Source organism: Lissotriton helveticus, chromosome 2_1 (assembly GCF_964261635.1).
Source record: "Lissotriton helveticus chromosome 2_1, aLisHel1.1, whole genome shotgun sequence".
NCBI lineage: Eukaryota > Metazoa > Chordata > Amphibia > Caudata > Salamandridae > Lissotriton > Lissotriton helveticus.
Window position 1 is genome coordinate 1,724,008,213 of NC_136059.1, and position 72,089 is coordinate 1,724,080,301.

A 72,089-nucleotide genomic window follows, 5' to 3' on the forward strand; every position below is an offset into this window, starting at 1 on the left:
AGGGCTATCACAGGCACATGTGGAGTCACCTGAATGTGAAAATGTGGCAGTGACATTTCAAATGTGAGCATATGCAGTACTATGTTTGTTGACACTTGCTGCACATTTTGTTGTCTGCCTGTACAGTTATGTTGATGTTTGGTGTTGTGTTAGGTCTGTGATAGCAAACTGACGCCAGTGACTGTTGTTCTGTTGTATCTCCCTAGGTGCTACGGAGTCATCCTGGCCAACATGATGTACATCCTTTGTATACATCATGGAAATTTTGGACACTGTCAAAATAGCACTAAAGACAAGACTGCACAAATTGTAGTGTGTAAAGTGTTTTATTTACAGAGTTGACATGTGAGGGGTGCAGGCATTTTCACATGTAGGTGGTGATGGAGCAGTGAGTTGACAGTCATAGTAGATGATATGCAAGAGTAGAGAACACATGGATGTAGTGACCCAGTCCAACAGACATGTGCCATTCACAAGGCAGTGCGGGGAAGGATAGTCCAAATAGTCAATGCAGTGGGGAAGAGGGTTGCCATCAGGGCTCACCCCTCTCTGTGGCCACAGGGGATGATGGTGCACTGTTTTCCTGCAGCACAACAGAGGGGGGGCGGAGGTGTTGTTTGGGTCGCTGGCCTGTCCCTCAGTAACGCCACTTGCTGGCCCATGAGGTCCACCATCTGTCCAAGGTGGTTGTCGATGGACCTCATCAGCAGGATGACCTCCCTTAATAGTTCATCAGACCGGCCACTTTGTCCCTGGACCTGTTGGTATGCCTCCACAACTCTGGTGAAGTGATCCAGGGATGGTGTCCATTCCTCCCGAGGTCTGGTGGTGACCCTGGCCCTCCCACCTGCCCTGCTGCCACATACCTGTTGCCTTGCCACTGTGGGTCCACGCACACTCTCCCTGCCCTCCACAGTTGTTGGTGTGGCCTGGTCATCCCCTGGGACAGGGAGGCTTCTGCAGGTGGTACTGGTGGTACTGGTGGTGGTGGCAGTGGTGGCAGCGGTGGAGGCAGAGGCCGTGACTGCAGGGGTCTGCTGTGCTGTTGTTGTTGCAGCAGACGTGGTGGTGGGGAGGATGGGGTCTTGTGACCTGTGGGTCTGCGGCACACCAGATGGGCCGGCCTGGAGCTCATCGTCCAAATTGTCCTGAGAGTCCATGTACCGGGGGTGGAGACTGGCTCTGCTGTTCGTTGTTGTGGTCCTCAGCAGTGAGTTCTTCATCACCTGTGGATTAGATGGGGAATGGTCAGTGTTGGGCACTGTGCAAGTATTGTATCATCTGCGTATCATCTACTGTCTGTACACTACACAATTGTGAAGTCTTAACTAGTATTATTCATTGCAACACTGTGTGCAATTTCATTGTGCAGAGGAACATCATTTACTCATACATGTCAGGTGTCAATGCATGGCATGCAATTGTTGCTGTGTGTAGGGATGCAGGTCTCACACACACACACATCAGGAAGAGTTAAGATGGTTACCTACCTGTTAGGTGAGGGGGAACAGTGCAATGGCTGACACATGCTCCTGGGTGGGGGAGGCCTCTATCCTGCTCAGTTGTGGGACAGGAGGCATGGTGGTAGTGGTAGTGCAGGCCTCCCTCCCACAGACAGACATCAGAAGCTAGATGGCTACCTACCTGTTAGGTGAGGGTGGACAGTGTAATGGCTGACAAATGCTCCTGGGTGGGGGAGGCCTCCATCTTGGTAGGCTGTGGGACAGGAGGCATGGTGGGAGTAGTAGTGCAGGCCTCCCTCCCTCAAACACCCTCCCAAGGAACATCGCTACCTACCTGTTAGGTGATGGGGAACAGTGCAATGGCTGACAAATGCTCCTGGGTGGAGGAGTCCTCCATCTTGGTAGGCCGTGGGACAGGAGACATGGTGGGAGTGGTAGTGCAGGCCTCCCTCCCTCAAACACCCTCCCAAGGAACATGGCTACCTACCTGTTAGGTAAGGGGGAACAGTGCAATGGCTGACACATGCTCCTGGGTGAGGGAGGCCTCCATCTTGGTAGGCTGTGGGCCAGGGGGCATGCTGGGAGTGGTGATACAGGCCTCCAACCCCCAAACTGTCCTCCAATACAAGATGGCTGCCTTCCTGTTAGGTGAGGGTGAACCGTGCAATGGTGTATGGGTTGTGCAAGGTAGTACTTATCAGTGTGTTGGTTGCCATTTGTTTGTACTTACCAGCCTCGGTCCCCCCAGCTACTCTTGTCAGACTCTCAGGATGCAGTATGGCAAGCACCTTCACCTCCCACAGTGTGAACGTTTTCTGTGGGATGGGAGGGCCACTGAGAGTTATGTTCGCCAGCTCCCAGTTCTTGCTCCTCTTTTCTTTGGAAACCCCCTTGAGATCATGCCACCGCTTCATGATCTCCTTCTTGGATCTTGTGGTGGTCCCTACTGCATTGACCCTTTGTACTATCCTTTCCCACTTTTGTGTCCTTGTGGCTAATGATGTCTGTTGGACCAGGCTACCAAACAGTTGTGGCTCTACTCTCACTATCTCATTGACCATGACTGTCAACTCACTCTCTGTGAATTTCGGCATTTTCTGTGATGTCATGGTGTGTGGTGGTTGAAGTGTTTGTGGGTGCAGGTGTGTGGGTGGAGGTTGTGGTGTTGGTGTATGAGGTGTGTTGTGTGCTGGGGGATTGTTGGTGCTGGTGTGATGGTGGTAGTGATGGTGGTGGTGGATGTGTGTGTGTGCTGTGCTCTTTTGCCTCTCCGGCAGATGTGGTATATGACCTTCTCTTCTGGAGTGTTGCAAAGGATTGTGGTCAGTGAAGGGGGTGGTTTTATACTCAGCTGTGTGGGTGTGTCCAAGTGGAATTTGGCTGTCAGGTGTGTTGTGGGAGTTGTCCTGTGCTTTTATATTTTAATTTGCATTATTTTGTTTCATTTGTATGTGTTTTTTGTATTTGGGGGGCATGGCTGCTTTGATTTGTGCAATGTTTGGCATCACTGCGGTGTTTTGGCATCGTCCTCCATGTTTTTCATGTACCGTTCGCTGCGGTGGCTATGCTGCAGCTCTTCCGCTATCTCTCCCATTCACTCCTGGGTGCGACCGTGGCGGTCGCTAACAGCGGTTCCGACCGTGACACCCTCGGGGATATCCTAATTTCCCATGCGGTGTCTCCGCTTTCCTTGCTGCGGGTTGTTGCTTTTCTGCTGCTTTTCCAACCACCGCGGTTGTTTTTTTGCCGTCACCGTCGGCGTCGGGCGGTTTTGCTTGGGCCGCTACCGCCGCGGTCGGTCTTTTGTGGTGGTTGATCCTAATGTGGCTGCCGGTTTATCCGCGGTACAGGCGGGCGGTTGTTTTCCGCCTCCATGGCGGTCGGGGTGATTTTCCGCCCGCTATCCTAATGGGGACCTAAGAGTAGTGTGCACAAAGAGAAAAATGGTACTATTGCATCTGCAACTAAGAGGAAAGAGAAAAACTATGGAAAATCATCTTCTGAAAAATCTGTGCTTAGCAAAAGGAGGAAAAACCAATATAAGGAAATAAGGAAGAAAATATTCTATAATAGAGTATTGTTTAATTTGACTAAGGTAATAAAGAATTGTAAAAGAAAAACAGCATTTTATAAGAAAAAGAAATGTATTGAAAAAGTAGTCGAGAAAGCGTTTGAATTGAAAAAAAAACTATTTGTTTTAGTAATTAATAGAATTCGATCTCTAGATAAGCCAATCCATTTAATGAAGGCCAAAAGTAAGTGGAAAAAAGTAATTAACAGAAGTAATTTGTCTGAGTTTTTTTTGGGTGAATGGAAACATAGTTCAAGTTCTGAGCCTTTTTTAATGAAGAGAGTTATCTTCAGAGTAATGATTTGTTGCGTGCAGTTGACACTACTGGTCGTGCTTATGAAGTTAAAAATAGTTGTCCTATTGAGAAAGAGAAAATTGTTCCTAGAAATGCAGAAGAGGTGTTAGCTGATGAAGTTTTAGGGAGACGTCCTAAAGCTCCAGTGTACACTTGGAATTGCAGAAGTATTTGTAGTGTACGGCAGGAATCTATTGATTTTTTACGCAATTTCTTACGTAACTATACTAAGAAAAGTGTTAAACAGAAGATTAAGATGTTGCAAGGATTAGACCCTTGCAGAGTGAGAGAAAATACTGGTTTGCAAGGTCATTCTCTGGCTTGTCTTTCTAAAAAAGTATGTAGAAGTGTTTTTCACCATTTCAGGATGTTAGCAGTTCATCATACTCAGATGAGGAAATTAGTCAGAACATTGTATTACGCGAAAAGTCCAGCACTAATGTTAAAAAAGTCAAACAGTGCTCTTTTGCATGGATCTGTATCAGATGAAATTCAGCTTAGTTACTTTAGTCGTCAGGAAGATAGTGCAGAAACGGAGAGATTAATAGAAAAAAATGTGGAAGAAAATGTACAACAGTGTACTCTAGAAAATTTTGAGCAAGAAATTACAAAGTTTGAGGTGGTTTCAGGTGAAAGGCCAAATTATTCTTGTATCTGTTGTCGACGAACTCATTATAAAAATCCGACCAGGACTGTTGATTTGTATTTAAAAAGTGAAATGGAAAATAATAATGAGTGGAAGGATTTTGCAACTTATTTGTTGGTAGAGAATTGTTTTGATTTGGGTACTGATCAGCGTATTTGTAAGTATTGTTATAACAAATTAGATGAGAACAAAAAGCCTGCTAGAGCTGTGCATAATAAACTTGAGTTGGTAAGTATTCCTTCTGAACTGATGGATTTAAATACTTATGAGTCTATTCTGATTCAATGTGTGCATCTATTTCAGGCTATTGTTCGTATGTAGCCTAAGACAGGGAAATGCCTCTTTCAGATTTACAGAGAGGATTAAAGGGAAGAGTTGTATATTTGCCTCTAGATTTAAAGAAAACTATTAAAACAATTGGTGTAGAAAATGTAGAAGCTGAAACTCTGGTTATTATTTTTAATGGCGTTCCGAAAAAGAGTAAAAATATCTGGCAAGAATTAGTGGATGTTAGGAAAGTGAAAAAGGCAACGTTGTATCTGGTAAAAAATAATCAGTAATATAAAAATGTGTATGTGAGAGAAGAAGAAATAACTGTCGAATAAGATAGTGAGTCGCCATCTGGACAAATTGAAAAAGTGGATGTGTCCAGAACTGAAGAAATATATGAACATTACAGTGTTCATCCACTTCATTCTAAAGAAGTGATGGGGAATACTATTGAGTTATTCCATATGAAAGAAGCAAAGGGAAGTCCCATTAGTGTATGGAAAAAAAGCTTGGAAGCCCGTTGTTTCCCTCAGTTGTTTCCCACAGGAAAAGGAGGACGATATAATGACCGACCTGTGCAGATTCCTGCATCTGAACACCGGACATCAAGATTGTATGCTGAAGATCCAAGATCTCGACAATGTATTCCGCATTTGTTTCATCTTTTGTTTGAGAGTGGTTTGTCTGGACTTTCTTATGCAGTAAATCATATATTGAAAACAGGTGTACATCTTCAAAATGTTTCGGCAAAGGAATTTATGGATAAAGTACACCAGAAAGATAATGTTTTGGAATCTCAGCTAATTAATCTCATGGCATGTCAGCGTGGTACTAATAAGTAGTGGTACCGTCGTCATGGAGAACTGAAATGTATGCTAAGGAACTTAGGAACTCCAACATGGTTCCTTACTCTAAGCTGTGCTGAATATGCTTGGGATGATTTACTTCAATTTCTTCAAGAGGCAAATCCAAATATTGTAAATATTGAATACAAGAAACCTGGAGAATTGTGCTCTTTGGATCCAGTTAATGTATGCAGATATTTCAATAATAGATTTGAAGCTATGATGTCTTTTATCACTAATAAAAAAATCCTCCTCTTGGAGAGGTTCTGGACTTCTTTTGGAGAAAGGAGTATCAAGCAAGAGGTGCTCCTCACATACATATGCTAATATGGATCAAAGATGCTCCCAAATTTGGAACAGACTCAGATGATACTGTGTTGTCTTTTATTGAAGAAAATGCTACATGTGATGTACCTAAAAGTACACACGATAAGGACTTAAGACAATAAGTCTTACGATTCCAAAGCCATCGTTGTGGGAAATACTGTCGTTGAAAGTACAAATCTAAGGACACATTCTACACCAAATGCCGTTTTGCATTTCCACGACCTGTAATATGAAAAGGAGGAATGAACAGTTTCATGTCATCTTTGCGACATACTATCACAAGAAAGTCTCCAAAAAATACCTACAACTTAAGAAGAAATGAAGAATCAAAATACATAAATTACTATAACCCAGACATTTTGTCCATGTGGAATGCTAGTATGGATATTCAATATGTTGTGGACAATTCCATTGTTGTTGATCGATATGTAACATCCTACATAACAAAATCACAAAAGACGGAATTGAAGGAAATGTGGGAAGAGATTTCCCACGAGAAGAGTCTAAGTAAGAAACTATATACTTACAGTTTGAAGATGTTATCTCATCGAGAAATTGGAGCATATGAATGCTTGGATCGCTTATCATCTTCAAGTCTATACTCCAAATCTAGAAGAATCATTTGTGTGAGTCTAGGTCTTGCTGCACACGAAACTGAGAACTTAAATCAGTACAAGAAATTTAATATTTAGCTGAAAAAGAGCCAGAAAGTACAGATATTGTGAAAACAAATTTGTTGGATACATATTATCCAAATAGAAGTCACCATCTTGAGAACGTTTGTCTCTATGAAGTTCTGCAAAACTAAATTTTTAAACGGAATATTACAGAAAACATCAATAATGGTATATATGCCGTGATTGGTTCTGAAGGATGTTTGGTGAAACAAAGAAAAAGACATTTGATTAATTACTGTAAACTGAGTTGCGAAACACCTGACAAAAGGGAATTTTACTATTTAGCTCTTTTGCAACTTTTCAAGCCATGGTGTTCAGAATTGGAATTACTTGGAGATTTCGAGAGCTATGAAGATTCCTTCAATGCCTGTAAAGATACTATAGAATGTTCTGTTTTAGTAATTATGTGAAAATGTTGAACGACGAAATTGAGCAAGAAGCTACAATTGCAGCTGAGATTGCTAGAGTCAGTTCTCAAGACAGTCAAACTTCTGCTCCGTTGAGTCACGACCCACTAGGAGAACCAATTGCTCAAAATGAAGCAGCAACTGCTATTGAAGAGCTGGAAACAGAAATGTATCAAGCTCAATGAGATGTATTAAACTTAGGAAACTTGGAAGAACAACTAAATGTTGAGCAGAAACAAATATATGAGCAAGTGAGAGAACAGATTCACCATGAATTACTTCATGAGAAGAAAGAGTGCTCTTGCTCATCATTTGAACCTATCCGAATGTATGTGAGTAGACAAGCTGGAACAGGGAAAAGTTTTTTAATTACAGTAATCACAACTTTTTCTACAGAAACCAACTGAGTCGCATTTGTCTTGTGTTGTCACTGCTCCAACTGGATTAGCAGCCCACAATATTAAAGGAATTACTTTACATTGTTTATTAATGCTACCAGTAGAGCATGGAAACAAATTGGAGTACCATAAGCTATCCGGAGAAGCGTGTTGTGAAGTTTCAAGAGTCTTGAGGAAAATGAAACTTCTGATTATTGATGAGGTAAGCATGGTATCAAACTTAATGATTGCCTTTGTGCATTTAAGAATGCAGTAAATTCTTAAAACAGAGTATGACGTATTATTTGGAGGAAAACAAGTCATAGGGCCATATGTATCATAGTTCCGTTTTGCGAATTCTAAATAGCGATTTTTAAGGAATCGCTATTTAGAATTCGCAAAACGGTATGTATGTAAAAATCGCTTCTTTTTAGCGATTCCTTAACATTCCTAATTTGCGATTAGCAAATTGCTAATCGCAAATTTCCCATTCATTTCTATGGGCCAGCAGGCCCATAGGAATGAAGGGGAAATTTGCAATTAGCAATTTTCTAATCGCAAATTAGGAATATTTTCAAGGGTGCAGGGGTGTCTCAAGAACACCCTGCTGCACCCCTGAAAATGACATGTGGGGCATATGGTGCACATACATGCCCTAAGGGCATGTATGAGCGTCATATGGCACCTTTGTTTTTTTTTAAAAAGGCTTTTTTAAAAGAATTCGCAACTTACCACCAACTACAAGTTGGTGGTAATTTGCGAATCCTTATGGGCATTTTTGAATTTCTTTGATACATTGCATTTAAGTGCAATCGCAAAATAAGGAATAGCAAATTTTGCGATTCCTTATTTTGCAGCAAAAATGTTACATACATACCATTTAGCATATTAGCATTCGCAAAGGCCGAAATTCTGCGAATTTCGGCCTTTGTGAATGCTAATTTGCTTGATACATATGACTCTTAGTTTTTGGAGATCTACTTCAACTTACTCCTGTGAAAGGACAACCAGCGTTTAAAACACTAGCACATGAAGATACCAGAAAGTCTTTGGGGAGTATTAGAAACATTAACATTTGGTCATTTTTTCAATATAAGGAACTTATTACAAATATGCGTCAGGTAAATGATGCAGATTATAGAAATATTTTTCAAGATATAAGAATTGGAAAAGTGACAGAACATGCAAACAAGCTTTACAGAGAAACGATTACTTCCCAATTTGTTTCCAAATGAAATATTGTTGCTCAGGAAATATATAGGAGAATTGCAGAAAACAAATCTGTAATCTGCTTAATGCCAACACTGCGTGAATGTTCTATATTCAATGAAGAAATGTTAAAGTTGGAAAATGAAGAAATTGTAAAATTGGAAGCTATTGATAAAATAGAAAATGAAGGAATCACCATTATTTTGACTGAAAAGTTGAAGAGGAAATTGGATTCTTTAGAGAAATTGATAAGTCAAACTGCTGGTTTAGAAAAGAATTAGTATGTATGTGTAAACTGTAAATTTTATGTTGTAATTTGCATGTTCAAAAAGGTTTAGTAAATGGAGCAATGGATAAAATTGTTGATTTTGTTAATTATGTAAATAGAGATGGTATTGAATTTTTGAAAATCTAATTTGATGAAATTGCTGAAGTACAATAATTTAGTCGTTGTTCAACTCGGTTTTTGCTTGTAAAAGATATGTATGTACGCAGAAAACAGTTTCCTATTTGTTTGGCATATGCGGTGACCATTCATAAATCTCAAAGTTTAAGCGTAGATAATGCTTTAGTCAATATTGGAAGTACCGTGTTTAAAGAGGGTATGGCATATGTTGCTTTGTCTCGAGTGAGAACTTTATCTGGATTGTACTTGATTGACTTTCATGAGACAAAGGTTAGCGCAGATGCAAATTGTGTGAAAGAGTATAATAGGTTAAGAAAAAAAATATGCACCCTATTTAGGTCAATATCCAGCATTTGAAAAGCGTATGTGAGGTAGATTTGAGAATATCTGTAGTGAAATTGTAGAGATAGGAATAAAACAAGATGAAGTTGCGCCTGCAAGGAAAAAGAAAAAGGACAGTTTTGAAGAGAATATTGGGTATCGGTTTGAAAATAGTTGTGGTGTCAACTGCTATGCTCATGTAGTTTTTTTTCTTGAAAGTTTGCAACAGCAAATTGTTGAAAATCGGGACAAAAGATTCTGTTCATTGTTGCATTCTGTTTATGAGAAATGTAGTAGTGATAAAAGTAAATTACAAAGTGTTTCTGATATTCGAAATTTTTTGGACATATGTTCTGGTTCTACTCAATTTACGCAGAATATTTAGCAAGATTGTCAGGAATGTTTAATGATTATGCTTGGTGTATTGGAAGATGACGGTATAGATATTGAAAATCTTTTTAGCCTTTCTTATAAATGGCAACATGACTGTGAACATTGTTTGTTTACATGTACCACTAACATAGACACTAAAATATTCATATATTTGACTTTACCAGACTGTGAATCAGTGTCTTTTAACAATCTACTTAGAGGAGCAAGTCAAAAGATGAGTGTAGCCAATGTAAATCATAAATTTCATCAACATTAGTTATACAAAGATATGGACAGTATGTAATTTTAATGCTGCAACATTATAGAGCTGATGGAAGAAAATTGGAAACTGTAATTACAATTTTTGTAGCTACTCAAGTATCAATATCAGGAAGAACTTTTGTAGCTTATACATAAACGCACAGGTGCACAACACAATTCAAGACAATTTGAGATACTTATGGGTCCAATAATCACAAAAACAAAATTATTAATTTTCTTTGTTTTGGTTCTTTTTTATTCCAACTAAAGTGAAAAAACAGATGATTGCACAGCCGACGCGTTTCGTCCACTAGGGACTTCTTCAGGGCATTCTGTTCTATCTTTACGGGATCGTGCTGAACTGTCCTATTCGTTATATCCGTCGCTTTTCGATGGTAGTACTGGAGCTGGGTGAATTTAAAATGGATGGGTCCAATAATATTGCAGTAGTATATGACAATCAAAAGGAATGAAGGAACCCGGTCGGAAAATTCAACTCTTCAGTTGCAGACTGGGATATGAATGTGTCCCAAGATAAGAGGTCCAGAGTGTGATGCGGAGGTCAGTGTCGGTATATCTGTGTAATTGACAGATCCTAGGTGCCGATTTGTATGTTATTTTGAAAGAACTATACATCAAGAAGGACAGGGAACGACCATCGGGGGGCTATTCAACTTGTGGGCGAGTCTTGTGGCAGTACATATGATCTCGTGTCCAAGGATCCACGAGGATAAGGACTCAATGGGTGATAAGAACTTCTTGCCTCCGAAAATGGTGATGGGTACAAAACATGACCATGAAAGCCAGGACGACTCGTGATAAAGGCGTCCCAGTCCAAGACGACCTCCTCTAGTGACCGGCGCGAGCAAAACCATGGTTAGAAGCTCTATTAAATTATGAAATGTTACAAGAATAAATTTATGATTAAACATTTAAAATGGTTTGAGAGACTCTTCTTGCAGAATTGTAATCATTCAGCTAGTATCCAAGTACTCATGGTGCAAAGTGGGCCTTAGGGCATGGACTGCTTCAAACCTCTATAGATGATGTATGCACTATTCTATGCACCAGCAAACTTGTGTTTTATAGCTTTTATTTCCAGGTCTATATCCTTTGACTTCCTGCAAAGTCTCTGTGATTGCTAATTCCGTATTGTACTGAGCTATTCAGCAGAACGTCCTTATCTATGCACTGTGCTAAAAATGAACCTATTTTAAATTCAGTCAGGCACTCTCCTTGCAGAGCTGTAATTATCCAGTCAGTACCCAAATATTCATGGAGGAAAGTAGGCCTTAGGCCATGGACTGCTTTAAACCTGTATAGACTACGCATGCAGTCTTCTATGTACCTACAAACTAGTCCTTTATACATTGAATTCCCCAGTCTGTATTATTAGACTTTCAGCAATCACTCCCACTCTACTGTTTCAGTATTGTAGTGAGCCATTGAGCAGTATTTCATTATGTAGGTACTGTGGTAAAACTGATGCTGTTATAAATTGAGGGGGGATTTTCTTTGCGGAACTGTAATTATCCACTCAGCATCTAAGTATTCATAAATTAAAATAGGGCTTAGGTCATAGACTTCTTCAAACTCCTATAGACTTTACATGCAGTCTTTTATGCACTGGGAATCTTGTCTTTTATACCTTCAATTTCCCAGTCTGTATCCTTACACTTCCAGCAAACACTATCACACTACTGTTTCAGTATTGTACTGAGCCATTTAGCAATATATGCTTGTCTATACACTGTACAAAAAGTGAAGCAGTTATACATTCAGCTCTACACTCTCCTTGCAGAAGTGTATTCATTCTGCCACTACCCAAGTAGTCATGCAGCAAAGTAGGCCTAAGGGTATGGACTGCTTCAAACACCAATATATAGTAAATGCACTTTTCTAAACATCTGCAAACTTGGCTTTTAAACTTTCAATTGCCTAGTTTGTATCCTGACACTTCCTGCAAACATTCTGTTACAGCTATTTTAGTATTGTAGTGAGTCATACATCAGTATGTTCTTATGTAAGCACTGTTCTAAAAGTGAAGGTGCTATATATTCAGCTACACAATGTCCTTGTTGAAGTGTAAGCATTCAGTCAGTACTCATGCACCAAAGTAGGCCTTAGGGCATGGACTGCTTCAAATCAATCAATCAAGAGTATTTGTAAAGCGCGCTACTCACCCACTAGGGTCTCAAGGCGCTGGGGGGGACAAGGGGGGGGCTGCTACTGCTTGAAAAGCCAGGTCTTGAGTTGCTTCCTGAAGGAGAGATGGTCCTGGGTGAGTCGTAGGTGGGTGGGGAGGGTGTTCCAGGTCAAATCCCTATAGACTAAGCATCCACTGTTCGATACACCGGCAAAATTGCCTTTTATACCTTCAATTCCATAGTCTGTATTGTTACACTTTCATCAAACAGTATCACACTACTGTTTCAGTGTTATAGTGAACCATACAGCAGTATGTGCTTATCAATACACTGTTCTAAGAGTAAAGCTGCTATACATTTAGCCAGACACTCTACTTGTAGAATTGTAATCATTCAGGCCTCATTTATGAGGCCACTTGTGCCATCAGAATGTCACTTTTTGTGATGATCCGTGGCACAGCTGCCTGCGTGATATTTATCAGGCAGCACTAAGACGCTTTTTTGGCATACTGCTGCCTTATAAATATCAGCACCTTTAACGCAGTGTTCCGCGTTAAAGGGGCATACAATGGGTGTTGCTGGGGGCGTTCCCAGCAACACCTATAGCCTTTTGACACTGCCCCAGATTTAAGAGAAATTGTAAATCTGAGGCAGTGCGAAAAGCTTACGCCTCCCCAGGGGAGGCGTAAGGAAGGCGCAACAGGGAAAAATAGTTTTATTTCTCCTCGTTTTTCCTTTTTCTATGTGTGCTGCATTCTGCAGCACACGTAGAAAAATGAAAAGTCTCTTATGATTATTTTTGTATAGAAAGGTTTCCCTTCCTGTACAAAAATAATCATCCCCGCAATGCAGGCACCTTTGCACCATTGTGCAAAGGTGCCTTCGTTGGTGCATGCACATCATTGTGTGCTGGCGCAGGGGAAAAGGAGAGGAATGTGCCGTATCTTATAGATACGGCGCATTCCTCTCTTTTTCTTTTGCCGTAGGGAAGCGCAGCAAAAAGGCCTGCTGTGCTTCCCTACGGCAAAATCTCATAAATGAGGCCCTATGTCAGTAGCCAAGTACTCATGGTGCAAAGTTGACCTCAGGGCATGGACTGCTTCAAACCCCTATAGTCTATCCTTACACTTCCAGCAAACACTCTGTCACTCTTGGTATAGTTTTGTAGTGACTCATTGATCATTGTGTAGTAAGGCATTCACTACATTAAAACAGTAATCAGTAGATGTACAATAAGTGGTACATCCCCAGAGATATGCTAGTTATTGTGCACTGTGACATCACCAGCATGGATGCACCATATTTACAATGTGGTGCACTATGGGGCAAAAAAGGCACAGATATGAGATGTATCTGTGCTGTGAAGATAGCACATTGCTTGACTAGCGTAGGAAGCACAATGCAGCTCCAGCAATGCTCTTTGGCCCTATGCTCATACGCTTACACTTCCAGCAAACACTCTGTCACTCTTGGTATAGTTTTGTAGTGACTCATTGATCATTGTGTAGTAAGGCATTCACTACATTAAAACAGTAATCAGTAGATGTACAATAAGTGGTACATCCCCAGAGATATGCTAGTTATTGTGCACTGTGACATCACCAGCATGGATGCACCATATTTACAATGTGGTGCACTATGGGGCAAAAAAGGCACAGATATGAGATGTATCTGTGCTGTGAAGATAGCACATTGCTTGACTTGCGTAGGAAGCACAATGCAGCTCCAGCAATGCTCTTTGGCCCTATGCTCATAATGCTGTGTCAATCCTTACACCTGCCTCAAGCAGGTGCAGGGTTTTGACGCAACATAAGCCCAAAAGTGACTGAATGAAATCTTATAGATTTCACTTAGTCACTTTTAGGAGGCGTTCCTGCGCCAGAACACTCTCCCTCTGCACAGGAAAGCCTCCTTCTGGCGCAGGGCATTACAATGTGATGCACCTTCCATATGCATCTCATTGTAAATACTACACACCATGGCACATCTTTTGCACCACTACTGCATCACAAAAGTGACGCAACAGATGTGTAAAAGAGGCACAAGGGGATTGTAAATCAACTCCTAACACATACAAATTCATCCAGGCAGTTTCACCAGCAGTGCAAATTGAAGCATAGACTTGTAACATATTTATGTGCATAAGTTACATTCAAGTGCTTCGGAGGTACTACAGTATACTATAGGTAAACACCTTATAGATTTTTGCTGTAGCACTTCCTTATAGTTTTGCACTTTCACATTCACCATACTTTAGTAGTGTATTCATTTATTCATTTATGCACTACACATTCATTCAGACAAAGTTTTACACACTATCATAAAAATCTAGATCTATCTTTGACGAGTGGAGGTAGTTCTAAAAATAACTGTTTTTTTTTACTTTGTTGTTTTATATATTTTATATTTTGTTTGTATTTTTTATCAACGTTTTTTTTTAACAAATAAAATGAAACTAGAACCCCAAAAACTGTGAAACGTCAACAAAACAGGAAAAAAAATGTATTGACGAGTACAGTTGTGGTTCCTCTTCTTGCGAAGAACAAGTTCTATGGATTGCTCTCCATAGCTCAACAGTTTGTTGCAAAACTTACAATGAATTGTTAGGTCTCTAAATTCTGGCTGTATGTTTGGTATCATACCGCTCTGTGGTGGTGGTGGTGGTGCACTCGATGTACTTGGAAGAGCAGATCCCTGGTCCTCCTGCAATCTCCTTGTGACAGCTCTAGCCCAATTATTAGGATGTAGGGGCTAGATGTAGGTAATTCTATTTTACCACTTCTTAAATACCGAATTTTATTGATTCGGTATTTAAGAAGTGGTAAAATAGAGGGGGGGGATGTAGGTATTTCTGAATCGGTAAATACCGAATCGTTAAGATTCGGTATTTACCGATTCTGTAAATACTGATTCGGTAATGCCCATTGATTCCTATGGGCATTGAAGCCCATAGGAATCAATGGGCAATACCGAATCGGTATTTACCGATTCAGTAAATACCGATTCCAGCAAGGGTGCAGGGGGTGTCACTTTGACACCCTCTAGCACCCCAAATACAGGCATGTGCGCCATGTGGCACACAGATATGCCCTAAGGGCATGTCTGTCTGTCACATGGCATAGGTGTGCATGCACAGATGTGCATGCACACCTGAATTCGGTATTTTACCACAGAATAGGATTTTGTGGTAAAATACCGAATTCGGAAGGCCTGTAGCACTGTAAACAGTGCTACCTACATCTTGGATTTACTGAATCGGTAAAATTACCGATTCGGTATTTTACAGAGTCGGTAAATTTACTGATTCAGTAAATTTACTGAATCTGTAAAATGATGCCCCTACATCACAAATACCCATTTACCGGTCGGTAACGGCCAAAATCGGCCGTTACCGGTCGGTAAATGGCCTCCTACATCTGGCCCTAAATTCTTCACACCATGCTGGCTGGCCCGAACGAATATTTCTTTCTAGGGTCGCCCCTGGACAAAGTTGTGTCACATATTTTGCAAGTGACTTTAGGGACATTAACTTTTTTTTCACCCTCAGGAAGGGTGAAAAACTTCCAAATAACTGCTTATTTTCTTTTTGGTTGAGGCTCCTCAGCAATAAATCCTTCCTCTGAAGAGTGCTCAGAAGATGTGTCCAAAAATGCAGCTAAGGTGAAGGTTGTTTCAAAATTTACTGAAGTTCCACAGAAGATATCCTTCTCCTGAGAAAGTCAAAGAAGAATGATTAAAATGGGATTGGTCTTTCAACAGTTGGAGTAGGAGGTGTTATGAACCAAGCAAATCTCTTCTTTTAAGGTCACATGGCTTTGCGTACTCTTACGGTACGCTTACGGTGCTCTTATGGTGCGAGTATGTAAAGCGTACCGCCGCGATTTGCGTAACTGCTTTTAAAAGTAATATACGCTTATTAAAAGTAAAAAAAAAACTTGTTTCATTATTATCCTACATAATGTCTTCCCTTAATATGTACATTAAATACATAAATATATGCCTTTGAACAATTAGAAACTTTTGCGGCGTGCGCATTCGGGGCGCTGTACATGACGTCACGCAGAAGTGTTGATGCAACGCGCAACATGAAAGCGTATGCGTAACGTGTGCGCTGGTACGCGCAGAAAACGATTTCCCGTATACAAAGTATGGTGCGATCACCGTACGCGTACCGTACATTATCAAAAAAAAAACACAATGAAAAAGGAATGAAATAGAATTTAATTTTAATATATTGGAAAAAAAATGTAATTAAAAAAAACACTCATGACATGGTCAGTGACATCACTCATGACATTACTGATGACATCTCAAATGACATCACTGATGTCATTTGAGATGTATGCCAAGTAAATATTTGTCTAAGAAAGTGCTTTAACATACTACTTTGCTGGAGCGTTGTATATATATATTTATAATGTAGCAAATAGCAGAAACCAAATTTTAACCACACAACCGAAAAAATATAGCTCAATTGTGCGTGATCTAGCCCAATCTGACAACACCGATGCCACAGCCACTCCCTCACAGCTGGTATACAGCTGGTATACACCCACACCACACCCATCCAGCACAGGCGTCACAGGACACGTGACCCTGCTAATATAAAAGACCGGGCGCACATGCTCTGCACCATTTTAGAGTTTCGAGTATGTGGCCTCACTTCTTACTGAGTTAGTAGCACCGCAAGCACTGAGCGGGTGTACAACCTGCAATCATGAAAGGTGCACTAGTATGTCCTTGGCCATGGCCATATCAAGACTCAGTAGCAAATGTGAGGCCTATTACCTTGCATAACGGAGCTGCCTGATGTGGAGGGTGCCATGACCGCGAAAAGGTGAATAGTGAGGCCTTGGTGCAGAACGTTGGGCGGATAACTCTGGGTGGCAGAAGTGGATGTTTTACAGCACCCTGAATGCAGAAAGACGGCAGAGCTATTAAAGCATACGCACTCGTATATACTATGCCACAGAGCCGGATTGGTAATGCGAGCACTGGTGCAATGCCCGAGGAGCCGGTGCTGAGTTCCAACTAAGAGCTCTCACAGCTCGTGACTGCCTCGCGTTGATTTGGGAATGTTATGTTTTGAATGTCAAAAGGTTGGAAGGTAGAAGTTAACGGGTGTTCAGTCATTCTTACTTTATACTTGCTGCTTACAAGACATGTTCTGAGGATTAAACCACATCAAGATAATTTCAGTCTTTTCATCCGTCTTTTCCTCCATACTGGTCTTTCCTACACTTACTACTTCTATATTATCTTTCAGATGTGGGAGATTGAGGGTGCACTGTGTCCCGGCACGTGGTTGGAGACACACCGGTGACACAAAGGTGAGCTGCGAAGATTTTCTCCAGTGTCACTCTCTCACTCTTTCTCTCTCTCTCTGTCGGGTCGGAATTATCACCGACGGAGCGCCCTGAAGAGTCGCGGGAAGACTGTCCCACACGCGACGAAACACGTGTCGGCTGGTTCTGACGAACATTAAAGACACACTATCCATTAATTGACTATAAGAAATCTGTGTTTTGTTGATGAATGCAACGCTTTGTCTCAACTTTTTCTAATTTTATCTACCATGACAACATTGTTTTACGATTAGAGTGTGCATAGGTTTTTGTCTTTCATTTTGTACATAGCGTCAGCCTTGCGGACACTATTTTCGAGGGGTTACAGGGCTTATCCCCACAACCTGTTTTGCACCTCACAACACTCATTTGACACACCTAATAACTTTGCGTTAATACTTAGCTGTGCGCCCTTTTTTCTTGACCCTCACTAAAAACCCTTCCTTTGACGCTTAGCAATTCGTATGGGGTCCGCCCACCCGGAGACCTTCTAGGGAGATTATTTACTGCACGTTGAACGCTATTGAGATGGGTTAGCCAGTCTCTGCCAGTACCTAAAACTTTCGCTGTCAACGATTGCTTTTAGTCACGGTTCCACAACACTATTACCCTCAGGCCGGTACAGAGACGAAAATTTGACCTGGACCCCCAATGAAGCCATGGCATCCTTGTACACCTTAGAGGCAAACGCTGGACCCTCGTCCAAATGGAAGGTAACACATGCAAAAATTCCCACAAAGACACGCAAATCCCTTACGACAGTTCTAGAATCAGTGCTCCTTTGAGCCCACTCCCAGAGAAAGTGCGTGCAAGAGTCAACTGCTACTAAGATGTACTTATACGCAGTATCAGAGGAGAAAGAACCGCAGTGATCTAAATAAACACACCCAAGTGGTTTATTAGATATGTACAACTGAGTTTGGGGTTGGCGTGCAGCAGAAGATGGTTTAATTTGCTAACAAATGCCACATTAAAGGACAAAATCACGTGTCTGTTTGTACAAACCCCGCCACCAGTATCGTTGTTGGAGAAGAGACACAGTAGCTGACATGCCGGCATGCACCGAAGCCATCCCGGCGTGGGCTGCTGTAATCAAAGCCTGTATGCGGTCCGCGTTGGGAATCAACCTGTCACCAACATCGTTAATTCTCACATAAGGAACTATGGGCCAAATGTAGGTCGGTCGGTAACGGCCGAAAATCGGTATTTTCGGCCGTTACCAACCGGTATATGGGTGACAGGTATGTAGGGGGCATTATTTTAACGAATCGGTAAAATTACCGATTCGGTAATTTTACCGATTCGGTAAAATAAAAAATCGGTAAATTTACCGATTCTGAGGCACCGAGATGTAGGTGGGACTCTTCAGAGTCCCAGAGTCCTTACAGAATCGGTATTTTACCATCAAATCCAATTTGATGGTAAAATACCGATTCCGGTGTGCATGCACAACTATGCCATGTGACAGGCAAACCTGCCCTTAGGGCACGTATGCCTGCCACATGGCACCCGAGCCTGTTTTGGGGGTGCCAGAGGGTGTCAAAGTGACACCCCCTGCACCCTTGTGCAAATCGGTATTTACCGATTCTGTAATTACAGAATCGGTATTGCCCATTGATTCCTATGGGCTTCACAGCCCATAGGAATCAATAGGAAATACCAATTCGGTATTTCCAGATTCGGTAAATACCGAATCTTAAAGATTCGGTATTTACACATCTGGAAATACCTACATCTCCCCCCTTCATATTTACCACTTCTTAAATACCGAATCGGTAAAATTCGGTATTTAAGAAGTGGTAAATATGAATTACCTATATCGGGCCCTATATCAGGACTTAAATGATAAGAGTATTTAAAAGGGCAACGCTTAGGGTAATTACCGCCCTTCTTTGTTACGGCAATAGCTGCCAAGATGCCATCATCAATCTTACTTTTGGAACATGCAACCGCTGCCACTGCAAATGTTGCAACTGCTGTCTTCCCAGCCTCTTCCGCGAGACAGTTGCCAACAGCCTGAACTCCAACATGGTGATGATGAATTAGAAAGACGGGTGGGAGTCGTTCTTTGAGCTCAGCCACTCAAACCTAGATAATTTTATGTTTTATTGTGCGACCCTTGGAGTTACGATAATCATTTTGAGTCCAAAAGGGCAAATTGTCATTGTATGACTGAACACAGTAGTATGCGTCACTCACAATAAGAGTAGTCACACTGGGATCAGCACACTCCAATTCAAGCATCAGAGCACGAAGTTCTGCCAACTGGGCGGTACAGCCCCCTAATGCCTGTGTATGCACGACATCGGACTTGAATACACAATCCACCATAGTACCAACCACAATTGCGCAGGCCAAAGAATACGCGTGTTTTGAACCCGTAGCTAATTGCGCACTGCCATCAGTGTAAATGATACAGTGGAAATCCTCAAGTGGGCGCATAGTCGGAGGAGCAGGATGAACAAATTCATACTGCAAGTACTCTTGAGTCTGCAGTGAGGAATCAAAAATGAACGTGACATCCGGAGATGTCAAGGACGTAGCCCACTGTATCCACCGAGGGTGCAATGCTTTCGAATTTGGTACACTGGCTTTTGTCACTGCTTCTAAAGCAGGATACGAGTAACAACCAAAATGCGTTTTCCCTGTGACAGTGCACATTCCGTAAGAATTGCCATTTGCTCTGCTGTCAAAACTTTTTCCACAGTGGAAAACCGTAACTCAGCCGAAGTGCACAAGTGTGAGTTGTAAGCGATAGGGACTGCGTTACCCTCATTGAAAGTGAGGTACGTGAAACCCACCGCCCCTGGTACGATTCTTATCACCAGGTTGGTGTGGTTATCATGAGTCGACAAGAATTTAGATTCAAGAAGATCAGCCTGCAAAGATTGCAAGATGGCTGAATGTTCTGCCAGCCAGCATGATTTGGAAAAATGTGGTTGTATCAACGCATAGAGTGGCTTGATACGCTGGGCATATTCCGGAATGTATGTACGACGGAAATTCAAAAAGCCCAGTAAAGATTGTAATTTTTCCAGGGTTTCCGGAGCTCGCAAAAGTGTGCATTTCTCCTGGAAGTGAAGAGCTAAACCTCGACCTTCATTGTTGACCTCGTAGCCCCGGAACAACACTGTGTACTCTGCAATGTGTGATTTAGCAAAGTTAAATTTATATCCTATATCCGCAAAAACAGATGCGGCCATAACTCGTTGTCTGTGAGATAAATGTCATCCACATACGAACATGCATCTGCATTGAGTCTCTCCAGGAGAGAGATAATGCGGGCGGCAGATACACCTAGACTATTCTTGTAGCCAATAGCCAAACAAAGAATTGGTGCTGTTTGCTACCACTTGTAAAAGCCGTCCATTGACTACTAAGAGAGGACAGATTGTTGGCAAACAAAACATTGGATATGTCAAGTGTGGTTTTAAAACTTTTCCGCACGAGACTATCCACAAGAGCAGAACTGTGAGTATTCTGCACCGCACACGTACAACAATGTGAGTTTAAGTGGCGGTAATCCAATGCCAAACGGTATGAGCCATCTGGCTTGGTCACAGTAAAAAGTGTAACCCACTTTTATCGGAGACACAGCCGTTTTAATTATACCTTGATATTCCAATTGTTCAAGGATTTCTGCAACGGAAGTGTTCGCTTCACGCTGCATGGGGTATTTGGGTTGAGGCTGTGGCATCAACCGCAAGGGCATCTCATGTCGAGGGGAAAATTTGTCCCATCCACAGTGAGTACGGTACAACGCAGGCTCAAGCGCCTTAGACCAATATTCTGCAAGCTGCAGAGCCTGCTCCTTGGGCACTGTGTGCGCAAAAGCAGGGAGGATTACCTCCTCCCCTTGCAGAGCAGCTAAGACAAAGGGTGGGGGCCAGTCGATCTCTGCCAACAAAATATCATAGGTAGTTGTTAGATTTTCCCCCCAAAAACCTTTTATGGTACGTTCTATGTCACCTTCAATCACTAGTACAATTTCATAAAGCCTGTCAGGGTGAGCCGCCACTCTAGTGTCAGCTGTCTCAACTACAACAAAGGTGTCAGTCGCTGTCACCTTCAGCAGTGGACGCAACGCCTCTCGAACAATGGTAATCTCCGCTGCGCTGTCCACCAGCGTCAGCGCCCATGTCAGATTCTGAAGCTGCGTTCTCACTATCTGTGGCATATCTCGCTGTTACTGCAGCAACTTTCTTCTTCTGAAACTGGGGCCTTGGACACGGTGCCTCGTCCTGCTTGCCTTTTCCATCAGCCTTACGAGGCTGCTCACAGCTCTGTTGGGCACCTTAACCTCTCCCTCCACCTCCTCCACCGGTGGTTGTTACCGATGTTTCCTGCAAAGAGCGAGGAGAATGTTGTGCAGGAACCTGAAATCTATCAGGTGACTTAATAGTACTGCGGTCGCGCAACTCATATGTACGCTCAGCAAGAGCAAGTGTAGGTGAAGCAGGATAGGACCCCTGTTGCTGTTTCCCCTGTTTTTTGTTCTTACTCCAATTTTGTTTCTGAACTTTTGGGCGGTCATCTTTATCAGATGAAGCTTGTTGAGTTTGCTGCTGTTTTTCTTTCTTAGCGAAAGGCTTAACACCCAAACTATTACGGCCAACGGACTTATAAGCCTCCGTAATAATTTTGTAGAAGGAGATTTGCGGGCCCAAGAAGGTTGTTGACAGTATGCTGGTGATGTGGAAAGAGGGTGCGTTACCTGAGGATGAGGGGAGAGGCAGCTTGAAAGGGGTATGTCTCACAGACAGAGCTCCGTTATGTTTCAGAAATGCCTCGGACAGATGCCAACTGACAGACTGAATCACAAAATGGCTTTTCAATCTTCATATAGTGAGACTTATGAACAGATCGTTCCTAGGCTCGTAGAGGGACAACTACGGCCAGTCCGCTCAACTCACAGAGGCAGAACTACGAGCCGTCCGCTCCCAAAGGAACAGCAGCGTTGTAGCTCACAAAGGTAGAGAGCTGCGAGCCAACGGACTGGCTTTTAAAGACGTACGTCCAAAGTAGTGATGTTGGGCACAGGGAGCGTGAAAGGGTTATCTTCCTAGTAGTGTCCTGGAGTGGTAGTCGTGCTGCCTGGCGCTCACCTGTTTCTCCTTTATTGTTAATAAATCTTAAACATTCACTTCGTCTAAATCATCATTACACAGAGTTCCGCTATATTAAATTGCCCCTGGAACCTTTCTTTTACATTTTCACTTGATGTGGGGCACAAGATGGCTAACACTTCCTGGTTTCAAGTCTTATCAGCCAATCAGAGGACACTTCCTACTTTGAAGAGTTAGCAGCCAATCAGAGGCAAGCTCGTGCTCAGGAGTAAGGCATTGAGCAGATATATTTATACTTGTTCCTTTAATATCTGAAAGACTACTAAACAGATTTACACAATTTCTACAAAAGTGCGTTTTCTAGAACAAATTTAGCATAATTCTGTTCAGCAGTTTGACCTGTAGCCTTGTCTAAAGTTTACTATGAAAAATCCATTGAGAAAAACACGTTTTCACACCCCCTTTTTCTCAGCCCCCTCTTGACCAATCACCCCATAACTTTCAAGATCGAAGCTGATCAAAAAAGAGAAACTCTTTGGAAAATTTCGTAAAGAATCGTCAAACAACCCCAAAGTTTTAAGCTGATGGAGAGCTCCAGGAGGGGGGCCACGGAACCCCCCTCTCAACATGAGTGAAGCCCCGAGACTGCAGGGACCCAAGCGGGCACCCGCAGCCCCAGCGAGCCCACGCTATTATTTTTTAATAAATGCCCCGGGACCTACCCACCCTGGGATCTCATTAAAATAAAACACGAGAAGTCGCGATGCCAGCGCGAATAACGCTGATTCCTTTTTTTTGTAAACATTTTTGGGGGACCCTGGGGGTCCTTCTGGGACCCCCTGACCAGGCCTAGGAGGTCAGGGTATTTCTACTCTGCCCCCTTCTCTTGTTTTTTACCTTTGTTTCTCTGTGTTCTAGCGATTCGCTTCTACTGAGTCACAAGATGGCTGCCAACACTTCCTGGTTTGGAGTGTTGGCAGCCAATCACAGTAAAGCTCGCACATGCGACTTAGGCTCCGCCGAGATATCGAAACTTTTCTTTTTCTAATTTCTCAGCAACTATTGAATGGATTGCCACCATTTAAAAAAAAGTTGCTTTCTGACCCACGCACTACCTTTCTGCCAAATTTGCAGTAATTCCGTTCTGTAGTTTCGGCTGTAGCTTGAACAAAGTTTCCTATGGGAAAATGATTTTTTCACTCTTATTTTTTGAATTTCTCAAGGAATTGCTCAACGGATTTACACCATTTAAAAGAAGGTCGCTTTTTGAACCAAGCTCTACCTTTCTGCCAAATTTGGGGTGATTCCATTCAGCAGTTCGGGCTGTAGCTTGTCGCAAAATTTCCTACGGAAATTAACATGGAGAAAACAAGTTTTGGGCCCCCCCTTTTTTCTCAGCCCCCACTTGAGGAATCACCCCCAAACTTTGAGGATAGGAGCTGACCTGGATAGAATTTTTTAGGGAGAATTTCAGAAAGATTCGTCTAACAAGGCCAAAGTTTTTAGCAAATCAAAAAATGTTTTTCCTATGGAAACCAGGTTGTAACTATAACTACCTGCTGGTGACCGCCAGTAGGCAATATATATATATATATATATATATATACATGTGATTACGGCCGCTTGGACGGCCGAAACGCGTCTTGACCTTTGCAAAAAAGGGAATAAAATAATGCACAAACAATCGGGTCCACGCTTGTGATTTCGCATGCATGCGAGGTTGATCTGCGAGGTATTGCAGATATATATATATATATATATATATATATATATATATATATATATATATATATATATAAATTCATGGGTATGCACTTCAAAGATATCATGCTTAGATATATCGCACTAACATGAGGCCTGGAGCTCCAAAGGGTTTCTTATGTGACCTTGACCGGACCAGCTTCAACAGCTATTCTGAACCACATTAGCGGTCACTTTGCTTGGGCTGACTTCATGATAGTTTCCTTATCTGGTTGTGCATTTTGCTTACACTGTGCCAAGCCAGTCTTTTATTGTCAGCTCATACCTAGCTGGTTATAATTGGCATGGTGCAGATCTTGGACATCCTCGTCAGCCATATGTGGCTTGGTGCCTTATTCTAGTTCTGCTGACATGGCATTACTAAAATGTATATAGCACCCACAAACCAATAACTCTGGGGAGAAGCAGTCTTAGTGCCCCTAAGGCAGGAGACCTGACTCCTTCCTTGCTGATCAGCAATAAATGATGCATTGGTACCAATAAATAAATGGCACTCTGTTTCTGAGCAACCTGCTGTGTCTGGTGAGTTTCATTCATTTGCTCCTGGGAGGGTGCCCAGTATTTCCCAAACAGTGTAAATATGACTGCACACTCAGAATAAGCTGGATACTCTATCACCGCATTTTGGTGGGTGCCCTGCATCCACAACATTCTAAATCTGGCTTTTAATTTGAACCTATGTGAAAGTGTCTCAATGTCAACTATGAGGCATTTGTTTGATTGGAAGATTAAGACAACTGCAATGGAATGAGGCCGAAAAGATCATTGGCTACAACATTTTAAAAGGATAATAAGTGCTAAGAGGGGATTTATTTTCAAGTGGGATGTGTTAATAATCTATAAATTACATAATATGCCAAAGAATAATCAGATGGAGTCGCTGAGGGGAGTCGGAGCCACGAGTGCAGACAACATTTCACACTGCTTTCTCAAAGCCAAACTACCAGTATAGTTACAGTTGGCATTCCCATACTTGCCAGCACATCCTCTATGAGAGTCTAAGCAGAAGCAAATTGTCTGGGATTTTCTGTTAAATAAATCAGTCACTGTATGAGATCGTGAGGTGAGAATAAGGTGAGATGAGGGGGTTTAAAGCTATTTATGATACATGCTGACTTTCATGCTGTTGCGTTTGAATAGCATAGGATGGTGGGCAGAAATCATAGCACCACATACTATTAAATCAACAAAACTTGGCTATGAAATAGCAACTTAAAGGGTAGTGCCGGCAACATGAGCACCACATAGAGTAAAATAAAGAGACGTGAAGTAGGTGGTGTTATGGCAGAAATCAGTGAAGTTTCATTGTATGAACAGAGATATAGTATTTGTGAATTATCAAGAGGTAGGGATGGTGAGACAAACCCCTCAATATATGTATGTAATATAGTATTAGGTATTTCAATAGCATTAACGTGGCCAAAGGCAAATGAGGGCAGCACTACTTGCGCTCAAATCTATGGCATGGGAATTATAGCTGTACAGACGACATCCGCACCCTCCTGGACTAAGGCCACTTCACAGCCCTCATCCTCCATGACCTGTATGCAGACTTCGACACTGTCTCTCACCACACACTAGTTGACAGAATACATGACGCCGGCATACAGGGAAATGCCCTGGGATGGATCCGATCGTTCCTCACTGGAAGAAGCCAAAGGATCAGACTACCACCCTTCCTCTCCGCCCCCACGGAAATCACCTGCGGAGTCCCCAACCCTCTTTTACATCCACATGGTCCCCCTCGCAGCCATCGTCCGACAACACGGTCTCAACCTCGTATACTACGCCGACGACACCCAGCTCATCCTCTCCCTCACCAGAGACCCTTACCACTGCAAAACTCAACTTCCAGAGAGGAATGCAAGATGTTGCAGTTTGGATGACCAACAGCTGCCTAAAACTCAATGCCTAAAAGGCAGAAGTCCTCGTCCTTGAAACCACGTCTTCAGCATGGGACAAAACCTGGTGGCTCACCACCCTCGGAAGCCCACCTACCCCCTCAGGCCATGTCAAAAACCTAGGCATCGCACTCGACTTATCACTCACCATGAACCTACAGGTCAATGCCGTAACCTCCTGCTGCATCAGCACCCTCCGCATCCTTCGAAAGACCTTCAAATGGATCCCCCCGAATGGATTCCCCCCGGAATCAAGGAATACAGTCTCCCACGCACTCATCACCAGCAGACTGAACTATGGACACGCTCTCTATGCCGGCATCAACAAGTCCCTACTCCGTAATCTCCGGGCAATACAGAACACCAAAAACAGACTCGTCCTCTGCGCCCCCCAGTACAAACACATAAGCCAACACCTGCGAAGACTCCACTGGCTCCCCGTGGAGAAGAGAGTCACCTTCAAAATCCGCACTCACGCATACAAATGCTCACACAACAGCGGACCCAAATACCTCAACAACAGAATAAACTTCCACGTACCCAAGGGAAACCTCCGATCTGCCAGCCTCACACTAGCTGAAACCCCATGCAGCCACAGAGCCAGAGCAGGTGGAAGATCATTCTCTCACATTGTAGCCAAGACCTGGAACGAGCTACCGACAGACATCGAACACGCCCCCTCCCTGAACACCTTCAGTAAGGCTCTCAAGACCTGGCTCTTCAGCTGATACCCCCCCCCCCCCCCCCACCCCCTCAGCGCCTTGAGAACCTCACGGGTGAGTAGCATGCTTACAATTCCCTGATTGATTGATTGATTGATATTTGGGAACAGAGTGGATGCAAAATTGCATGAACTGTTACTTAACAGGCTGTTAGATGTGAGCTTGGCTCCAGGAGTATGGAGGGTCTCAGATGCCACATATTTGAATTTTGAAAAGTTCAGGCATTGTAGGTAAAAAATGGAGTATTGAGGGTTTTCATTTGCCAAATTTAGAAAGGATCTATGAGCTTGATGTTCTAAGAACCTGTCTCAAGAATGGAGCAGCCAAGATTACAGGTGTGTTCTATTAATGCTCCAGAGTTCTCACAGTTCATCCTAAGTCTGGCACCCTGGGTCCCTTCCATCCACTGATATACAGCAGTGTGAGCTTCCCAACTGCAATTTGTGGTGCTGAACTCCCAATTGGGCCCTGTAAAAGAGTCTAAGGCTTTGGAGCTGCACCGATTAATCAACAACTAAAATGTTGCTGGCCAGCGTTTGCTGACATTGCCTGCTCGCAGGCAGAGGGAATCTGAGGTCCAAGGCAGACTTAGGCCTCCCCTCCAGTGTATATACTGGGCTTGCCTGCAACTGCGGGCCCCCTGAAATTGGCCCTTTGAGCTCCTGGTTTGGGACAGCTGCTTTTCCCCCAACTAAGACCTGCAGCACAGCTGGGAAGGTGCTGCTACCCAAGCACTGACTCTGCCTCCGAATTTGAGCAGAGGCTTCACCGGCTGCCAGAGCCTGTGGCACATCCGGGAGGGATGCCTTTGCCTGTGTCCCGCATTGGCCTCAATTCACTTGAAGGCCACACTAATATTGGAAATCTACAAGCCACACATCCTCCTATTCGGTGGCTCCTAATGCATCAGATGGCCCACACTATAACCACTTGCAGGAACAACAAAAAGGCATTACATGCAGCCACGTGGCCTGAAGACCCCACCTGCAGCAATTTACCCCAAACTCAATACTCATCTAGCACACAGACCGTACTGTGGACTGAGTCAGTGGAGCTGGGCCATATGACGAGGTGAGAAGGAATGTGGCGGCCCGGTATAAGCTGCTGCCCTGTATTCTACTGGTTTCCTCTCATATTGCTGGACTGCATGCTTCCTGAGTGTAGTGGGGCCCTTATAGTGACTGGTCACCACACCTAAAGTGGGAAATACTCCCTATTGCCCACAGAGTGCTGTTGCTGAGGCTGTGAGCTCCTGTGCCTTCCCACTGACCCAACTATATGTGACATGTGAACTTGTGTGGTATTATATATATGGTTTTGTTGCCTCACCACTAATCCTAACGTGTTGGCCGGGTGGGAACCTACGATGCTCCATCCGACACTGTCTCCACCCCTTGCACTCAATGGGACAGCAGGGGTCATCACAGGAGGGGGAGAGGAGAGTTGTTGTCAAGGACCCTATGAGACTTGTTGCCTCCTTACCCACCTTGTTATTGTGGGAGTGCTTGACTTCCCAAGCCGAGGGAGGCGGAAAGGTTCCAGATTTTTGGGCTGAAGGGCTGCGTTGCTCGGCCGTTATAGTTCCTCTGCCCACTACACCCTGACTGCTTGTGCTGCCCCTACCCGGGGCCAGTGGGTCATGGGTGTAGCCTTCATATTCCTTCTCAACCTGATGCCCAAGCAACTTGGGACTGAGGTGAGGCCCTCCTTTTCCACTCCTTTCACTCCTTCCTGCTCTCAGTCTAGTAGGATCCTCATCTTTGTGGTGTTGAAATCTTCTGGAAAATTCTACTTTGTTCACCCCCTTCCCTGTCAACATGGGCAAAGGTAGACCCCCAGCATCTAGCTCAGAACCTAAAATCAATACATTTTCTACCAGCATTTTTGAAGCTAACAAAAGACTCACAGATGGTGACCTCTGCATTCGAATGTGCACCACACCCTAATGGCTATTCAGGCCATCCCGGGAGGCCTTGGAATCCAAAATTGGAGAAGTCGGCTTTGAGGTTTCACTTTTGTCACAGGACCTCAGAGTCGTGGCAGGTGGGTGACGGAGGTTGATGGCCGAGTCGACACTGGAAGATGACTCCTCCTGATCTCAAATCCAAGGTGACCTAATTGATAACAAAGGTTGGCACTCTGGAGGCCAAGGCGAGGATGCAGAAAATCACTCAAAGAGGAGCAACCTCCACCTAGTGAGTTTCTCGGAAGTAGTTGAAGCCCTTCATCCAACAACTTTCATGGAGACATGGCTTTGCTCCTGGATGCCCTGCTTTGTGTTCCATAGGGTGTATCGCTCACTGTCCCAACGTCCGCCCACGGGGTGTCCCTCCACGACTGCTGTATCGCTGTAAGTCTCACTTACAAATACACTTCGGTGTCTAATCATACTATTACCGACATAGATTATATTTTCCTCCTAGCTGCTGAACTCCCTACCACAACATGGGCATTCATGCAAAGTATATCAGACCACTCCTCGCAGCTTCTCCAACTTGGATTACCAGCTCCCACAAACTCCCAATGTGGTGCATCAATGCATGGTTTCCCACAGATGAACACTTGGCTCAAGAGCTGTAACTATATTTTGATACTAATAAAGGTACAGTTAAGAGCACTGGAACTGGGTAAAACGAAGATCCAAGGGGTGGTGAGAGGGTACCTGGGGCGCAAAAAGAGAGAGAGAGACAGGAAGACATAATTGACCTTCAGGCCCACATACTTATAACTGAAATCACACTTGTAATTCACACGACCGAAAATCTAACTTGGTAACTCGATTTAGACTGAATTGAGCTTCTTCACCTGGGGCCAGATGTACGACCATTTTTTGCAGTCGCATAGGGGCATTTGACCCGTTTGCAACTGCAAAAACAGATGCACAATGTGATAACCCTATTTTGCAAGTCACTAATCTATTAGCAACTCGGAAAATAGGGTTAGCGACTCGCTATAAGGAAGGGGCATGCCAAGGGCGTTCCTTCCTAATAGCGAGTCCATACCCAATGTATGATTATTTTGCGACGGCAATTGCAGTTGCAAAACACTCGCAGTTCATCACCCTTCTCAGAAGGGTGATAAGCCACTCGCACATGGGAAGGGGTTCCCAGGGCATCCCTTTCCCTTTGTAAATGGATGCACAAATATTTTTTAAGAGCTGGCAGCCTGCCCTTAAAAAAGTTAAACCGAAAGTTTCATATTTTTTTTTAAATGTAACCCGTTTTCTTTTAAGGAAAAAGGGCTGCATTTAAAAAAAACTGTTTTATTGACAAAGCAGTCCCAGACATTGCCACCATCCCTGGGAGTGCCAGCCATTTTCAATTGTGTCACAAATTGCGACAGCCTAATTAATGTTCATGAGGCATGCAATTTGCAACCCCATGGGGAATCGCGAACAGTGTCTGAGACACTGTTGTACTTTAAATTTTGTGACTCTCAATTTGTCACAATTTGCGAGTCACAAAATTCATTGTTCACACATCTGGCCCTCGGTCTCCCGTGAGGCCCATCAATTCTGGCGTGCGAATATACCAGACATACCTGACTCCCCGGCACATGTATGTGGCAGGTATCCTCTCAGACCTGAATGGTACCTGCTGCAATTCTCCCACTGCTGATGTCGTCCATTTGGTGTGGCAGTGCCCGATAATATCCAAATATTGGTCTAGAATTGGTCACGCCCTATTAGCCATTCTGGATGTTCCAATCCAACTGCCTCCCAAACTGGCACTATTGGGCATGATGGAGGATCTTGGGGCCTGCCAGGGACACACAGCCCTAGTGGGTTTAGCGATCTCAATGGCGAAAAAGGACATTGCCCAAACCTGTAAACACTCTGACTCCCCGAAGTTGAGACAGTGCTGCATTGGCATGGATTGGTGTGCCAGACAGGAGCAGCTGATCTATTAGGCCCGATTATATCCCCCAAAAATTCTCAGAAGATTCGGGCTAAATGGTGGGTATTTTGTGGATTATCTGCTAAATTGAAGAATGTGTCTCCTATTGGTGATTGAACTATTGGGTTGGGGTAGGGTTGGTATAGGGACAGGGATTGAGTTTACATACGTAGGACCTTTTACCCGCTTATTTTCTAGGGTACGATATCATGGTTTCTTTTCACATTTATTGCACAATTCAATTAAATCTGTTTATCAAAAACAAAAAACTGGCTGCAAAAAAAAAACTGTTGCAATTTACGACCACTATAGAATTTTGAGAACTGATCTATAAACTTGTAGAAAAATTATGATTCATAGTGGGTCATAATCCGACCTCCCTCATGAATTTTAATGAGGTAGGCTGTAAACCTAGACTTACTTTGTTTGGTGGTCATCAAGCAATGGTGGCCCGCTAGGGTCAGCAGACAATCATGTTTGTGATCACATATAAATAAAGTAAACTGTTTATTTTAATGCAGCCCTTTTTCCTTAAAGGAAATGGTGCTGCATTTTCAAAAAAGCCTTGTTTTTTAAAGTTTGTTTGAGAGTTAGTCACTGCCTACTCACCAACACTTTTTACATATATGATGGGGAACAAGTCCCAATGGATCCCTTACCTTTTGTATTTGGCTTACTACACCAACTAGGAAGTCAATAATTTTTCAATATTTAGAGACAGTGTTTCAGTCTCAAGACAATAATACCCCTCAGACCGGGTTGGGATTTGAAAGGGACATCTACAGCATGCTCACTCTAAATCGATATGGGGGTTGTAATCCTATTTTAGAAGAACTTAAAACTTCACCAGCTCCTAAAATGAGATTCATACATTAGAAAAATCATTTTAGAAGGCTAAATCCCCAAATTGGGGTGTTTGCAACTGTAAAAATACTTTGTATACTTGGCCTTAGGTGTCCACGATAAGAGTTGTTTAAAAAAGCTAAAAATTAGGAGATGAAACTAGGGATCATGACAGTGCTTTTCAATGAGTAAACAATACAGAGCAGAGAGGTAAAGCATCCCAGGAATAGTTGAAGAATACCAAGAGGCATTGAGATCTTACCGGTCAATATTAGGGCAGGGCTCAAAATCCAGGTAGAGGATCACAAAGTTCATTAGATGACTGTATAGCTTGCAAAGACACTTAGGGGCATATGTACTAGAAAATGACACAGCACAGCGCTGCAAGCCTTCTTGCTGCACTGAGCTGTGACATTAGGAAATTGCAGGGATGCAAAGTATTTATAGCAATAGGACGCATCACTGTGCTTTCCTCTGCCCTGGCACACAATTGGCTGCCTAGTGCCAATATAGGCACCCTTGAACCATGGCGCACAGGTGCCTGTATTGCAGGGATTATTGTTTTCATGCAGGAAGGGACACTTCTCTGCACAAAAACAATCATTGATGGTGTTCTCCTCCTTCTATGTGTGCTGCAGAATGAATAACGTATAGAAAGAGCAAAAACAGAGGAGAAATAAAGGTATTTCTCCTTGTTGCACCACTTTTTTAGCACCTTCCCTGGAGAGGCATTAGAACCTGCACATTTCCAGTTTACAAAACCTTGTAAATGTTAGAATGCATAAGAATCCATCTGTGTTGCGTGGAAACAGCCACAGCAACACCGATGGAACGCTCCTTTCAAGTAGATTGGCCATATTTACAAGGCCATGAAAAGCAACATAGGGTGGCTATGCGAGGCCTTGTAAATATTGCTCAGCATTGTGCGCCACCGGAGCATAATAAAAAGTGACACTCCGGTGGTGCAGGGCCCTTGTAAATATGCCCCTTATTATGTCAACAGCTGGTGTTGGGGAAAGAGAGGAAAGGGGAAGGGCAAAGAAAGTGTGCATTGGACTGGAGAGAGAAAGAGAGAAGAAGAAAGAGTGAGTGAGAGAGAATGAGAGAGGAAAAGAGTGAAAGCGATGTCGTGAAAACAAATCAAAGGGGTAGGGAAGTGATGAAGCAAGAGAATGAGAGAGGGAAAGAATGAGAAATAAAAAGGGAAAAAAGAGAAGGGAACTAGAAAATGGAAATGGGAACACAAGATTAAAAGGGAGAGCAGGGGAAAAAGAGAGAAAGAAAAGAAAACATTTTTATCAGTGCATGTAAATGAAAGTAACATAAACAAAGGCGATTTTAGAGCTCCCAAGACCCCACATAATTTACTGAGATGATACAGGGCTTTATTAGGCGCGGCTGCAAGGCTTGTAGTCTTCTGTTTAACATGTAGCAGGTTTGCATCGAGCTTGCACCATGCAAAGCAGGGTATGTGCAAGGCAATCCCAAAATGCGATTTATGAAGGCATGCAAGGCCACCTTGCATGGCCCTGTGTAGCTTCATCAATCCACAGTAACGCAGTTCAGTGCAAATCGCTGCGTTGCGTTACTCTGCCCTGGGAAAGAGTTCCATGGGTGTTGCGTGGGTGTTCCCACACAACATCCAGGAATTTCGATGCATTCCTAAATTTATCAAAAGTGGTAGACCTGTGAATGCACCAAAATGCTATGCTTTCCCAGGTGAAACGTAAAGTGGAGAAATATCTCTATTTCTCCTCATTGCTTCTACAGCTCACATAGAAAGAGGAAAATGCCTCAGGATTGGTTTTGTGCAGAAAGGTGCCCTTCCTGCAGAAAAACAACCCTCCTTACAATGCAGGCACCTTTGTGCTACAGTGCAAGGGGGCCTGCTTTGACAGCTACAATGGCGCAAGCTCAAGGATAAAGGCAGGAACAGACCATATACTTTTTTAAATATGGTTTATTCCTGCTTCTTCCCTGTCACACATCACAGTGCAGTGTGGCTTTGCCATTAATATGGGCCCTGTTCTCTGGCTGAGCAGTTGCTACCCTTTTCATTCACTTCTTCATGAAAACAGGAGCAGAGAACAGCAGAATGTGAAGGTAGCACCTAGGCAATTTGTCCAGACTTTGTGGTGGCAGAGAGGTAAATCAGGAACAGCAAGAATCAGAGTCACAGCCATCTACTATATCTGCATTTTGTGGGGCCATGGTCATATTACCAAGTAAACAAGTAAGAGCTCATGTATGGTGCAGTTATGCCTGCTTGTGCTCTACACTACAAGTTATCAGGAAAGATGACCCTGCATTCCCACTACTTGTTTGAGCTGACAGTCCATGCCATGTGCTCATGTTGTTCGATCTTTCTTGACAAACGTAAAAGGGAGGCATACAAGACCCACAGACGTGCTTAATCCATAAAAAGAAAAAAATTCTTTATAGGAGTCCGCCACTGCTGCAGCCAAAGGACAGCATCCCCAAACACCAAGGCTGCCTAGTCTTGATTCTGCCCGGTGTCTCTTTCCTTTGCTACCAGTGGCGGCTGGTGACATTTGAAAGTGGCAGGGCGTAAAAGTTGTGGACGGCGCACTGTGGCGAGCAAGCGCAGCCAACAAGCATGAACGAAAATAATTACATTATGTAACATGCAGATCACAGATTTGAATTGTATTTAGCGAGGTAAGTGGGCTGCTGCTTTAGACACTGAAGTCATTTTGTTAATTACAGTTCATGCGTTGCACTTGCAAGCCTTCTAATATAGCAATGTGATATATTTAGAGACGACCACGCAAAATATCTAGAGCCCAGATTGTGTGCACCCACAAAATGCCTTGATTCAGAAAGGAGATGAAGGAATGAGACGTGCTTGCCAATTTTGTATCATGCTAGTTAAATTTGTTTACGCACAAAACCGACCAGACCTAAAAGCTGAGTAGAAAACGGGTGCCAACGTGGAATCAACCTACTTGCATATGTCACACCAGAATCACTGACCCACCCAGACCCCCCTACAGTGTCGACCAGCCCAGAGGCAAACTGATGGACATGTGCAATACCGGCAGAGAAAACGTGTTTTATAGCGTTGAGCATCTTTATAATGTTTTCAGCAACGCATCTGTGGCTGAAATATGTGAATCTCTAGAGGTGTCCTTTGCTCTCACGGTAGTGACAGCATGTGTTCTCCAGTGAGAGGGACTGGAGGCGCCCCTCCTGAAGCAGGCATAGTAGAGCGCTGTCATCACTTGCACACAGTGCACGGAGACTTGAAAGGAGGGGACAGTTCGATCCAGTTTTCCCAGGCTCCAGATCTCACTGCATTCAGACAAAAAGTACTGGGTGCGAGAGTACTGGGCTAGATGTGTCACGGTTCAGATCTGCATCTGTGAAACGAACAAAGGTTCTGAGGTAGGCACTGAGGCCCCGGCCTACCCACTCTTTCAACAATGATGTAGCACACAATACTCCTCCTGCCCCTGACAGCCTCCCCAACCCACGGCCACTGCAAAGCAACCTCGTGTCTCACCCCTGCTCAGTCACACTCACTACTCTTCAAATAATAAAACAACAAAGTTAAGTCAATAAACTTAACTTACCTTACCTTCCCGCCTTCAAGTTCGTTCCGACTCCAGACGTCCCGAACCCGCCTTCCTGTTCTTGAATTCATCGTCACTTGTCACGCAGGAAGCCAGGCAGCCTCCCTCCCCTCCACCACAGCACAGCGCTGTGATTGGTTCGGCCGGCTGCCATAACACCACGTCATTTCTCTGTATGCTGCACCATACAGAGAACAGGGAGAGTGGGAGGGGTTACTCGAGGGCAGGGGGGAGCGGCTTGCCCGCTGTTATTAATACAGTTAATACTGTCTGTTTGGACAGCCTCTCAGGCTGTCCAAACAGACATTATTAACAACAGTGGGGAAAGCCACTCCCCCCTGCCCTCGAGTAACCCCTCCCACTCTCTCAAGCACGAACTTCTGCTTTCTCGCCGTGCGAGAAGGCAGAGACAAATGGTAGTTCTCTACTATTTGTTTCTGCCTTCTCGCACGGCGAGAAAGCAGTGGGGCGGCGCCCAAACGCCCCCATGGAGGATCCGCCACTGTTTGCTACTCTACCCTTTATTTGGCATTTTTTCACTCTGTCATTGTCTTTGCCATTCCCTCTCTCTAACCTTGTTACAGTTTTCCTATTTCTCTCTTCCTCCATCTTTACTCATTTTCTGACTTTCTCTCTTTTGCTCCGGGTCAAAGTCTGACGATCAAGAGTTAGTCCTCAATCAGTCCCCAAAATTGAGTGCAGAGCAACCACCGGTCCAGAGTAAGGCATGATTGTAGAATTCTACTTTCTTTTTTAAAAAACGTTGGGGTAGATTTACAAGCTCTGGACGCCCCTTTTTGCGCCGCCGTTGCATCACGTTTGTGACGCAGCGGAGGCGCAAAGCCAGCGCCATGCTGCGGGGTATTTACAGCGTGACGCATCTAGGGAGATGCGTCATGTTATAAAGCCCTGCGTCAGGTTTCATGTGGGCGTTCTGGCGCAGGGGGAGGCGTTCCGGCGCAGGAACGCCTCGGAAAAGTGGCTGAGTGAAATCTACAAGATTTCACTCAGTCACTTCTCCGACCCCTCTGCGTCAAAACCTTATGCCTGCTTGTAGCAGGCATAAGGAGTGACACAGCACAGCTAGTATAGGGCGCTCCCAAGCAGTGCTGGAGTTGTGTCACCTTTACGGCATCAGATGCGTCACGCATCTGCACCTCCTTGCACCATGGTGAGCCGCATTGTAGATGCGACGCATCGGTGGTGGCGCAAGGAGGGGATTACATGACACATCTGTTCTGGGGCATCCCTGCTGATTTGCAAAGATGCACCAGAAGTTGTAAATCTGCCTCAAAAGTTTTTTTAAGTAAAAAAAACTTTCATTTTGAAGTATTGTCACAGGTACGAAACAACATCAATGAAACACAGAGTCCTAGGTGTTGGTCTGTTAAGCTCAGCAGTTGTGCATAAAGATATTAAACATTATTCACAATCATAAGAAACAGTCTTGTATGTTATTGGGCATTTCCCAGGTTGGCATCTTGGAGTTTAGACGGTCCCTCACAAGCTATTCCCTCTGCCAATAGTATGCTCGGAGGGAGCCCCAATTGACTTTTGGTTTGTTCTTGGTAAAGATGATATGCTGGGTCTTCCACTCATCATATAACAAATTGAACTAAGGGCTGATAGTTTCAGTTGCATGTCCGACATTTTAACATCAGGCCTTCATTAACTGAAGGAGTAACTGTTCTGAGGGTGAAATTTTCTTAAAGCTAAAGTCTAATTCAGCTGCCAAATAAATGACTTTCAGGTAGATTCATCAAGCATTTTTGCGAGCGCAAATGACGCGAATCGCAAAATTCGTCCGTTTGCGCCCTCAAAAATGGCATTTGAGATGCATCAAGGGTTCATGCACTCGCAATTTAAGAATTCGCAAATAATTGCGAGTTCTCAAATTGGGATTGCATTTAAGGAATCGCAATTTGCATGAACCATTCCAAGATTGCGAATTCGCAATCTGGGGCCGCTATTTACCGCGAAGTCTAACTACGTGGTAAATAGCAAAAAATTAGAAATATGCACTTTAGTGCATTTTTCTAAGTTGTATGTTACACACACACATGTCCTTGGGACATGTGTGTGCGCAACACCAGGTAACATTACCATTTCAGGGGTGCAACAGGGTGTCCTTTGGACACCCTGGCACCCTTGAAATTGCTTCCTTATTTGCGATTCGCTAATTGCGAATCGCAAATAAGGAATGACTCCCCATTCATTCCTATGGGCCTTTAGGCCCATAGGAATGAATGGGAAAGCCATTCCTTATTTGCGATTCGCAATTAGCGAATCACAAATAAGGAATCAGTAGAAATCGCAAAAAATATTGCGATTCCTACATGCTTCCCGTTTTGCGAGTCTTTAATAGCGAATCCTTAAAATTCGCTATTAAGGACTCGCAAAAGAGGAGCATGATGAATCTGGGGGTTAGTTCGGTATACTTTTGTTTGTTTTTTGTGCAATGAATTGATAACATAGTTGTGAAAATAAAACCAAATAAGTTAAGCAGTGAAAATTAAGAAGCAATTCCATCATAAACTTAGATGCAGCATTTTGGGCCTGAGCTACAAAGTGGTTTAGCGATCACAAACCCTGATGCACTAACCCTATTTCTTGATTCAAATACATTTTTCTGAATCGCAAATTGGGTTTAGAAATTCACGCCGAATTGCAGTCTTGAAGACGTGTGCTAAGAGGGTTCCCTCCAAATTGTGAGTCAGTGCGGTTTCAATAGTTTGCAACCGGCATTCTAGTGGCAAACCATTGACCTGTTACAAACTGCCAGGTTCAGGTGGCAAGTGGTTTGCAAAGAGGAACGGGTCCCCTTCCCTTTTCGAAATAGGTTAGACAGCATCGAAAGGAGTATACAAGGTCCTGGGGACCACTGCCTGCTCGCACTAAAGTTTTTCCAAAACTGAAAGCTATTTTTGAAAGAAAGCAATTAAAGTTCCTTTGAAACAGCTGAGTTGCTTCATTGGAACATCATGGGCTCCTCAAAAAAATCTTCCTTTTTGGAATGCAGTTACAAGAATGGTGGTCTGTTGTCCCTTGCAATCCACCATCCTAATGATTTTATCCAATCATAGGTAAAAAATGGCGACCAGCCTAATTAATGTTAATGAGTCAGGTTAGTCAATGACACCAGTGGGTTTTTGTTTTTGTAAACCAACCTATTGTTGGTTTGCAAAATCAGATTACATTAACAAAAAGTCAGTGGGTAATGTGTGACCACTTTTTTCCAATGGGAATTTCTGTACATCATGCTCTTTCTTTCTTGCAGAGTCTTAACATGAATGGGAATACATCACATGTCACATTCAATTGATTAACTCTCATGATTTCCGTACAGTGAAAAAGGCTATTCTGTAGTCAGCTTAAAGTTTAGAATTTGAAATACTTTTGGAAATGTGAAAGGAAAACCTTATAAATCATTCGAATTGTGAAGGCAGTTGTGTTTTAGATTGTCTAAAATAGCTTATTCAGCTTGCCTGCTAGAGAGCATTAATGTCAAACTGTGAACTAAATATGACACCTGTAAGAAAATAAAATCATTATTTTATGCAATAGGATCTGACATCTACCTCTGCCCTGGCTGCTTTAATAATGGTACCTAGAGATTCGTTTTCTATTGCTAGATAATTGACTGTCATGGGTGTATATGTGCAAAGCCAAGGACAAGGTATTTATTGTTATCCTCAGCCTTAGCAGTCTGATAGAAAAGGCCCTGAGCTAAGAGCTGAACAATGGAACCGAGACTTGTGCTTCAAACCACAGCTTTGGTACAGTAGATTGTTACTGCAATTCAAATGCACCGAACACACTTTTTCTGAAACTATTATCACTTCATTTTTTGAAATGGTTCAGGAATGCTGCTTATAAACTAACATCTGTATAGTTTCAAATCCGTTCGTAGGTATATTATAACTAGGACAAATATAAATACTTTTGTAGACTTCTTACACCAATCCTAATTCATAGTATAACAATCCCTCTAGTTCTTCTATGTCATTTCATTACTTATATTCACCCCCCTCCTTTCACAATGTTATCTCAGAGCGACATTGATACATTCCTCGTGTCTAGCCTCCAGTTCTTAATATACTACCTGAAAATAGTACTCTATAGTAAAGATTCTATACAGTGTAAAATTATTCTTCCTACAGTTGTCCCCATGCCCTTCATTTTGAACCAGCATTTAATAATCAATGTGTAACTAACATTTAGCAAATTTTTTGGCAATATCATTTTGTGACAGAAAGTAAGGATTTAATCGAGCAAGCTACATATTTCCAGCTGAAATCATACAGCAGTCATACAAATCAATGTTGCTGAAAGCAAATAGCATTTCGAAATCTGTCCAACAAACCTGACTACTGACAGTGAGAAAGGGACTACACCAGACATTGAACAATTAAGGATGAACCTCTACACGCAGCCATGCCACACATTTAGAATTTGTACACTGCCTACTCTGTCTGTCAAATTTCAATGGTCCGTCACAAACTAACACTCCTTTAAGTCAATCTCCAGCACCAATATGTACATTTGACCAATAATCCACCAGCTCTACTGGAAAGCAACATCAACATTAGTCACACCCTTCCACTTAATGGGCTGCTGAGAAATATCACAAATATGTGTGTAATTGTGATCGTATCCATATAGCGCTTACTTGACCTGACAAGGCGCTGAAGTGCTTTTCGGCAAGTAGCACACTGCTCCAGAACACAAAGGATTAGTGGCGGATTAGTATAGGGAAATATAAGATGTTAATTTGAGTGGTGGAAATGTGCATTTGTTAGTTTGACTGAATAGAATAAACGAGGACTAAAGGAGTCTAGTTAGTGTTATTTGGGTGTTCATATTAGTTAGATGAGGTTTGGGATGAGTCAAAGGAGGGATAGAGGAGAGAAGAGTCTAGAAATGGTTATTAGGGAGATCATAGTATTATAATGAGGCTTGGGCTGAAGCAAAGGAGAGATACAGGAGGAAAGAGTCTAGGAAGTGTTATTTTGGAGATCATAGTAGTAAAACGGGATTTGGGGTAAGTCAAGGAAGAATAAAGGAGGGAAGAGTCTAGAAAACGTTATATGAGGCATCATTGTAGTAGAATGAGGCTCTGGGTGAGACAAGGAGGGATAGAAGAGGAAGGAGACAGGAAAGGACCTTAAAAGGAGATCACATCAGTAGAAGGAGTCAGATAGTTGAGGTAGTGGTTATATTGAGAGAGGTATAGATGGAGACATAGAGTAGTGCATTGAGGTATTTAAAGTTGTTTTTCTTTCTTTATACAGCAGGAGTAAAGTAACAAATATATATGTACGCAACTACATATACAGCTTATACATGTATAAGGAATATAATAAAGAGATATAAAATTGTATTGCATAAAGTTCCATACGTCTAAGTAAGGATAGATAGATAGATAGAAATTCATGCTTTCAGCTGTTGCTGTATGTAAAAGCTAATTTCTTTGTGTGTTTTTATTTTTTAGTTGATTTTATGTTTATGTTTTCCTCAATATTGAAGCACTTATAGATACAATTGTCCTGATGATATTTACATATTATGATACATAAAAAAATAAACAGAGAGCCATAAGCCTTTAATCAAATAACAAGCATGAGAACTATGCAGAGACCTATATACAAATTAAGCATAAAATAATGTATGCATATATATATTAACATATATTTTTTAACCATAAGAAATATATACATTTCTTAAATAGACCTAAAGAATAGCTATATATTGTTAAACCATAAATAGTATGTATTGTTGTACAAAAAATTCCCATTTTTTAAAATACATATATATATAATTAAATGATACTTATTCACGTGCACAGACCTATGCTTTGCATTTGTGTTTGGATGAGGCGGTCATGTAAAAGAGCCAACTCCTGAGTAATCCTCTGAAGATCAGATATTTATCATTGGCTGTTATGTTTGGGGTAATGAATTCCAAAGTTAGGCTGCTTGAACAGAGAAAGATGTTCCTCCCATGTTATTTTTCTTGTATGCTAGGATTTTGAGGCTAGGTGCCTATCTTGATTCGGGTTCAAGTTGTATTTGCCTAGTTAATTAAAACCATTTCAATACATTTTGTCCATTACTACCAATACAGTAATTTGCATTTATAAAAAGGGAGATTCATTCTAGGTTCCTCGTAAAACAGCCAAAAAAGTCTATGTAAAATATTATCAAAAAGAAAAGAAAAAATAATTTTTAAAAACATTAGTGCAAAAATGTAGTCGTGAACAGAAAAATTCAATCAAAAATGCATAGAGAGCTTGGAAGCCTTTAAAAATGTTTTCACAGTTTCCAGTTATTTCCTAATACCTATAGCCTTCATCTTTTTCTCCACTCCAACAAGGAAGTTTACTAGGGAACAGTTGATTTTCAGGTCCAGTGGATCAAAGCACGCAATCATTGCCTCCCTACACATTCTTCTCCATCTTCTGTTGAACGATTTGTGAAGAATTGTCTGTCGATCCTGTAAGAACGTTTGGCAGAGGCATAGCACGTCAATGATGTCTTCAGGCGCTTCTGTGCAGAGTCGGCATTGATCTCCATATTCCCTTCTTTGCCAAGGAGGGTAATACTCCAATATTGGAATAACTCTTAGCATGATTTTAAGGAATTTTTCCTTTGTCTGGATATTATAGGTTGTTGCTAAGTAGCCTTGAGATGTTATTTGTTTGTAATTGCATAGTGTTATCCAGCCATGCCTTCTTTTTGTCAGAGCCTTCTTGTCCTTTATTTGAGAGAGAGCTTTGGTGTTTATGTTTAGAATTTTTTTCAGTGCTCTTTTTGCTCAGATTTTGGGCCCAAATAGCTGTAAGGTCCAATCCCTCGAGCGATCTTTGTAGTTATGCCATGTGGCTGATCGTTCTCTTCCCTGTATTCCCAGCCAGAGGTGAGGACCTAGGGATCCCTCTTTCACATGTCTGAAGTTTCAACAGCAGTTCACGAATGCAGCATGTCTACCCAGAGTTTGTTTGACCAAGCTGAACTCTAATCTGGGTTGCCAGGTGATACGTGAGTTGGTAGATTAAAAATTATTTTGAATATTTTTGACGCAATTCGGAGGCAAGATGGCCGCCGAGAGGCTGTAGAGGATAATCGCACCTGACCTTCCTCCTGATGGAGTTGTTGCTGTGCTCTTGGTGTTTCCCCTTCGCGATAGATACCCCCCACAGAACTGATGCCTAACGGGTCCCAGACCTGGGTGAATTTCTCTGCCTGGATTGTTTTTCACTTGGTTTACTGGTCGATTGGTTTTGATACATGGTGAGAAAGCAAGCGATACCGAAGCGAACGCGAACGCCTAGGTGCACGTAAGGGTGCAGTTGATGGTGGCGATGCTGGGAGCTTTCATCCTATGGCCCCTACGATTGGACATTATCGCTCAGGTTAAAACAAAAACCCTCTCTAAAGTTGGATCTTTCTTTCTAGCCCGGATTGTGCAGCCTGGGCAGACTGATTGGAGGGAATTAATCAGGAAAATGGCACCTAAAATAATGCGATCGCCTAAAAAAAAACGTGAGCCGCAAGGCAGATGGGGTGATGAAGGTGACGATGATGTGCACTCGGATGGCTCTGGGGCCCCTGCCTCGAACCTGAGAGGGAAAGCGAGAGTAAAAGCGCAACAGAGACGAGAGGCAGCCAAAGAATGTAAAATGCGCAAGGCTTGTGAAAAGGAGGTCGAGAGAAAAAAAACGATGTTATCTAAGAAGTGCAACGAGGTGCAGGCATCTGTTGGGGAGGTAACAGGAAGAGAGACTTTACTTCGACAAACTACAATCGTGGAGACGTTCTCCCCCCTACCAAGTGCCCAACCTGTCCAGCAGCCTGCTCCACAACGAGTGTCTCTGGTCCCGTCGCTGAAATCATTGTGCAGCGTAATGGCAGAGAAGCAAGTGAACAGCCTTGCGGGACCAGTTGAAGACGCGATCTGTTCAGCGGACCTTCTCGGCGACGGCGGTGAAATTACAGAGCCCTCAAGACAGCTGGGCTTTTCAACGGACCTAGCAGGGGACGGGGTTAATTACCCAAAGGCGGACTCGAAGGTCGAAGGGCAGCCAGAGCAGCCAGAGCAAGGCTGTAGTTAAAGGCACAGAGCCAGAATTAGAACCTGCTAATGCGGCTGGTGCTTTTCAACCCCATGACGATGCCCGCATTGACATACATTTATCAGAGGCTGATCACACAGATCTAATAACGATCTCAGACTTGCCCCAACGGGATGGGGGGAAGATAGTGGCTCCGGGTCTGATGAATATAGAGGCATGTAAGACAATAATTGGGAGTGTGGCCAATAGAAATGTACCAGCTATGTCAGGGTCAGTCTTAGCCTCCCCCAGTGAGGATGTCTTCTTTACTGGTAACGACGAGGCAGATGATGAGGACGAGAGTGAGGGCAGTGACCCGGACCCACTGTCAGACTCAGAGTTGGAAACTTCTGTGGGTTCGGTAACTGACACTGACTCAGACATTGATAAAGAAGTGGAATCTGATATTGCCTCAACCTCTATGGATAGTGAGGCAGAGCTTATTGATCTAGGGCATGACACAGTTCAGAAAGGTCCTAAGGCATTATTAAATCCCGCTCCCACAGAAAAGAACAAATCTGTATTAAAAAACAAAGTTAAATGTAAGAGTAAGAGTAAGAGCAAAAGAATCAACCCTCGGCATAAGACCCCGGCTAGGGTACATCACGGGACCTAGGTAAAATCAGTTGCTAAGAAACTTGAGTGGGATAATACACTGGAAAGTCGTGCGCTGTCTATGGGGGGGCCTGATAATACATGTGCGGGCACGTCGCAAGTTAACCCTCAGGGTGCTGAGGGAAACCCTTCTAATTTTGACATTTTACTATCTACCCTAAAGCAAATACAGGACGAGGCCCGCATTGAGAGTCAAAGTGCAAAGAGAAGAGCTAGACATGCTAATAAAAAAATTCAATCTTCATGGCACAAGATCAGTAAAATGTATGAAGAGGTGGTCGGGAGAGTATCTGAGGTGGAGGAAAGAACGGGCAAGTTGGAGGAAGATGTGGTGAAATTGCAGGACACTAGGAGGGATCAGGAGAAGACCACAACCGATATGCTTTGGAAATTGGAGGAATCAGAAAATAGACAAAGGCGCAATAATGTTAGACTACTTGGCGTACAGGAAGGAAAGGAGTGGGGAGATGTACGAGGGTTTGTGATTGAGCTATTAAAGGGCGCTTTACCAGAGATGACTTCATGGGATTGGGAACATGAGATACAACGGGCACACCGATTCCTGATGATGCGGAAAGAGACACAGGGCAAACCTCGTGCAATATTGATTTACGTAGGGAACTTTCTATTGCGTGAAGAGATAATTAGCAAGGCAAAGCCACAGGCTAGGTGTACCTATAAGGATGTTGTATTTTTTGCCCGGCCTGACTTTTGCCACGTCACCGTGGAAAGGCGTTGGCGGATGCGGCAGATGATTACCCCCTTTCAGAACATCGGCTGCAAGGTTTATCTTCTGTTTCCAGCAAGATTGAAAGTGGGGCTAAATGGAAACTTCAAGGTCTTCCACTCTGAAATTGTGGCACAAGAGTATTTAAGCTTCCTACGTGAATCTAGAGGCAAACATAAGGCGCAACAAAGGGAGCTTGAAGAGCGTGGAGCACAAGTGGTAGCCACTACAGACATCTCTCGGAAGAAGTAGAAAACAAAGAGATAATAATAACGTGTTGTGGCAGAAACTTATTGTTAGATGAAAATGTTTAGTCCATTTGTTTTAGTAGCCTTCTATATCTTCGAAGTTAAGAACAGGATTCATTTTCTTATTGATGATTAAGGGATAGGGGTGGGTATACACTGGTGTGAATGACTATGAGCTGGGAGTTGTTGGTGTTTTGGTGTGGGTTTGACCGGCCCAGGAAACACTGGGGGTAGCTGAGGTGAATGTGAATGATACCACAAGGGGGTGCACCATGTGAAGAGTTTAATATGAGCATCGGGGGGGGGGAAAGGTGGGACATCCTATCGGCACCGTTGGTCAGATATAGGTCTGGTTGACCTATTTGCCTGTAGGGGGGGTGGGAACCTGTGGGAGGGTTGTCAGGGGAGGGGGAGGGGGGGAATGGGGCAGGGCACAAGAGCATTGGAGAGGAAGAATAGGATTCAGACAGGAACTATCAGTATAGGTCATGTAATGAAAGGTGCAAGCGCGTTGAGATAGCCATCAAAACAGAAGCAGGAAAGAACAGACTGGTTAAGTTGATTATTAGCAGTGAGCAGATAGCTGGTTGTCCCTTAATACTCAGATATGACACTTAGATTTGTAACATGGAATGTCTGTGGGCTGATTGATGCCCAAAAGAGACAGAAGATAGCAGTTCGTCTACGGCAGATGAATGTAGATTATGTATTCTTACAGGAGACACATGTAATGAACACTCAGGAGTTTTACCTTAATCAATTGGGATTTCATTTGATAGCAAGATCTAAGCTAGGGGCAAAAAATAGAGGGGTAGCTATTCTCTCAAGAAGTAAAAACGTGATAATTGGTAGAAAATTAGAGGATCAATGGGGTAGATGGGCCATGGCTGAGATTTTATTAGAGGGTGTATGGACAACTTTAGTAGCGGTATATGGCTCCACCCAGGATGACCCAGAAATTTTGCAATTTTTGGATACAGAGTTGGCGGGGTGGCCATCTCAAGTTGTTATAGGAGGTGATTTAAATATTAATGGGGCAGATGGGCTGGGGGCAGGGTCGACTGTAACCTATAAAGGGAGAAAGAGAAGAGTATATAAGGCACTTGTTAGTCTCTTAGAGAACAATATTCTGCAAGATGTTTGGGGTAGCATCAGACCGGGTCAAACAGGGTTTACATACTACTCAGCACCCCATCGTATTTGTGTTTGGTTAGACTACTTCTTGGTCTCCACTGATTTAATGAACAGAGTAGAAATCGATAGGCTCACTCGAATTTTAAGTGACCATAACCCCTTAATAATAACAATGAAGGTGGAAGGGAGAACTAGAGTAAGTAGGACCTGGACTTTTGAAAGAGGACTCCTTTTGGACAATAATTACATACAGCATATGTCCAAATGGATTAGTGAGTTTTTTGAGAACAACAGAGGGAGTGCACCAGTCGGAGTTGTATGGGATGCTTTTAAGGCTGGAGCTCGGGGAGAGACATGCAGCTTCAGTGCTTATAAAAGGAAAGTAGCACGAATCAGGGATAGTGACATAGAGAGGGCTGTTTTAGAGGCAGAGGAGCACCTTCACGAATCCTTAACAAGGAGTGAATTGATTGAAGAAGCTATTATAGAATTGATGAAAGCAAAAAGTGAAGCGGAAGAAGATATGGCGAACAAGGCAGCTCAATACTATACTATCAAAAGGGAGAGATGTTACGAGTTTAGTGAAAAAGTTGGACATGTACTCGCCATGCGGACTAGACAGATAGCAGCAATGGGGACAGTTAGGGAGATTAGGGACGAATATGGAAAGCTACACTCAGACTCGCAGGAAATAAGGGAGGTATTTAGGAAATTCTATCAGACTTTATATGATGAACAATATCCTAGTAATATTGAAGAGATAAGGGAATACCTTTGGGATATTCCGGTCGTTAGGGTTTCTAGAGAGGACGCAGAAGGATTGGAGAAACTGCTGGAGTACACTGAAGTTAAAGAAGCTATGGGCAATCTCCCCTCTGGAAAGGCCGCTGGCCCGGATCAACTGCCTCTAGAGTTTTATAAAACTTTTTGGGGGAGTTTAGGGCAGGATTTAATTAGGACGATACAAACTGCACAGTCTGGGGAGTCTATCCCTAAATCTTGGAGTGGTGCAGATATTGTGTTAATATTAAAAAAAGGGAAGATAGAAACTGAACCAGGGTCTTACAGACCAATTACGCTGATGAACAACGATACTAAAATATACTCAAAAGCACTTGCAATGAGATTTGCAGGAATAATAGCTCCCTTGGTTAGTAGTAGTCAGCATGGTTTTATTCCCGGTAGAGGGACGACACATCACACCCGGAAAGTCATAACCATGGTTGACGCCGCCGAAGTCACAGGAGACCCGATGGCCGTAATGTTGCTCGATGCTGAAAAGGCATTCGACCGGGTCTCCTGGGACTTCTTGTGGCATATCCTAATAAGAGCTGGGATGAAGGGGGGCTTTGTGAAAGCCCTAAAAACTCTGTATAGGGAACCGGTTGCAGCTTTAAGAGTCAACGGGGGTATTACGGGTCAATTCCAGATCAAGAGAGGCACACGGCAGGGGTGCCCTTGCTCGCCCTTCTTGTTTGCCATGTATATGGATCCTCTAATTCGCAGGATAGAGTTATGCTCAGATATCACTCCATTAAACACATTATTGGGTTCCTGCAAGATACTCGCATACGCTGATGATGTGGCGGTGATAACACCAAACCCCACGGAGGCAATTGGGGTGTTAGAGGGAGAGGCTCTTAAGTTCGGGCACGTATCGGGTTATGCATTGAATACTTTAAAGACCCAGATTATTAAGAATTCTATGACTATCTGTAACGATAACCGTGTTGTACAAGAAGGGCTCTATCTAGGCATTAACATCTCAGCGGACTTAGACAACTTGGTGGAAAAAAATATTGCTCCAATAATAGATAAAGTAAAGAAAGATCTTGATCGGTACGAAAACCTCCACTTATCGTTAGTAGGACGAGTTAATATTATTAAAATGCTGGTTTTGCCTAAATTTTTGTACATTTTTAGAGCAATCCCACTGTTAGTCGATAACAAGTGGTTTAAAATCTGTGAACAAATGATCAATCGCTTTGTTTGGGCAAGAGGCAAGACGCGGAGGGCATTGAGGTTCATGTCGCTCCCGCGGGAAAGAGGGGGTTGGTCACTACCAGATTTAAAGCTCTATTATTGGGCAGCGGCATTACAATGTATGGTGGGCTTGATCGGAGGTGCCGAAGTGGAGGGTTGGCATGATTTCGGGTCGCTTGCCATTTATGGTCTGGCTCTTGGTATGAATGCTGAAAATGTATTTTTAAGATTTACGGAGGGTAGTTATTTCAAAAGAACACGCTTTAAGACTGTAATGGCTGCATATAATATATGGAAAGGGATATCCAAAAAGGTGGGAATTGGGAAGTATAGGATATACACCAGATTAAAAAATAATCCTTCCCTCCCTAGCGAGGGTTTCTCGGACATTGTATTTCAAGAATGGAATAGGCGGGTGATAAGAAAAGTTGGAGATATGATGGGTCTCCACGGCATACTACAATTCACAGAATTGCAAAATAATTTTACTTTGGATACAAAACATTTTTTTAAATATCTTCAAATAAGAAGCTGCCTCATAAATAAGCAAGGGGGCGCTTTGGGTTTTGAAAGAAATATATTGATGGATCTTATAGAAAATGGCTCAGACTGTACGATTAAGAGGTTTTACTTAGAAATGACGAAATTAAAGAAAGATGATTTAGAGAAATGGGTAGATAGATGGTCTTTGGATCTAGATATAAATTTAAGATATGGGTAGGGACATCTTTATTGAATCACTGGAAATGGGGAGGAAAGTGCTGTGTTCATTGTCCCTCCAAGCTCAACACTACAAGATACTATACCATCTATATTACACACCTGCTAAGAATGCTCAGTGGGGTGGTATGTCTGGAAATACCTGTTTTAGATGTGGAAATATAGATGCTGATCTGATACATATCTTTGCAGCCTGTCCCCATTTGGATAAATTGAAACAGGATATTGTGAATTTCTTTCAGATTGCAATGATCTCGACTATAGAATTAACGCCAGCTATTATGTTATTGGGGTTAAGCGCTGGTGAGCAGCCGACTTGTAAATATTTTCTATTTGTGGCAATGGCGATTCTGAGATTGATTGTGGCCTCTGCCTGGTTAGATCCTAACCCCCCCAACATATCACCAATGGTTAGGCAAAGTAATGTCTATACAAAAGTTGGAAACAGCTATATATGCTAGAAAGGGAAAAAAGGGTAAGAAGATGGGAATGCAAATTTGGGAATCCTTTATCCGATGGAAGCTTGGCACAGACCTTTAAAAAAGATTACTTACCTATTTTGTTTTCTGTCTGAAAATGTATGTTTAATTTTGTGCCTCAAATGTATTGTAATTAATGTGCCCTGCTAATGTTATAAAGAAAATGGGGATAAAATTCCAATAAAATATTAAAAAAAAAAAAAAAGAATATTTTTGAGACTATGTTGTCTAATAGTTTGCTGTCCCGTCCCCTCAGAGCCTCGCTTCCATAGGTTAATGTAGGTAGAATTTGGACTTGGGCTACCTGCAGTATACGGCTGAAGGTCAATACTTTTATATTCTTATGGGCTGTTCCTACACCAGCTCCTAGTGCCTGCCCTTTCCTCTTTATTTCGATACATTTGAGCTGCAAAACTCCCACTTGGGAGGTGCATACATTCTTCTTTTCAGTGCACCTGCTTTATTCATTATCCCCTCACTGCATATCTGATCCTACCCCTCCACAGCTACCCTTCAACCCCCACATTGGGCCCCTTCTTTCCGTCTCCCCGACCAACCCCCTCCCCCTTCCAATGATTTGCCTTAACAATCATGTAAAATAGTTGGATTATTCTTTTGTAATCAGACATTAATGTTAATGGGTACTTATAAAGCGCACAGCTACTCAGGAAGAGTGTCCCGGTGCTAAGAACCTCAAGGCAGGACTGCTACTGTTACTGAAAAAAGGGGGGAACGTTTAAGGTTGTTGCTGAAATAACCAGGTTTTCAGCTGCTTCCTAAAAGTAAGTAAGTAAGGCACTTGTCTTAGTGATACCGGCCGGAGGTTCCCCATACGGGCAGCCTGTACTTGGAAGGAGCGGCCACCGGTGCGGGTGCAGAGGAACTTGGGAACATTCGCCTGCTGCTGGGAAGAAGATCTCAGGGTTCTGGCAGGGACATAGTGTAGAACTCTCTTCCTGATATAATGAGCGCCCATATCATTTAAAGCCTTGAAAGCCAAGACCAAGGCTTTGAAGCAAATTCTTTTCCAGACAAGAAGCCAATGCAAAGCTTTCAGGTGAGGCGAGATCCGAGCTCTGGGTCCGAACACGAGGATCGCCATGGCAGTAACATTGTGGACCACCTGAAGCCTACTTAGTAGGCACTCAGGAAGACCCAGGTACAGGTTGCTTACATAATCCAAACTGGAGATAATCACGGCTTAGACCACAGTCTTCCTGAGGGTATTGGGTAGTAAAGGGAAACATTTCTTTAACATTTGTAAAAGGCCAAAACAGGAACAAGCAACTGCTTGAATTTGAGCTTTCACGGGCAGGGTGTCATCCAACTTAACCCCCAAGTTCTTAACCGTTTGAACTGGGGTTAAAGGAGATAGCATATCTGATGGCCACCACTGTCTATAGTCATCTTGAGGTGACACGCTAAAGAAAATGATTTTGGATTTCTCTGGGTTACACATTTTAACTGATTCTCCCTGAGCCAACTGAAGACTCCGACAGGCATTTGTTGATACTCTCATCTATAAAGTCCTCACCCTTGTCGCATGTGAACAACAACTGCTTGTCGTCAGCATACGAAATTATTGTTGCACTGCTTCCTTCTGCCAAGGGGGCAAGGGGGATCATATATAGATTAAAAAGTGTTAGGCTCAAGATGGAATCCTGAGAGACACCCACCTGCATGGGGGAAATGGGAGCAGCGTAGGGAGGGGACCAGATCTCTTAGTGTCTATCCTTCAGAAAGGAGGTGAACCATTTGAGCAGCCTGCCTCCCAGGCCACACTCCTGGAGACTATGCAAGAGACGGTCATAGGGCACTGTTAAAAGCCACGGAGAGGTTCCAGCAAGATCAGCACCGCTTTGCCCCCTTTATCTACTATTTCTTTAATAGACTCAGAGATTTCAAGCAAAGCGGTTTCTTTGCTGAAGTTGGATCTAAAGCCAGATTGGCTGTGGTGGAGCAAATTGTTAGTTTCCGCGTATTCTGTGGTCCCCGTATTCACAGACTTCTCGAGAGCTTAAGAGAAGAAATGAAGGAGTGATATTGGTCTGCAGTTGGAAGCTACCAGGGGGTTGGCAGAGGTTTTTTTTAATAGTAGGAGGATTTTCACACTTTTCCTACTGCCTGGCACCGGCCAATTACCAGCGAGGAGTTGAGGACGATGTTGGCAGCCAGATTAATAAACTCTGGTATGGATGCCAGCACTTTGGATGGACAAGGTTCAGAGGGAGAGCCTGACTTAAGGTCTTTCAAAATCATGAGGGACGTCTCCAGAGGAATGGGGGAACTGTGTAAAAGAGGGACCCCCAAGAGGGACGCTGGAGGGTAAGGGGTCTATAGTCCCTCCCTTTGTCTGAACAGATTCTACAAAGGAGCCTTGGATAGTTTTGATTTTGTTGTGAAAGTATAGGGCGAGTTGATTTGTCCAACGCTAGTGGGGGTTAAAACTCTGGTGATCGGGGAGGAGAAATATTTCACTGTTTTAAAAACTTCCTTACTTTGATTTTCAGCTGACTCAATTTTAGCTGAAAAGAAGTTTTTTTTCTACATACATTTTATTGTAGTGGAACTTTAGAGCATGTTTATCGATTTCTTTATCCTCAATATTGAAATTTATCAAGCATGCTCTCTCCAGTCGCTTGCAGTTGCTTTTGCTCTTCCTGAGAGTTTCGTTAATCCAGTGGGCCGAATTCCTAGTGGATTTGGAGGGGTGAGTGGAAGGAGGTGCGAGAGCCAGGGAGCGTTGCTGGAGCCAGTTCTCCAAGTAGAAAGTGCCACTTTCCTGGTTGCCACTCAGGGATAGCGGGTGGAGGGCGAGCGCTTCACTCAGGGCTGCCGGGGTGATTTGATCGAAAGGTATAGAAATAATAGAACAATGCTTCCCATGAGAATGAGGGCATCTTAGCGATTTACACACCTTAAAACCCAACAGGTAGTGATCAGACCAGACAAGAGGGAGAGACACGTCCATATTGATCTCTATATTAGAAAAGATCTGATCAAGTGTGCGCCCCTTGTTATGGGTGGGTGAAGGACAAAAAGGAGCAAATGAAATCCCCAGCAGGGATGTGGACTCCTGCTCTGACGATTTGTCTATATGAATGTTGAAGTCACCCAAAAGTACGAAGTGCTTGTAATTTGGGACTAGAGGTGAGGCCTATATATTAAGGCTCCCGCCAAGGATTGGAGTGCTGAGAGTACAAAGTGAAATCCAAGACATTCCGCCCAATCCAACTCCCCTGTGGGAACCATGGTACAGGAGATGTCCTTTTTAAAAATAATGTCCGGATTGGGATCATGCAGCAGGTCAAAGACATGCAAATCATGCTTTTTTAAAGAGCGGGTATTAGGTAAAAAAAGCCTTTAAATATCCGCCATTCCTATTCAGGGATCTTATTTGGTGGACACTCACACTTTTATCCTCCCTCTCTGCTACAATGTCACTGTCGTAGTTGAAGGCCACCCCATTGCAATGAGTGCACATTACTTATGATATTATCAACACTTTACTTATCCAGTGTTCTCTAAAATGTCCAATGTTTTTTCTTGTTTTTTCCAAATGTTTACTTCTACATATATATTTATATAATCATCGCCGTAATGGGCCATATGAGAACACTCCAAATGCTGACCGATCGTAAATTGCCACCATTTCGGGACAGAACTACCTGCCACCACAGTACAACATATATGAATATTTCAAATGCTCTGGACAATCTTTTTATTGGCTCTCAAGTAAATATCCATTCCCGACTCTCAAGTTGTGGTTCCTCCATACTCCGCACTCCGTTGTCTGCACCCTCCCCCTTGTTTTCATTGTCTACTCCATGCCACATCCTGGTGTTTACCCACACTCCCTATCCCCTTGGCTACCCTCTGCCTGTTTTCTCACTGTCCCTTCCACCTGCTGCCCAGTCCCTTGCTTGCCTAAACATATGCTGTGACATTACTCCTGTCCAACAGTGCATTTCCTAGTTACGCTTTCCTCTCGTACTCTCCAACCGGAACTACAGCCATTCTCCTTGGACGGCTCACAGAGGATTGTTGCCTTGACCTTCACATTCATTCCTTATCCAACCTGATTTCTACCCCCTAGGTGAGTTATGCCTCCAGTCCAGTCCTGTGGCCCTAGCGCCTTCCCTCGCCCCACAATCCTTCTCTAACTTTTGGCTTTGTCGCCCTTTTTACTCAGCTCCTGGTCTTGCCTCACCCATTTTGACCTCATACATCCCTGGTGTTCTTCACCATCGGTAATCCTCCTCAGTTAACATGCTTTTGGTCCAACTACTCCCCACTCTGTGTGCCACTCTCACTTCATTCTACATCTTCCTCTTCCCATTTTCACAGCCGCAGGTCGCTTACTGCAACCCCAGTACCAGGCAAATCTACTCCTCAGATAAACATCCCCTGTGACACCGATCCTAGATCCCCTGGACGGTGATCCAGCACTCGCTTGCTCTTCCAGGCAGCCCACTGGTAAGTACCAGTCCTTCCAGTGTTCCCTGTCACCGCTCCTGCCCTCAATTATTCTGAGCCTCCCTTGATGCAATCCTTTTCCTCCCACAGCACCCAAACTCAATTACCTCCTTATGGTTCCTTGAAGTCAGTGAAACCCCTGGCACCTCCACCCTCTACCGGTGAATTTATCTCCAGCCTAATATCAGGTATTCTTTCACCACCATACCGTCAGATTCTTCCACTTTATCTACTCGCCTTGCAACCGTCCTTCCTCTCCTTTCTTCCTTTTTGTACAGCATTATTCAAATAGTAACCTAGTCCTGATGATGGTCCTAACTAGCGGGCCGAAATGCTATTGATTTTCCAGTTCAACTTTTGGCACTAAACTCTGGTTCACCAAGATGCAAAACCCTATGTAATCCTTTGTAAATACCTACCTGTGAACCTCAAGTACCTTGTAAATATTGTCACCATTGTTCACTTTGCGCCGCTCATCGCTGTTCCACGTGTCACTTGTGCCGTTCACCCTGTGTGTCACTAGCACTTCAGTGCACAAAGTTCTGTTTGGTTACTCCGACATTTACTGTCAACAGTGCTGATACTACTGTTTCCACTTTGCTTGTTCTAAATATAATGTTTCCACTTTGCTTATTGCTAAATATAATGGGGCCGATTCACAGAACTAATCTGAGATAAAATTCTAAACTTACTAATTTTGGTATTCACAGAAGGCATTTTGTAGTAGTAAAGTTAGTACTCCTAACTTTACCACTACTAAACTGGGATAAAATCCTAAGCTTACTACTTTTAGGAACCACAGAAGGCATTTAGTAGTAGTAAAGTTAGGACTCCTAATTGTCATACTACTAAATGCCTTTTGTGAATACCAAAAGTCATACATTTAGGATTTTGTCACAGTTTAGTAGTAGTAAAGTTAGGAGTCCTAACTTTACTACCAGTAAATGCCTTCTGTGAATACCAAAAGTAGTAAGTTTAGGATTTTATCTCAGATTAGTTCCTTAAATCGGCCCCAGAGTGCCTCTGACACTTCTCTAAAATGTTGAGTCCCCCTACTTGGTTCCTTTGCAACTAAATGGCATGTTTATTTACTAGCTTATGAAATAGCACGTGTTGAGATATTGCCTCCTTGTTTTAGGCAGTCTGCTTTTGTTATTTGCCTTGACAGTCGCAATCCGTTTCCGAGCTTTATCCTTATCCACGTGTCAGTATGCAGCATTTTTATGGCTTTTAGAAGCCCATCCGGTATTTTCCAGCCTGCCAGTTTCTGCCATAGAATGTTTTGACTCACCTTGACGAAAGCTGATTTGTAATCTATGAAGAATAGGTGTACAGGTTGGTTGTATTTTATTGCAGAATTATTCAGTAGGTTCAGGGCCATGATCTTTGTTATAGACCCTGTTCCTTTTGTGAAACCTGTCTGGCCTGGTGGTATCATGTTATGTTCCCCTGCCCAAAGCTACAGCTCTTCCAGAACAAGTCCAGCAAAATGTTTTGCATCGTTATCAATTAATGCTACAAGGCGGTAGTTCTCAGATTTGCTTTTGTCTCCTCCCTTTAAAAATGGGTGAAATCACTGAGCAGTACTATGGTGTGGGGGCTCCATCACTGCGTAGAATGGAGTTATAAAGTGGTTTTAGCTTTTCTCCCCAGTATATTTTCTCTTCTTTGAAGATTGCTGGTGCTATCCCATTAGGTCCCAGTGCTCCCCCATGTCTGCCCTTTGAGATCTGCCTCTCGTTGTTTTGTACATTGATTACTAGTGGGAGTTTGGCACTTTCCCAAAATTGGATCTCTATATGCAGTGGTTTCATGTAATATGTAACCCTGGGGGGTGAACTACTCTCCGCTCGAGGATTTTGATGAGTTTCCTGCACTCCGGGTTACGCGAAGCTCGCGGAGTTCAGAAAAACTCCACTCCGCACGAGTTTTTATCCTCACTCATCAACATCAAGTTGGTGACCGGAAGCAGGCAAAAAAACATCCCGGCGAGATTTCCCAACGTGGGGTGGTCAGGTTTATCATTGCGAGTGGTCGCGTATGCTCATGACCGCTCGCAATGAGAACCTGCTTGCTCGCATTGAGAAAGCTACCACACGAGTAAAAATCTACTCGAGCTGCAAAAAAAGGGAAAGAAGGGACAGCTTGCGCTGTGCAAGGTGCTGTTTGCAATGATAGCACAGTGCGGACTAACATCCGTACTGTGCAATCCCCACAAACAGCATTTTTCTATAGAACTCCGCCGCTTGCGGAGCTCTGCGTAGCACGGTGGAGTTTTTTTGCCACTTCACGGAGTTCCACATAGCGCAACTCCGCGAACTCCACCCAGGGTTAGTAATATGTCTGGGAAAGATTCATTTGGGATTTGTTCCTGTTGTCTTGTTAGCACAGGCTCCTTTTTGTTTGAGTGCATTGTCTTCCATGTTTGAAAGTGCATAGTGGAATAATGGGCCCAGGGTGTTTCTGAAATGTGTGTGCCCAACACTTGATGCAAACAGAAGAGGCGATTGACTATTCAGGAAAATAGTATCGGTCCCAGACGGGTAGTGGCTACCTATATTGTCCCAGTTTCCCCTGTAATAAGCAGGACGATGTGTTAGATGTGCCCTTGAGAAATACCATTGTCACAGGATGCCAGTGTTTAGGTACCAAAAACACACCGAGAAGACCGCTATTACCAATACGGGGGAACAAACATGCCAGTAGGTTGAACTCAACACAAGAACCCTCGCTCTTGACTAAATTAGCCCCAGTTATGCCAGAAAGCTTAAATGCTCTAAATGACAACATAAAAAAACTTGTTTGGAAGATAGCAGATTTGCGTACTAAACTGTTAAACCCTGTATCAACCGAGTTTATTGGAAAATTTTAATTGTTATGTCTCCAAGAAACATGGGCAACAGATGAAATCCACCTTAATGGCTTTAAGACATATCATACCGCTGCAGTACCCTCAACACATGGGAGAGCCAAGGGGGGCATATGTGCTTATGTCTCTAATCTTATTAAGGTGTCTGAGATAACTATGTTAACATCTGACATTTATTATCAAATTATATCCATCCAACCAGAAAAATACCACACATTGGCCTTGATAAATTTCTATAATAATGCCCCGTAAAACCAGGTAAGGAAAGTCCTGAAGAAATTAAACAGTGATTTGACCTAATTATAGAAAGATAGAGATTTTAATACAGGATCATGCCCTCAAAGGGGGGATAGTAACTGTGGTATATTATTAGATGAAAACGACCCCCATCCCCATTTTTTGCATTCTAACTCTGGGGACCTTCTAAACGAGGTTCTATTCTCTTTGCCAATAGTTTTTGCTCTCCCCCAGTTGATTTTGAGCACACTTTTATCGGGAGAGGTTTTAAATCAACAATCAATTTTATTATTTTGCCCAGTCGAAATGCTTCAAGTCTTTTAAGCTTTATAAAAAGGTAACAAGTGGCCATCTCTCATTGAGTGTAAGTTTAGTGTCCCCAAGCAGTAGGCAAAACTAGTGTATTAGTCATTAACAAGGGTACTGCAGGCATGCTGCTCGGAGGGTTTTATTAAGACCTGGTCCGAGTCAATTATAGTGCCTATTTTTAAGAAAGGCGACCAGCAAAATCCAACCTAATACCGTCCAATATCTTTATTGGATTCTCTGGTAAAGGTTGCATGGCGGATCTTTTTAAATCAGCTCCAAGATTCGGGGAGAAGACAAAAACATCTTGTCAGATGTACAATATGGTTTTAAGCAGGGGTTGGATATTATGGAGCAAGCTCTTTTTATTATAGTATTATAATAGGAAAATACATGCAGGCCAAAAAAGGGAGACTTTACTTAGCATTTGTTGCCCTTACATCCGCTTTTGACTGTGTTATACACAGCAAACTTTGGAACATTTTAACTGATTTGGTTGTGGATCCCCCACTTGTTTATTTATTTATTTATTTATGGAATTTTTAGTGCGCAACTAATACCCGAGGGTGTCTAGGCGCAGTAAGATCCTCTAGGATACAGTAATTAGTACACAAACTTATTGGTTGAAGAGCCATGTCTTCAAGGCTCTACGGAAGCAAATGAGAGTGGGGGCAGTTTTGATATGTGAAGGGAGAGAATTCCACAATCTGGGTGTTGCTACCAGGAATCGTCTGTCACCCCAGGTGGCCGTTCTTGTTCGGGGAACAGATAGTAAACAACTGGCTGCTGATCTTAGGTTCCTTTTAGGGGTATAAATCTGAAATGCCTGTCTTAGGAATTTCGGGCCTGTAAGATGAATGGCCTTATAGGCAATGCATAAGGCTTTAAATTTTATCCTGCTCTCCACTCTTAGCCAATGAAGATGGCGTATAGCTGCCGAGGTGGACTGGCGCCTAGGAATATTGAGGAGGATTCTGGCTGCCATATTTTGAATAGATTGGAGCTTATTCAAAATATATTTATGAGTATTGAAAAAGAGGGCATTTCCGTAATCCAGCTTGGAAAACACCAAGGTGGTGATTAGGGTTTTTCCAGCAGATGCTGGTAAGTACGGTAGCAGTTTTTTTTATCTTTTTCAACGTGAAGAAGGCGGCTGAAACAACCTTATTTACATGATGTTTGAAAGATAGCTGTTTGTCAAAGATCACTCCAAGATTCCTGACCTTTGCGACTGGGACCGGTGGAGGACCCATCAGAGTAGGCCACCAAGACTGGGACCATTCAGGAGAGATGTTACCAAAGGTCATAACCTCCGTCTTCTCCGCATTCAATTTTAAGCAATTGCTATGCATCCATGCTTGTACCTCCAGTATCCCCTCCTGAAACTTAGCTGCCACCGTCGGGCCGTTCTTATGCACTGCCAGCACAAGTTGGGTGTCGTCAGCGTAGGAAGTTAAACGCATCCCATGAGATTTTATGACCCTTGCCAAGTCTGCGACATAAATGTTAAAAAGCGCAGGACTTAATGAGGATCCTTGGGGGACTCCACATGGCAGTTCAAAGGTCGGTGAATAATGATTGCCCAATTTGACTGCTTGTTTGCGGTTAGCTAGAAAGGAGGCTATGAGATCTTTGGCCAGATGGTTAATCCCCAGGGCGGGACTTGTCCTGTTCCGGAGGCAGTTGTATAGTGGAATGAAAACCAGGGTCCGTTATGGAAACAGGAGAGAATGCACTGCACAATTTACTGTGGAAATGGAGGTTAGACAGGGCTGCGTCCAGGCACAATTTTTATTTACACTATATACAAATGCTCTGGAACAAGTAATGGTGGAAAAGGTCCAGTATACACCACAAATCAATAAACTCCCCATAGCTATCCTTCTGTATGCGGACGATGCAATGCTGATGGCCCGTACACAACTGGGTCTACAAAAGGCACTCTCCATCTATACTGCGTACATGGACAATCTTGGAACTAAACGCTACAATAACTTAAATCATGAAGTGCGGGAAGGGAAGCTACAATGTTGGAGTTTGTCAATAGGGGGTAGCAGGGTGGAATCAACCAAGACATTCTCTTATCCAGGCATCTTATTCGATGCTAATGGGTCTTGGCATCAGGCCGTTGAAAGTAGGAGTCTACTTTTTATGAAATCGATGGCAGCAGTGGCCAACTTCCCCAAAAAACTGGGAAGAAGTCCACCAGCCCTGCTCCTGCAGATCTACCAAGCTATATGTATGAGTATAGATACCTATGGGGTGGGTTTGTGGGGTTGCAAGATTACCAACCTATTCAGAAAGTTGAAAATGCCTTTTAAAGTTCCTTTGGTGGTTTTGACAACTGCCGCTGTTTATAATTGCCACTGTGAACTAGGTGTTCAACATATTTCCGACATTATCAAAGCACAGCCCGCTCTTTTATGGCATAGGATCTGGTCTTCAAACAGAACTGGTCTTAACCCTGATAAAATTAGAGATAGCATGAAGCTGGATAAGGCTGCTAAGATCCCCTGGTTAAAATATATAAAAAATGTCATGCATGACCTTGGTCACCCAGATTTCTACAATTCCCCTGAACCCATAAACTCTGTCTCCAGAAAGGAATTCAAAATAATTTGTTTGACTTATCTGGAGGCAAATAGATTTCTTCTAGAGGCAAATAAACCATCAGTACAACGGCACCAATTGATTTTAACTACCTACACTATACAGCCGTATATACAGTATTTAAGTGGGTATGATAGATATGTTCAGACCCATTTTAGATTTGCGAAATGTTATCGTTTGATAAAATTCCCTGAAATAAACAATTGGTTGAACGAGATGTGCTGTTGTCCATGTGATAATCAGTCCCAGCAATCAACAACGGTTTTTTGTGTGCAAATTTTATAAAATGCAAAGAAGGAGGTAGATTCAACCTATTTTACGAATAGGGCGGTGGACTCAATTTAGACCAGCATTTTTATCTTTGCAATTTTTAGACAATTAATGTTTTAGTAATTCAATTGTCTGTTTTTTAAAAAGTACGTTGAAAATTAGAAAGACTATCACCTAGATTCATCATCGGCATGTTTTGCGAGTCTGTAATAGCGATTATAAAGGAATCGCTATTACAGACTCGCAAAACGGGATTCAAGTAGAAATTGCAATATTTATTGCGATTCCTACAGCTTCCTTATTTGCGATTAGCTAATTGCTAATCGCAAATAAGGAATAACTCCCCATTCATTCCTATGGGCCTAAAGGCCCATAGGAATAAATGGGAACACATATCAATGTGCGAATCGCAATTTGAGTTTGCGATTTCAAGGGTGCAGGGGTGTCCAAAGGACGCCCTGTTGCACCCCTGAAATGATAGTGGACGCTGGTATTACGCACACACATGTCCCTAGGACATGTGTGTGTGTGACATACAACTTAGAAAAATGCACTTAAGTGCATTTTTCTAAGTTTCCGCTATTTACCGCGAGGTTTGACTTCGCGGTAAATAGCGGCCCAAAATTGCGATTTCGCAATTTTTAAATGTTTCGTGAATTGCATTTAAGGAATTTCAAATAGAGATTCCTTAAATGCAATTCCTCGCAAAATTGCGAATTCTATATTAGCGATGTTTGCATTTGGGATGATGAATCCCAAATGCAAAAATTGCGCTCGCAAAGGGCCAGATTCTCAGAATATGGCCCTTTGCGAGCGCAATTTCCCTTGATGAATCTGGCTGTATCTCGATTTAAATGTTATACAGGCATGTGTTTTTGGAATGCTGTGATGAACTTAAATTTGTGAGGCCTTGATCCAATCTAGTTTTTTTCATTTTAATTGCATTAGCTGATTGTTTACAATTAAGATTTTTATGTAAGATGTTGTGCTTTTTATTGGTGTGTTTGCTTTTGTGATTTTACATGCATAAAATCGAAGAAAGCTTGTTCTGATCTGATCTATCAGGGCATTTGAGAGTTCTCATCTTGCCATCTTGCAAGGGTGGATGTGTATGTTCACGATTGCGGTGGTAAACATTTGGCCGTTTGCTGTTTTTACAGCTGATTCCATGATTTGTAGACCTTTGTGTTTGTTGTCTAGTTCTTTGCCCTCCATGTGGATCATGTTGGTAAGTAAATTGCTAGTCCCACTTTTAGATGGCCATACTTTGATTCTCTAGTCGCCGGAGAAAAGAAATTTGAAAAACCTTCTGCCTGAACTGTTATGTCTGTCCAGGTTTCCTACCGCAGGACCACATGGAACTTGCTTAGATATTATATGGTTTGGGAATCGCCTAGTTTCCTTTATCACTTTTTGGGCTAGTTCACCCATGCCCCAAGTTACTCAAGTGTTTTCACTGTGGTGGCCTTGGTCAGGGTTGGTAAACTCTATGGCTAAAACGTCTTTCGTTGTAGCAAACCTTAACGCTGGGATCTGTTGCATGAACTTCAGAATGTTTCCTCTATTAATTTTATCGAAGGAGTCTTTTCAGATATATTCTGGTAAGAAAAGTGTTCTATTCCTGGCAACGTCCTGTATTTCCTCATTTAACATTCTCTGACCTAGAAATGTGTGGTTCCGAACTGCTCTTGTGATGGCCTTGTCCCTCTCGGTCTATGAGTCTTTATTTAAAGCTGTATACTGCCCTTCCAATTGTTTGGAGTCCCTTTGTGATGACAATGGTTCTACTGTTTTTGTTTGTTATTGTTACTTTGATCTTGTTTCGATCATTTTCCAAAACTTAGTCATTTCCTGTGCTATTAACAAGTTTGCGGAAAGTTCCTTTTTCCTCAAAAGTTCCTATTTTCCTTTAATTTTGATGTTAATACATTTTTAGAAGAGTGTCTGAAAAACCCATGGTGAGGGTTTTTTATTTATTGATCTCCTTTGGAGTGCATCTAAGAGCTAGCTGTCATGATTCTGCTGTCAATTTGTTATGTTCCATTTTGATGTTGCTGCCGATGCTTCAGACATTTTGCCTCAGAAGAGGAGGGGACATGATTTTTTTCAATGTTCTCATCCTCTATGGATGTTGATGACGCAGCAGCTATTTTTAAAGTTTTGTTGCAGTTCCTGTAAAAACTGGATTTTGATTTGAGGTCTTAACCGTTTTTTCTGAAGACTTTTTTTTGGATCAGCGCATTCTTTTGGCTTTCTTCTCCTTTTTCTTTTCCTAAGTATTCTGCAATTTTAGACTCAGGAGTTTAAGGTAATCTATCCTCTGAGCTTGCATTTTCTGTATGTCCTGTGCCTTTTTCCTAAATATTGATTATTTGGGCAGCCTAGTTATTGATCACATTTTTTTATTTTGACCTTTCCTCTTTTTACATCTGTTTATTTGTTCCCTGGGTCCCGTTACGCCTGAAGCGTCTTCTGGGGTGGCAATCACTGGAGAAACCATAACCACCCCAAATGTACAACCTTTCAGATCGTTTTTCCCTGCAATGGGTTTGCAATCGCTTCAGTTTCAGCAGCTTCACTGGTTTTGATCTTATTTGTGATAACTCTTTCAGCTGTTTGTGGTTGTCTTTTGTTCTTCCCTCATAGGGTCGTAAGGCTTAATCCACAGAATTTATGTGCTCCAGATTTGGTTGGGTCATTCTGTGCCAAGCTTGCTTCCAGCTTCCCTACGAGCTGAGCCATTGTATCCAGGAGGCTCTCCAGTTTGTGTAGCACCTGTGAGCAGTTACAATTTTGCTCTGCCCTTGGTGCATCAGATTGAGCTTTCCGATCAAGTTATTTAAATTGGTGATATTCCAGTTGAATTCTGCAGTGTACATAGCCAAGGTATTTAGGGGGCTGATCTGAACATCCATTTTATTGAACTGGTAATTTAAAACCTCCACTGAGCTTTGTAAAGTATTGAGGAGTAATGCCCAATGACCTCCAATTTCTGTCAGGCCATTGCTGGTGTTTAGTGCTAGCTATTTTGCGTATGTATTCAACAGGTTTTCCCATTCCTTGGTGTTCAAGTTAATAAGGACTTTGGCCAGAATAGGAGTGCCAGCAGTTTTGTCTGCTCTCATTTTATCTACTTAGATTGTTGATGGAAATTTCTCATATAATTATAGAGTTTTGTTTTTTTCGCTCTTTTCCTTTGTAGCACTCATGATGGTTGAGTGTCTTCTTGAGGTGTTTTTTTGTCCTGCAACAGCCCATTTAAACTTTCTTGAGTCTGTTGCCTGGTCTCTTCATCTTCTAGGTGATGTATTACATGGGATAGTTCTTCCCCTCCTAATGATGCGCTCAACGAATCAGTGCGAGTGTCTGTATCTGGTTTCCCTTTTTCTTGACTTTCTCTACTTGTGTTCCTTGCATCCCCTGCATTTATGTACTCTGACGCAGTGCCTTTGGTCCATGAATTTATACATTCATTAACAAGTTTGAAAGATCCTCCGATGGGAGTACTGAGGGTTATTGACTGTATTATTATTATTATGGACTCCCCTAAGGGACTTTTATTCTCCTTCCGTTCCTCTTCTTCAAATTCTTTCATTTGATAATGGTCCTCATTCTGCTTCGTCACTCTGGCTGGGTTGTTTTCTGTCTCCGTTTGTTTTTCTTGTTGTTTTAATTTTTACAATGGGGCTAAGCACCTGGGGGAGTCTGCTGATGCTGCCGTTTCTGGATTATATTATAGCCCCGCATCTTTCAGGTATTTAAATGTTTCTGTTATTTTCAGTTGCATTGGGTTTGATTCCATATTGGGCAGCAAAGGTTTTTTTGATTTGTGTGAGCTTTTTTGCTGATTGGCTGTAGTTTTTAGAGAGTCAAATTGATATTTAAATTCGGTCTCTATATTTCTAATTTTTTTCTGCCAGTTTTAGATGTTATAGGGCCTTGAGTTTTGGTCGAGCGCATTTTTCCATTTCAGTTTTTCTGTCTCAAGCTCCAAATTGAATCAAGATCTGATTTGTTGTTTTTTAATTTCTTGTCTTCAAGTGGGACTTCCTTGAGGAATGGTTTGAGTGGAAATGTGCCGCAATTACTTTTGATCGGCTGTTTTTAGTTATTCTCCTTGTTGGTGCAGGTTGGGTCAGTTTCACTTAAAGAAGTGGTAATTCTGTTGACTATTCTCTTTATCCCTATAGATGAGGCTATAGGCGTTAGAAAGGACATTGGGCACTGCAGAAATTAGAGGTCCTTGAGCGTAAGCCTTGTCTACCTCCGATAATAGGGGACTCACCCTAATGAGAGCAGCTTTAACTCCCTGATTTGCCCTAGTCTTCTTGTCACCGGGTATAACTCAGTCTATTTGTGGTCCTGCTTGCCCTTTGCACAGGTCTTAATTCTCTTGGCTTTACTTGGCTGACACTGTGTCTGTCTGTGGGAGACTGCATGTGGGGGCATCTGGTTGCAGTTTCCAAGGCATGTGTCGAAAGATGAGTGGCTTCGGCAAAAAGGCGTGATGCTCATAATTCCGCCCCCCATGAAAAAATCAAGATTAGGTAGCCCCTCTGTATGAATACTGCTCAAAACCCCCCTCTGGCTGCCCCTAACCTGCTCCGGAGTGTCGCTGGCTCTGGTGCCTGCAGAATTTTCTTGATGAACATTGCCCGAGACTGGTGATGCCGATTTCCAGCCTTGGCTGTTCCGCCAATCTCAGCCCAGTATCAGCTGCTCAAGTTAAAAACAGCAGGGAGGGGAGGTGAGGCCAGGCAAGATGGCTGGGTGGACGAAATACACTTCAGCTCCTGAGCCTCACAACGTTCGGAGTAACATTTACCTAACGATAGCCATTCCAAATCTACCAGATCAACCTAGGAAAGTCGTGAGAGCAAGCGGAGTGGCTGCATCTGCGACAAAATGGCTGATAGCATGCAATTCGGGCACTAGAACTTGAGGTCCTGAGACTCAAGAGGCGTCAAGATGGCAGCAGCATCGGCATCCGCCGGAGGCGCGAACTGAGCATAAGCCCCACTTGATGTTCACGGCATCTGGGCGGTGAGCAGAGCCACCGTTGAACTCTCGGCAAGCATGACACACTGGGAGGAGCGAGCCCAGTGAGTACTACCTCCATACGACGCAGCACTCGCATAAGGGCGGAGATGCCCGGAGCACTCATGACTGGCGAGAGACAAACTTATCCAGCAACTTGAGCAAACTTATCCGGCAACTTGAGGAAGCAGAGGTAAAGGGGACCAGTGAGAGCAGCACAGTAAGGCATGGGGAGCGAAAGAAGAGAAGAGACCGGAAGGAAAATAAAGGAGAAGCTTTGAAAGAAGGTGAGTATAGGAGTATGGTTGAGTTATAGGGAGTGAGCGTGAAGGAAGAGGAGTGAGAGACTAAAGGGACGGAGAGAATGAGGCTAACAGAGAGAGAATGAGGGAAGGGGAGTGTAGAAGTAAGAGGACAGAGTAAGAAAGAGAAGGAGTAAGTGAATTGCAGTAAAGAGAGTAAAGGAAGGGAAAAAAATAAAACAAAGAAGTAAGAGAAGAGAGAGGAAAGAAAGTAAAAGAGAAGGCCGGAAAGAAGGTGAGAGTAAGAGAAGAGTGTTAAAAAAGAGAGTAAATTTGGGGATTCAGAATAAGTGAAACAAGCGCAATAGGAGAACAGAGGTGTGAGAATATCAAAGAAGAGTAGTGAGGTTATGGAAAACAGTATAGAGAAAAAAAAATATTGTACATTAAACTTACCTTATAAGTAATGTCAACTTAGTTTTATATTTTCATTTAAATTTATATCTGTGAAAGACAAAACAAAATAAGTTACAATATTTATAATATATATTTTACAATACAAGAGACAAAGTAGGAGATCAACAAGAGTAAAGGAGGGTGAGTGAAGGGCAGGGAGGTTGATGAAAAAGGGAAAATAAAGAGAGGATAAAAGCAAGTGAGCTTGAGACAAAGGAAGTGAAGGAGTGAGAATATAGAGGTAGTGAAGGAAAGAGTGACAGAGACAAACTGAGTAAGAGAACAAAGAAAGTTAAGGAAGGGAGTGTGGGTCAGTTTTAGGGAGTAAGCATAACGGAAGAGGAGTGAGACAGTGAGAGGATCCAGAGACTGAAGCTAAGAGACAGGCAGTGAAGGAAAGGGAGTGAGGATGTGAGAGGACAGAGGAAGTGAGAAAAGGAGTGAGTGAAGTGTAATAAGATGAGTGAGAGAAGGGGAATTATTGAGGGAACAAAGAAAAGAAACAAGGGGAAGGGGAGTGAAGTAGAGTGACTGACAGCTGGAAAATGGTGGATGGGAGAGAAGTAAAGGGCCGTGAAGGAGTGGTTAATGAGAATAAGTGAGGAAAATGGAATAAGGGAAGGGAGGTGAGGAAGAGTGAAAAAAGGCCAGTGAGGGTGAGTTAAGAGAAGTGATAGAGGGTGGAAATAGATAAGTGAGCATAAGAGAATGGGATAATAATATATATTTAATAATACAAAATACAAAATAATTTCAACAACATGTTAAATGGTTTATTTTTGCTGTTCTCAAAATATATTGAATTTCACTTCAAACAGTGACTTCAACAGTACTCATCATATAACAGCGGGCAAAAAAAACACAATCAAAATGATTGTGTTTAAAAAACCCATTGAATAATTTCTTAAATATTGTAAAATTTTAAAAACCATATCTAAACTCACTTTTGATCCATCCACTTTTCCACGAGGCCAAATAGTATATTTTGATGTTGAAGATTGAACATTCTTGCAGAGTTGGCATCAAGCATATGACGGATTTGTTTTCAGAAATTTTCTTAAAAATATTCTCTGGGACAATATTTTCCTTTGGAAACAAATTGGAAATTAATCGTCCATGTAAAGCTTCTTTGCCATGCTCAGTTAGTTTTCCAATTCTTACATCTTGTAGAATATTTTTATAATCTTTATCCTTTGCCTGTCGCATATTTTGAAGTAGTTCTGCATATTTGAAATTTAGCCATATGTTAACATTTCCAATGCTTCCTAAGCACTTCCTGGTATCTTCATGCGTAAGCATTTTAAACACTGGCTGTCCTTTCACTAGATTTAGTTGCAGTAAATCTCCAAAAACAATGATGTGTTTGCCTCCAAATAACACATCACAGTCTGTTTTAAGAATTTCTAGCATTCTTAAATGCACAAAAGCAAGCATTACATTTGATACCATGCTTACTTCATCAATGATAAGAAGTTTCATTTTTTTTACGACTCTTGAAACTTCACAACAAGCTTCTCCAGATAGCTTGTGGTATTGTAATTTGTTATCATGCTCCACTGGCAGCATCAATAAGCGGTGTAAAGTAATCCCTTTAATGTTGTGTGCTGCCAACCCAGTTGGAGCAGTAACAACACAAGAGAGCGATGACTCCGTTGTTTTCTGCAAATATGTTGCAATCGCTTTAATCAGGAAACTTTTCCCAGTTCCTGCATCTCCACTCACATACAGTCGAGGTACAAATGATGTACATGAGCACTCTTTCTTCTCATGACATAAACCATGCTCAATTTGTTGTGTGACTTGGTCATATATTTGTCTCTGCTCAACGTTTAGTTCTTTTTCCAAATATTCTAAGTCAACTCCATCCTCCTGAGCTTGTTCCATGGCTCTTTCAACTTCCTCCATGGCAGTGGCAGCCTCATTTTGTATAATTGGTCCTCCTAGTGGATCCTGCCTCAATGAAGCAGAACTCTGACTGTCTTGAGAAATGTCTCTAGCAATCTCTGCTGCAATTGTAGCTTCTTGCTGTATTTCCTCGTTCAACATTTGCAGATAATTTGAAAAAACAGGACATTCTATTGTATCCTTGGTTGCATTGAACGATCTTCATAAGTAAGAAAATCTCCAAGTAGTTCCTCTTCTCTACGCCAAGGCTTAAAGAGTTGTGAAAGAGCTAAGTAATAAAATTCCCTTTTGTCTGGAGAATCACAACTCAATTTTCGATGATTAATCAAATGGCCTTTTCTTTGTTTTACTAAACAGCCTTCACATCCAATTACAGCATATACACCTTTATTGATGTCTTCTGTGATGTTCTTTTTAAAAAGGTAGGTTTGCAGAACTTCATAGAGACAAGCGTTCTCAAGGTGAGTTCTTCTATTTGGATAGTATGTATCCACAATGTTTGTCTTCAGAATATTTGTACTGTCTGGTTCTTTCTCCGCCAAATACTCTATTTCTTGTACAGATTTCAAAACTTGGTTTCGTGTTGCAGCAAGACCTAGACTCACCCAAATGATGGTTCTAGACTTGGCATATAGACTTGCTGATGACAACCGATCAGAACATTCATACGCTCCAATTTCTCGATGCGACAACATCTTCAGACTGTAACTGTATAATTTCTTGCTTAGACTCTTTTCATGTGAAATTTCCTCCCACATTTCTTTCAGTTCTGCCTTTTCTGATTTTGTGATATAAGATGTCACATATCGAGCCACAGCAATAGAGTTGTCAGCCACATATTGAATATACATGTTAGCATTCCACATGGATAAAATGACTGGGTTGTAGTCATTTATGAATTTGGATTCCTCATTTCTTCTTAGGTTGTATGTATTTTTGGGTGATTTTCTTGTCACAGTATGTCGCAGAGAAGACATAAAATTGTTGACTCTTCCTTTCAATGTTACTGGACGTGGAAATGCAAAACGACATTTCGTGTAGAACTTGTCCTTGGATTTGTATTTCCCACAACGATGACTTTGAAAGCGTAAAACTTGCTGTCTTAAATTGTTTTCTTCTGTATTTTTCAGAACAGCACATGTAGAATACTGCTCAATGAAACTCATCACTTTCTCATCTGAATCTGTTCCAAATTTAGGTGCATCTTTAATCCATAGCAGCATATGTATATGAGGAGCACCTCTTGCTTGATACTCCTTTCTTCAAAAGAAATCCAACAGCTCTCCAAGCGGAGGATTTTTTTTGTTTGTAATAAAAGACATCATAGCTTCAAACCTATGATTGAAATACCTGCATACATTAACTGGATCCAAAGAGCACAGTTCTCCAGGTGTCTTGTATTCAATATTTTCAATGTTTTTATTGGCCTCTCGTAGAAATTCAAGTAAGTCTTCCCAAGCATACTCAGCACAGCTAAGAGTGAGGAACCATGTAGGAGTTCCTAGGTTAGCATACATTTCAATTCCCCATGACGGCGGTACCAATACTCGTTAGTACCACGCTGACATGCCATGAGATTAATTAGCTGAGATTCCAAAACACTGTCTTGCAGTTTGACTTTATCCATAAAATCCCTTGCCGAAACATTTCGTAGATGTGCTCCACTTTTCAGTATATGATTTACTGCATAGGAAAGTCCAGACAAGTCACTCTCAAACAGTAGATGGAACAAATATGGAATGCATTGACGAAACCTTGGATCTTCTGCATATAATCTTGAAGTCTGGTATTCAGATGCAGGAATTTGAACAGGTCGGTCGTCATATCGTCTACCTTTACCTGTTGGGAATAACTGTGGAAAACAACGAGCTTCCAAACTTTCTTCCCTTACACTAATGGGACTTCCTTCAGCTTTTTTCATCTGAAACAAGTCAATAGCATTCCCCATTACTTCTTTGGAATGCAATGGATGAACACTATAATGTTCGTAAATTTCTTCACTTCTAAAGACATCAACTTTTTCAATTTGTCCAGCAGAGACATCAGTGTCGTCTTGTGCAGATGTTTCCTCATCTCCGACATACACATTTCTATAGTACTGATTATTTTTTAGCAAATACAACGTTGCCTTCTTGACTTTCCTAACATCCACTAATTCTTGCCAGATTTTCTTACTTTTTGTCTGGAACACCATTAACTAGAATAACCAGAGGTTCCTCTTCTACTTTTTCGACACCAATTGTATCAATATTTTTCTTAAAATCTAGAGGCAAATACACAACTCTTCCTTTTAATCCTCTCTGTAAATCTGAAGGAGACAATTTCCCTGTCTTAGGCTCCATGCGAACAATAGCCTGAAAAGGATGCACACATTGAATCAGAATAGACTCATAAGTATTTAAATCCATCAATTCAGAAGGAATGTCTACCAACTCCATATTATTATGAACAGCTCTAGCAGGCATTCTGTTTTCATTTAATTTATTATAGCAATATGTACAAATACGTTGATCAGAGCCCAGATCAAAACAATTTTCAACCAACAAATAAGTTGCAAAATCCTTCCACTCATTATTATTTATCTTTTCGCTTTTCACATATAAATCAACTAATCTAGTCTGATGCTTATAATGATTCCGTTGACAACAAACACAAGAACAATTAGGCCTTTCACTTGAATTCACTTTAAACTTTATAATTTCATTTTCAAATTTTTATGTACTTAAAATGTCTACATTCTCTTCTACATTACCTTCCATTACTGTATCAATTTCTGCACTAACCTCTTTTTCACCAAAGTAACAAAACTCAATTTCATTACAAATGTTTTTGACATCTAATTCAGTTCCATGCAAAAGAGCACTGTTTAACTGTTTTGGTTTAAGTGCTGGACTTTTTGCATAGTACAACCTTCTAACTAATTTCCTCACTTTATTATGATGCACTGCTAACATCCTAAAATGGTGAAAAACACTCTGACATACTTTTCTTGAAAGACAAGCCAGTGAATGCCCTTGCAAACCTGTTTTTTCTCTCACTCTACAAGGATCTAACTCTTGTAAAATTTTCATTTTTTGTTTTACACTTTTCTTAGTATATGTCCGTAAGAAACTGCGAAAGAAATCAATTGATTCCTGTCAGACACTACAAATACTACTACAATTCCATGTATATACTGGAGCCTTAGGACATCTCCCTAAAACTTCATCAGGTAACACCTCTTCTGTATTTCTATGCACAATCTCTTCTTTTTCAACCGCAAAACCGTCCTTCACCTCATATGCTCGACCACTGGTGTCAACTGCACGCACCAAATCATTATCTTGACAGTAACTTTCTTCATTAAAAAATGGCTCAGAACTTGAACTATGCCTCCATTCTCCAGAAAAACCATCACAGAAATTAGTTCAATTAATTACTCTCCTCCACTTACATTTTGATTTGAACACACTGATTATTTTATCAAGTGTACGAATTCTATTCATTACTAAACAAAACAATTTATTTTTCACTTTAAATGCTTCATCCACTATCTTAACTATGTTTTTTGTTTCTTGTAAAAAGCGGACTTTTTTATACTTTTTTACATTTTTTAATACATTTGTCACTATTCTGTTGTAAAACATTCATCTACGTATTTCAGAAAACTGCTTGGTTCTTCGTTTGGAATACAAAATGTCATGTCCTTGTACAGATCTAACATTTTTAGAAGGACATCCTGTTTTCTTCAAAATTACAGATATTTCATTGTTGTTTCTTAAGAAATTTTTTTGTTTGCTTACCAGGAGCATTTTTCTTTTTCTCTGAAGATTTTATTTTGGTTGGTTGTTGATTTTCTTTTCCCTTAGTCCTTAATTTTCTTTTATGATTTTTTTCACTTCTTTCTTTAGAAGACATCTTTTAGTTTGTTTGTATAGATGATTATAATCTGTAGTAAAGACAAAATAACATATTATAGACCACTACAAACATATTACACATCAATTACAATAAGTAAATAATATAAACACTAGTATACAACAAAAGGCTCATTTACATTACATGTGCCTTCTTTTCTGACAAAAACGATTAACTAATTCATTTTTATGTTTTGTTTATATATAGGTGGTCTTTTTTTGGCCTGTACATACTTTGAAATAATATAAGCAAACACACACATACTGCTTGCAGAGAAAGAGATGGAAGATTACACGTAATATGCTGGACATGTGCCTAACATCACACCAAATCTATTGCATTTTCAATGCTTGTTTACTTTGGCTCCATCAAGAAGGCATTCAGATGTGACACACATTTGCCATAAAATCTAAATGTTAGCACTCTAGTTGCTCATCATATCAAGCTTCAGTCACAGTGTGATCTTAGGCACATTAATAGGATTTTAAATATAATGTACCATGTGTGTCTCTGCCAACAGTATGTGTGACTCTGTCTAAGATTACAA